Consider the following 72,089-nt stretch of genomic DNA (forward strand, 5'->3'; position numbering starts at 1 on the left):
AACCTGATCTCCTTCTGTGAGAGAACTGATTTTTTTTAAGACTTAGGAAATGCAGTAGATTTAATCTACCTGGATTTCAGTAAGGCATTTCATACAGTTCCACACAGGAAATAATTAGTTAAATTGGTTTAGCTCTTTCCTGCACACCCCTCCCCCATCCATGCAGGGATAGATTCAAGATTTAGGCACAGCCTTGAGCAGCAGATAGTACCTAAACTCTCATACTAGAAATGGGCCCTGTGGGCATGGAAATTCTGAATTACTATTTGCTCATGATGATGGTGATGGTAGTAACTTGCTTGTGATCTATGCCAGCAGTAGGTTACTATCTCCTCAGATACTCTGTCCAGTGAATGGGGGGCTGAGTCAAGACTCCACCCATTCGTAGCCTGTACCTGCACTAAATAAAAAGACAAGAACCCAGCTTACTACTGTGCTCCCAGACCCAAAGACCAGGTAACATGTGGAAGCCTGTCTTCCTCCTTTGTACTTTCTTGTGCAGATATATAGTCAGACTCAAACTAGCCTTAAATATGTTCCTGCCACTACCTGTCTTTTTGCCTTCCTTTGACCAGTGGAGCAGTACATGTTCATCAAGATGAACTGGGACTGTTTGCCAAACTCCTATGTGTTCACATTTTTTTCTTTACAATATAAACTGGTAAAAGCTCTTATATCACAAAGACAGGATTGTGAATTAGTGTAAATAAGCAAAAGTGGTGAGGGATCATGACAGAAGAAGGTATGTACTTTCCCTCCACAAATCTTTCATCTTATTCTGAATGTTAAAAAAATCCTACATTGTCCTTGATATAACAACTTAATGCAGTGCAGGCAACTGAAGATTGCAGTGCATAACATAGAATGACTGTTACACTGGTACACTCTCTTAGAATTACTGCCAATTCACTATGCTGTATGATCCATTCATGCTAGATAGCTCAGTAAGGTCACTTGGTGATCTCTAAAATAGAGAGAGCTAGTGGAAATGATTTGATGAGGGGAGTAAAATCATGTAATGGGTGAATAAAAGACAAATACTGCATGGAATACATTATATGAAGAGTAGCTTGGCATAAGGAAGGAGTCAAGGTGTATTCTCACTTGGGTAGCATCCTTTGTTCTTTAGATGGAAGCATGACAAGACTTGTATAATAAGGCTAGCACTTCAATAATAATAATAATGACTAATATTTTTTTCAAAAAAAAAAAAAACCTTACAAACAAACACACACAGAGCAACACCACCCCTTTAAGTCATTGGTTGAGTAAGTAGGTTTATTTTCACTTTTCCTCATGGTTAAAATATGCAGGAGCAGAGAGTGAGACAAACTGCACAGACTCAAGAAGCAGGGTCACAAAGGTAACAAGGGCGAAAATTGAATAGAGCCAAAAGAGGCTTCACTTGGCCCATGCACCAGGCTAAATCCCGGGAACTGGGGAATGCTGGCCAATCAACACCCCTCTCCCCCAACTGTCTAATAGGTTCCAGAGACTCCTAAGGGGAGGAACTACCTATTGTCCTTTGGCGAGTGTCTTCCCTCCCTTGCCGCTGGGATTGCCCCCCTTTTACCACTGGCCCCATCAATTTCCCCCACCCGTGGTTGTGGGTGGGTGGCATTTTTCAAAAAACGGCTGTGATTTTACTCACAGGTCTGGGCAAGGAGAGGTACATAAATAACCTGAGAACAGCCTCAGAAGGCATTGCCATTCACAGGTGTAGGTCCTAAACATGATTCTTCCTTTTTCTAGAGGTAGTGATTTTCCTGTTGGCCTATCCCAGCATTAAATTACAACACTGCCTATGCTGACTCCACTACAATGGCAAGTGACTTAGGGGTTATGGTGGAGCTAAGGCTCTCTCCATTCCTTGAACACACTCTCAATGCCTTCTTACTCGTGTGCCCAGACCCAAGGTGCAGGTAACCTATAGCAGGAATATAGGAGATTCTTACTCCCTTACACAGGCATATAGTTCCAATTGTAATCTACACTAAATGGATGGAACTAATGCAGTATCTCAATATTCCTCTGTGATAACTATGACTAGTGTCAGAGGGATTCATATCAAATTTAAACAGAGTAGAAAATCAAAACAAAGAAGAAAATTTAATTTAAAAATATAGACTCCTTTTCAAACATTGCTCTCAGCACCTCATAGGTCAGCAAACAAAAATCTATTGGCCATGAATATCAATAGGAGTTCCACCCTTATAGGGCATGCAGAATGCCAGACTTGAGATGACTTACCAAATGAATTCAAGAGCGGAATGGGGACAGGAGGCAGCCAAACTACAACTTCCATGAAATGCTGTGTTGGCTTTCCAAATTAAAGTGTTGTGTGTTAAATCAAAAATCTGTGGCTGAAAATGTTCAACTTTAGAATTTTTGCTGAAAAGTCAGTTTTCCACAGAAAAGCCTCAATTTTCTGGCAAGCTCTATTTACCAGCTAAATTTTTGCCACCTCATGCTGCATACTATGAAGTAGGAGAATACCTAGCTAACAGTTTTTTTTTTTTTTCTGGATCATATGGTGTCTGAATGGAGATGACATGAAGGACCCAATTCTCAGTCTATTCTTGATGTCTTTCATTGACAAAAATAACTTGTCCTAAATAAGCATCTCCTATATTAGCGCAGGGAAGTTGAAATGTCTGTTTTTCAATGTATTAAGAATATCATATATTTAGCATGCTCACTTCTGTGTTTAGGTCTAAATGTGTATCAAAAAGTATCTTTTATATAAGAGAGATCTGAGTCAGACTGTGGAGAAAAAAAATGAGAAGCCCAAGCAGCTTACAAAAACTTAATACCAGTACTGAGGAAAATGAGAATGGAGCTGATGGGATATTAAGCTACAAGAAAGCCTTTTTTAAAACATTTGTTGTTAAAATTCTATCTCTATCAACAAAAATACAATGTTCAGCAGGCTCCTATAAAGAAGATTAATTCTCTTGGCAATGAAACTGGAGTGAAGAAATAAATAAAGCTCTGTCTAGAGAAGAGCTTTCTCTAAGTTTGTAAAATAGCTACTATATTGAAACTTTCTTCATCTAACTTTCACCTAATAGCACTTAACATTTTCTTCTAAAGCCGTGGAATATTTAAAAGCAGGAGATTCCATATATTTAAGAGAAAATACTGGTAGAACTGTTAATTTCTCTCAAACTGGTAAAATATTTTTTTGAATTACATATATTCTAAATTCATTCTGAAATTGCTGAAAGGTTTTATATTCCCAATGTTTATTGGGAATAATCTTCTACAAAACGTGGTAAATTTTCTTAATTTTTGCACATTAGATCATCCTAATTATAGTAAAAATGTCTGAGATCTAACAGTTTGCCAAAATAATATCTCTGGAGGATATTTCTGAGTTGTGCAAGAAGGTCGTATATAACCATATAATTTTTTTCCCCTTGATGCAGCTAAGTAATTTGTTTTCTTCCTTTTGGTGAAAAAAGTGACATGAATAGTGTACCTTATGGTAAGAGCAATATACATTAATAATCTTTGTTTATGTAAAGTCTTAGATTACTTATAGTTGCACTCGTTACATTTCTATAAATTGTGACTTAATGACATGAGAAAGTAATGTTCACCTCTCAGACCATCAGTATCAGAACGATAATGTTAACAGTTATACAATAATTAAATATGCTTGATAATACTGTAGTTCATATAAATGTTAGATTCTTTTGAAAAGTGACATAGGATCCTAAACCCCACTCTCAGATGTGACTTAGAACCAGATCCACAAAAGGTATTTAGGCACCTAACTACCACTGAAATCAATTTTAGGATCTGGACTTTAGACAGTGGGAACCTGTCTTAGGCTGACAGGGGTCTTGGGTACACAAGGGATTAAACTGGTTTAAATCAAGTTTATCTGGTCTGAAAACACTTGTGTACACACAACACAATCTGTTACAGTATACTAACTCCACGTTTATTGCAAATCCTGGAGTCCTCTTTTAAAGTAAAATAACTCTGCTGTGAATCAAGTTAGTTCACTGTTTGTGTACACAATGTTGCTTCATGCTGCTTCAGCAGTCCTCCAACAGCTGTTCCACACCGCAATGTGGGCAACTGACTTGTTGGTTTACCTGTGTGCTCTCCACTGCTCTGAAGTTATATTGACTGGAGATGCCCTTACTAATTGAAAAAAATTGTCATGAGGTCAGATTTTGCCCATATGCTCCTGGATTTGAGCATATTTCAATTGCAGCAATATTACTCCAGAAGCCCTACAACATGCTGAGACCCTCATTACTACCGGGGGAGAAACACCTGTTCAGGAAACTCTTGTGGCCAACTAATGGAATAAAGATTTTTTTTTGGTGAGCTTTCCTAGGCAGATGTCCATGCAGGGTTATGAGTTGGACACTGACCAGAACTGGATAAAGACAAACAGCTCAGAAGGATCTATATTAAAAGCATGGATGCTAGGAAAAAAAATCTGTCAGGGGTCATATAATGTATTATTTTTTCTGAAGAGCTGGACAGGATTTTTCAGGCCTACACAACTGTCAGCCTAGGAAAGTTATAGAGCCTGGAGCCCACTGTCCAGAATACTGGGAACTCCAGTAACTCCTACCCAATGTACACCCGCAAGAGTGCTGCCAGAGGCCATTCCCTTCAAAGCCACGCTTAGGCCACTGAAAACCGTTGCCCTGGGAACTCAACTCTTTTGAGTCCCAATCACCCAGGGTAACTTCAAGCCTCACCATTCAACAGCAGAAGGCTCAACAAGAGAAGAGCAAAAATATATGTTCTCCTGTGACTTTAAGGAACCCTTCCCCTCCCTGTTGTGTTGAGCCCTGCACATTTTGTTGCACTTTGATGCTTTGTTTGACTACTGTTTTAATTAAAGGTTTCTTTGGTAGTTATTAGTAGATTTAGTATATTGTTTCATAATTTCAAAATTTCATTTAATTTTATTTTTGGTGGTTAAATAATGGATTAATAATAAAAATGACAAATTCATTCATAAGGAGTCTACAATGTATTTATATAATTCATAAGTATATGGGCAGAGAATAGAGGTAAAATAAGGATTGCCTCAGTGTTGCTTCCGCTTCCCATAAACAGCACTCAGCTCCTCACAATCCATCATTCTCCACTAGCACCTCCATCTGTTAACAGCTGACTGTATAGATGCACTGTTTCATGCCTGAGACTCAAAGAAAGAGCAATAGACATCCCTGACAATATTCCTCCAGATGTTTCCAATTTGTATGGGACACCTTTCTGGTTCCTCAAACCACTAGGCCAGTCTCTGCACTTCAACCTCCCACCATCATTAACACTTCCTCCCTTACAAATATTGTGCAAAATACAACATGTTGCTATAATCATGGCACTTTTTTCTCTACTGCTTTCAGTCTGTTCCTTTCATATGGCCAAATGGTAAGTTTATTGCCATTCTGCAACTACTAAGGCAATAGTTTAACAATTCCTACCTTCTGTCCAAGCGACCTGTGAATGACTTCACTAACTAGAGAAGCAGTGCTCAAGTTATTCTGGGAGACCCATCTTATCCAATGTCCATACTGTTATGGTGGCCAAATATTTCTTTCTCCATTAAGGTAAATAGCTCTGAAAGATCCTCACATTGTGGACTCTTCTAGAACACCCTGCCTTTTTGTCCATAAACCTGCACAGTGGTCAACCAACCCTTGGAGCACCATGGAGAAATAGCCCTTTCTGGTTATAAATTGAGATCTTCAATGGGGAGGGGTGGGGTACAGATTGGACCATGTGCCTATCAATTGCCCTAGTACACTTTGAGAAGCCTGTGCATGCAAAGCTATCAATGTCCTGAGCATTACCGAGCTTTATAACCTGTTGCAACAAAACTTTTCCATGGTGTCATGCAGGTGTATAATGCCATGGAAAAATGGCCCCAACCGTCAACCTCCCCACATTGAATTGGTTGGAGAAACTGATCCTGTATTAGTTGCTCAGTGTCCTTGTCTTCTTCCTCATCCTGCTTCCTCTGCCGCAGAAGCTCCTGCTGCTCATTAGTGCAATGGGCAGAGTCCAAAACTGAATTCACCTGGCTTTGAGTGCTTAAATACAGCCCAAGTAGCCTCTGCATATTTGAGGTTTCCAGCATAATGGCACAGTATTGCTGGGTCCATGCTGACTGACAGCGATTTGAAAGTGGTGTTAGCCCTCCCAGAAAGGAAGTATGAGGCAGATACAGGAAATATAGGATTTTTAATTTTAATTTGAACTCACCTGGCTTCTGTTATGCATCCCACAATTAAGAGTGAGAAAAATCCCAGCATGCACACTGCTCAACAGCAAAGCGAAGAACTATGGAATTCCTTCTGAGAATGCCACAGCCTTAGTAAACAGCAAGTCACTAACATGTATACACAATGATGCACGTTGAAAGAGGGCACATCTTTCCTTGTGCACATTATTAGTGTGGTGTATTGTGTGTTACCCAATGCACATCAAAAATCTGCAGATTAATATTCTCCTCCACAATGTAGGTAGGCCCTAAATTTGGGTGGGATTTTTTTCAAAGGGCCCTAAGCAAGTGTCCAACTTCCATTGTCTTAAAGTGAGATCTGAGCACCAAACTCCCTTAGGCAAATTTGAAAGTTGCAGCTCTTGTTTATAGGCTTATTTTAAATCTAAACGCATAAATGTGGTGTCACCTACAGCAAAAAGCCCATTTACAAACTCTTCAACTTCATCACAATTAAATTTGAATGACCATTCCCTGAACCACCAGGATAAAATTATGTTGTTTTGAAAAATATCATCGTCTATTTGTGGGACTGTTAAATCTGTTCTGACAAATTACTGAAACTTGAAGGTGCAAGAAACTTAGTGAAATATGCAGACATTTTTGTTTCTGTTTTTAAGGAAGACCTAGGTATCTTCTGTTGCCCCAAGAAATCAATGTTGAACATCAGGTTCAAGAGTAAGCATAAGCACAAAAGTATGACACATTTAGCGCTGCTACTGAGAGCAATTTCTCTTGGAAAGCAAAATTGTTGTGTTATACAATTGTCCAAAAGGCCTTGTTTTCACTCTAACAATGATTGCAAAATCTCTTGTGCAAAGGCAATCTCACAAGTAAAACAATTTTGGAGCTGTGCACTGTAACTGGGCATATGCCAACCTGTGGAAGAACATTATGAACTCTTGGATCCAGTTATCACATAAAGAAACCCGCAATGGAGAAAATGATCTACAATTTTATAAATAGTGTAGCCTTTTAGATATTTGCTCAGACTCTATTACTGCCACCAGTTTCCTAATCAATGTTTATTTTCCTTACTTTCTCATTCCATCAGAGATCCAGAGATGATATTTAATATCGTTTGGAAGTTAACCATAGATCTTGCAGGCACTCAGGATGAAGAGTCTAGTCTTCCTCTTGATCTTTATTTTTTTTAAAAAAATAGAGCTGGTTTGCTGTACAGTAGTATCATATTACAGTTAATCACAATATATGCATGTCTGACTGTCCTTTATTTTCATTTATAAATTCAATTTCACGTTAGCAGTAAGGCAATCCAGGTAATATACATTCTAGGGGATGACTGTATTTCTCATGTGGCTAGTCAGACAGTGTTCAGATTTATTTTACTTTCTCTTAAAAATCCACCTTTATTGATGTCTTTTTTTTCTATTGTATTACTCTTATTTAATGTCTCTTAACTAATATTTGAGTAGATCTTTTCTGTTACAAGTAGTGAAGTGCTTGCTACCAGTGTTAGTGTTCTCTTTATGTAATCTCTTGGGATAGATCATGGATTAATGGGAATAGTGCACATACAACTAAGGACACACAGGAGTGCTGCAACAATTTGTATAATGGGGGTGCTGAGAGCCACTGAACCAAACTGTAAATCCTCTACATGATGGAAATCACTTCAAGCCAGGGGCTGTGGCAGCACCTCTAGTTCCAGCACCTAGGCAAAAGTGGCCCAAAGTAGTAAAAATGAGCTCTCATATGATGGATGTTGATTTGAGGATATATTTCTCTTCCGCATTTTCCCCCACACTCCTTCTGGTCTTTCACAGGGACTAGTATGGGATTCCTACTCTTTATGTATTAAGATAAATCCCTTCTGGAGAGCTATTCCTATTTGTATCTGCAAAATTGTAGGACAATATACCTAACAGGAGAAATCCAAAGAAGTGGCATTGTGAAATCTTACATTTGGTCACTTAAAATATCAACATATTTTAATATCAATATGACAAGGCCACAACTTTTAAAATGTAAGATGTACATGTGTGTTAGACTCCTTGTTGATGAGCCTTTTTGACAGCATTGGTATGAATACCGCTGAATTGTAAACTGCAAAATTAGGAACATGTTTGAACACAAATTGGTTTGTGTTTTCAGTGCAGAGATATTTAAATTATTAACAAGGCATACAACAACTTTAAATCAATCCTCTATACGTCTCTAAATGCAGGTTTCCCTACAGTCTTGAGATAAAGTGGGATAATCTGTTTTATCAAGATATTAAAATTTCAGATGTGATAAAGTAACTCAAACCATGGAAAAACAAAGCTTTTTTTCTAGATGAAATAGTGATATTAGGTAGGTTTTATTCTCAGCATCATTATGACTTTTACCCAGCTGAAAGGCTGACAGTGGCTTTGAATGTAGGGAGATTCAGCTATGGGAATACATTTCCTAGATAGTTTGTTGGTATTGCAATATCTAAGTTAATTTCCCTTGAACAATATAAATGTCCTATATGAGTAAAGGACAGCATCATTTGTGAGAGAGCCTGGCCAGAAGGCAGCAGAAGAGTGATATAGGAGAGATATGTAAGTCCCAGGATGAGGAGAAGCCTTATTACCTGTAGAGGGAAGAAAGATTTCTATAGATTAATTAAAAGCACCTGAAGCTAGTCACCGGATAAAACTCAGCCAGGGGAAGGAGTTGGAGCAGAGAGCAGTTCGAAGGAGTTGGAGCAGAGGAGAGTTTGGAGAAGTGCTGTGGCTGGCTAGAAGACCAAGACCCTAGGTAAAGAGACACCCGACTTGTGCAGAGAGAGAGGGCAGGAAGCCCCACAAGCTGAAGAGCAGGAGAGGGAAGTAGCCCAGGGGAAGGAAGCGCTAATTCAAGTGGTTTACCACTATCCCTACGGCCCCTGGGCTGGGACCCGGAATAGAGGGCAGGCCCGGGTCTCTCCCTCTCCACTACCCTTCTCTGGGTTACTAGTGGGACAGTGGATACCCTAGTTCAGGGGCAGGAAACTGTGCCCTGAACCCCGACTCACAAGAAGAGGAAGCGTGGGACCCATCATAATTGTACCGGCATTTGCCACACATTGTAGTAATGAAAGCTCATAAATATAGTATGAAAAACTGACACTACAATAAAAATGACGAGGAGTCCTTGTGGCACGTTAGAGACTAACAAATTTATTTCGGCATAAGCTTACATGGGCTAGAACCCAGTTCATAAGATGCATGGAATGGAAAATACAGGAGCAGGTATAAATACATGAAAGGATGGGAGTTGCCTTACCAAGTGTGAGGTCAGTCTAACAAAATAATTCAATTAACAGTAGGATACCAAGGGAGGAAAAATAACTTTTGTAGTGGTAATGAGTGGCCCATTTCAAACCATTGACATGAAAGTGTGAGTAACAGTAGGGGGAAATTAGGTTTAGGTTTTGTAATGACCCAACCACTCCCAGTCTTTATTCAGGCCTAATTTCATGGTGTCCAGTATGGAAATCAATTCCAGTTCTGCAGTTTCATGTTGGAGTCTGTTTTTGAAGTTTTTTTCATTGAAGAATTGCCACTTTTAGGTCTGTTGTTGGTCACTGTTATTGGTCACTCAATAACAGACTTAAAAGTGGCAATTTTTACTGAAGAGAAAAATGTCTCCTGAATGAACCGAAATGTTTATGGTTGTCAAACATTCTGGTGTGGGAAGAAGAGGGGATCGCTGCAATAATAATTACTTGCAAATGAAGATGTTCCAAAGCATTCAGCTACTCTGCCAACTGTGCTAGTTTTTAAAGTTGTCTTAATTTCCACATTCTATTGTAGTTTCATATCAATCCAAGCCACCTGCTTTTTGCATAGCTTTGTTACCAATATTATTAAAAAAAATCCACTTTTAGTGAACATTTTTCTTCTGGTGAAAGAGGAGGGGTGGTGATGGAGTGCAGTGAGCAGCCCAGGCTAAAAGACCATTTTCATATTGAATTAAAAATTGCTTACAGGGAGAGGGACTTACTCCAGCTGGCAGGAACAGAAGCAGCCAAATTGGGGACTGCTGAACTAGGGGGAAAGGGGTGAAATGGAGCCTAGCAAGGGCCACTCCTGTCCTCAGGTGCCATGGGCCCAGAACTGTGCAGGGAAGACCCCCTCACCCCCATGAATACAAGGATCCACCCCTTCTCCTTGCCATGTGTGCTTGGGGGGCGGCGGCCAGGGAGGGGGGATCCTCAGAGAGGAGCCAGCAGAAGCATAGACCTTTTTATCTCAGGACATTCCAGTCCAAACTGTAGCATGTTCCCTATCTTTCTCTGCACTGTGCTGATTGGCTCTTTTTTCTCCAACCCTCTCCCTTACCATCTCATCACTTCAGCACCACTCCACACCTGTCCCTGTTTACCCCCTTCTCCCCTTCCCTTTCCTCTTGATTTGCCTACAAATCAAGAGGAAACAACTTTCTTCCTCCATCTGACCATAAACATAATTGATAAATAATCATTTATTTTGGCAGTGTCTAAGTGCCAACCAAGAATGGAGCCCCACTGTACTAGCCACTGTACAAACACAGAGTGTACAGTCTCTGCCTACAAGAGCTTCTAGACTGAGACAGGGTGTGAGAAGCGGTGGAACACACCAGCAGAGTGAAAAATACAATGGTGGCAAACGTCATGTTAGCCCCCCTTTGTTTTTGCGTTTGGTTGAGGGTGAGTTGCTTAGGAGGGGAACAACTAAATGGAAAGAGAAGGGAAGGGGAGAAGGGGGTAAACAGGGACAGGTGTGGAGTGGTGCTGAAGTGATGAGATGGTAAGGGAGAGGGTTGGAGAAAAAAGAGCCAATCAGCACAGTGCAGAGAAAGATAGGGAACATGCTACAGTTTGGACTGGAATGTCCTGAGATAAAAAGGTCTATGCTTCTGCTGGCTCCTCTCTGAGGATCCCCCCTCCCTGGCCGCCGCCCCCCAAGCACACATGGCAAGGAGAAGGGGTGGATCCTTGTATTCATGGGGGTGAGGGGGTCTTCCCTGCACAGTTCTGGGCCCATGGCACCTGAGGACAAGAGTGGCCCTTGCTAGGCTCCATTTCACCCCTTTCCCCCTAGTTCAGGAATGCAAATGAATATCAATATTTTAGAGGATTTATAGATGAAATACAGGAAGGAATGATATGCATAGTAGTTAAGTATCTGTCCCTTTCACCCCTAGCTCCCTCCCTCCACCAAAAACAAGCCAACAACAACAAAAAAAACCCTCAGAGCATTATCTATCACTTTGATTATTCCTTTCAAGGTTTCCTTTGATGTCTTCTAACAGCTGGTATGTGACTTATGAGTTTCCAATGGTTCTTACACTCCAGCAACCAGTAGGTCCTGAAGCTACATCTAGATGGAAAAATGGTAAAGGTGATCTGATGTGATGCTGATACAATGTTGCACAAGGTAAGCTAAGTACATTTTCTCTATGAATGTAATATTTCCATAGCTCTTGAAAGAAATAATTACCCATTCTCCAATATATGTTTGCTATAAAAGATATAATAGAGAGAAAAAATTCTGGATAATTCTTTTAGATGGAGTGAGAGTCAGAAACCCATTTCATAGAAAGGTGAACATCTTTCTAAGTCAAAAACAGAGTTTAAAGACTGAAAAAAGAAACACAAGATCAGCAAAATAAAAAATTTTCTCCATGTTTTTCCTTTGTCTTAAGTAAGTAGACTGAATTAGTTTGTCCAATGAATTACTTCTTAAAATGCCAGTGACACTTAATGTTAAAGACTTTAATGTTAAAAAATGGCATCATCTAACTATACTAGTAAGATTGGCAACACCAGCTCGATATAACACATTTATAGGCCCTCTTCAGCAGAACATTTAAGCATGTGGCTGAAATTAAGCGTGTCCTTAATTGTTTTGCTGAATCAGAGCCTTAAAGAAGAATTAATACTGCAGAGCACCACAGTACAGTGTTTGTCCCTTTTGTAATACTTCTCTTAGGAGCTCCTCCCCTCAGAGCACAGCTTCTATAATGCAATTTATGTACTAATTCTTTTGACATGGCTTCCTAAAACATGTGGACAGAACACAAGGGGGAAGCTGAGGTTTCAGAAGCAGCAGTGGCTGGGCAAGTCCAACAGTTATGTTGCCAATGGGGACGGAGGATGGAAAGCAGATTGATGGTAGGTCACTGAAGTCTGGCACATATTTCCCAATAAATTCACTCGGGCACAGTTTGAATGCATAAATTGTCCCCTCCCATATAATTTGTATGTGAAATATGCAGTCAATTGAATAAATGGATTCCTAAGTGAGAATTAAGTCATGTATTAAACACCAATTCTGTATCTTACACTTTTTTTTCCTGTTATATCCATGAAGGATTAGAAATTTTGTATACATCAGTTCCCTTTCTTCTGTGGTATGTTCTTGATCTATACTTCTCCATGTCTATTGATGAAAGGTATTGGTATGTATGAAGCCAGGATATTCTACTGTAAAGTCAAGTAAAGGATGTGATATAAAACCATTACAAAAAAATATCAAAGTTAAGGCATAGCCTCTGGCTTGGATCCACTCCATTAAGCCTACTGTAGGTAGTGAGATCATTACTGGAATTTAGCTTCAAAATTAGGAGAGCTCTGGTATCCGTCTTAAGGACCTTCACAAAAGGAATTGGAGATTAGTTAACTAATAGGACTCAGCCCTGGCAAAACTGCAACATTAATTGCAGCAGTTAGGGCCAAATTCTGGAGTAAGGGGTATAGGGATACAGGGAGGGTATTTATTCCCACAAATTGGTATTGCACTAGTCTGACCAATCCTGTGATCAAGCAGTTACAGAAGCAGCCATAAAACTATCTCCACAAAGCTCCTGAGAGGGGCAAGGAGATCTTAGCGTAACCGTATTGCCCAGGTTGCATCTTGCTATAGCTCTTCAGGGCACAATTCACTCATCAGTGTGACCCCACTGGCATGTCTCTATCTCTGAGGTCCAGTGTAGTTGTGGTTTGGCCCTACAGCTATAACATTTTTATTAAAGCTAATGTGAAAAATATTACATAATACATAGGTTGAGAAAAGTGTGTGTACATCTGGGTATAGTGCTTAGATTATCCACAAATACAAAGTTTGTTTTCAAAGTCCTAAGATACATATAGTGCATAATCAGCAATAACCCAAATTTAGGTGAATGATTTTAAGAATACAGTTTAGATATTTAGCATCCATGCATTCAGGTAAATTACTTATGTACGTTTCATTATTATCCCGTCCAGGGCATTAGGTTTCAAAGGTAAGCAGGAACAAACAACTCAAACACAGGGGCAACCCACAAAATTTTGGTGGGACCCCCACCCATCTGTTCAGAGCTTGTTTCACAAGCAATCTCAGCTTCCATTGATTCCCCCATCCCAGCTGTCCCTTCCACCAGGGCTGATCCAGCTAGCCATAAAGCTCTAACTCAGGTCTGCAACCAGGTTTCTCTTCCATCAAGAGAAGCAGAGCTCTGCACTCCTTCCTTGTCAGTCTGTAGCTCTGCTATTTATCCTCCTTTTAGCTCTGCTATCATTGGCTGCAGGTATAGCACAGCAGCATTAACGGCATGCATAGAATCTCCTTATCTCTCTCATTCCCTGTCAGTCTCTTTAACCCCAGCATTGCCAAATGGGGCTTGCCTTTCTGTCTCAATAAGCTTTGTTATTTATAGAATCTGCATTATCCGAGAATCTGAGCATCTCACAGTCTTTAATGGATTTACTTCATATCATAACACTCCGTTGAGGTAGGGAAATCCCAGTTCACAGATGGGAAATGGATGCCCAGAGAGACTAAGGGCCAGATATGTAAAGGTATGTAGGCACCTAATGCCTAAGGTCACATAGAAGGTCTCTGGAGGAGCAGGGAATTGAGCCCACGCCTCCAGAGTTGCAGCGCATTACTCTAACCACTGAACCATCCTTCTCATCATGTGAGCATGCTTCTTGGGCCTCTTCACATGCTATTCCTGTCTCCCTGTAAAACCTAGCACCACCCTGGGACTGCAGTAACCACTGCAGTGGAGAGGGGAGATTCCCTCTTGGGGTGAGGAGAGGGTTGAGTGTGGGAAGGCTATACCATCTTCCCACTCCAAATTGCCCAGGCACGTGTGAGGGAGCTCTTTATCTTCCAGCTCTGTTTGGGAACTGTAAGCCTGCTATTTGGTCCCATGCAGCTTCTCTAAGCCCTGGTCTACACTAGGACTTTAGGTCGAATTTAGCAGCATTAAATCGATGTAAACCTGCATCCGTCCACATGATGAAGCCCTTCATTATGACTTAAAGGGCTCTTAAAATCGATTTCCTTACTCCACCCCGACAAGTGAATTAGCGCTTAAATTGGCCTTGCAAGGTCGAATTTGGGGTACTGTGGACACAATTCGACGGTATTGGCCTCTGGGAGCTATCCCAGAGTGCTCCATTGTGACCACTCTGGACAGCACTCTCAACTCAGATGCACTGGCCAGGTAGACAGGAAAAGAACCGCAAACTTTTGAATCTCATTTCCTGTTTGGCCAGCGTGGCAAGCTGCAGGTGACCATGCAAAGCTCATCAGCAGAGGTGACCATGCAGAGCTCGTCAGCAGAGGTGACCATGATGGAGTCCCAGAATCGCAAAAGAGCTCCAGCATGGACTGAACGGGAGGTACGGGATCTGATCGCTGTATGGGGAGAGGAATCCATGCTATCAGAACTCCGTTCCAGTTTCCGAAATGCCAAAACCTTTGTCAAAATCTCCCAGGGCATGAAGGACAGAGGCCATAACAGGGACCCGAAGCAGTGCCGCGTGAAACTTAAGGAGCTGAAGCAAGCCTACCAGAAAACCAGAGAGGCGAACAGCCACTCCGGGTCAGAGCCCCAAACATGCCGCTTCTATGATGAGGTGCATGCCGTTTTAGGGGGTTCAGCCACCACTACTCCAGCCGTGTTGTTTGACTCCTTCAATGGAGATAGAGGCAACACGGAAGCAGGTTTGGGGGACGAAGAAGATGATGAGGATGAGGTTGTAGATAGCTCACAGCAAGCAAGCGGAGAAACCGGTTTTCCTGACAACCAGGAACTGTTTCTCACTCTGGACCTGGAGCCAGTACCCCCCTAACCCACCCAAGGCTGCCTCCTGGACCCGGCAGGTGGAGAAGGTACCTCCGGTGAGTGTACCTTTTTAAAATACTATACATGGTTTAAAAGCAAGCATGTGAAAGGATTAATTTGCCCTGGCATTCGCGGCTCTCCTGGATGTACTCCCAAAGCCTTTGCAAAAGGTTTCTGGGGAGGGCAGCCTTATTGCGTCCTCCATGGTACGACACTTTACCACTCCAGGCCAGTAACACGTACTCGGGAATCATTGTACAACAAAGCATTGCAGTGTATGTTTGCTGGAGTTCAAACAACATCGGTTCTTTATCTCTCTGTGTTATCCTCAGGAGAGTGAGATATCATTCATGGTCTCCTGGTTGAAATAGGGTGCTTTTCTTCAGGGGACACTCAGAGGTGCCCGTTCCTGCTGGGCTATTTGTCTGTGGCTGAACAGAAATGTTCCCCGCTGTTAGCCACGGGGAGGGGGGAGGGTTGAGGGGGTAGCCACGCGGTGGGGGTAGGCAAAATGCGACCTTGTAACGAAAGCACATGTGCTATGTATGTAATGTTAACGGCAAGGTTTACCCTGAAAGAGTGTAGCCACTGTTTTATAAAATGTGTCTTTTTAAATACCGCTGTCCCTTTTTTTTTCTCCACCAGCTGCATGTGTTTCAATGATCACAGGATCTTCTCCTTCCCAGAGACTAGTGAAGCTTCGAAAGAAAAAAAAACGCACTCGTGATGAAATGTTCTCCGAGCTCATGCTGTCCTCCCACACTGACAGAGCACAGACGAATGCGTGGAGGCAAATAATGTCAGAGTGCAGGAAAGCACAAAATGACCGGGAGGAGAGGTGGCGGGCTGAAGAGAGTAAGTGGTGGGCTGAAGACAGGGCTGAAGCTCAAATGTGGCGGCAGCGTGATGAGAGGAGGCAGGATTCAATGCTAAGGCTGCTGGAGGACCAAACCAGTATGCTCCAGTGTATGGTTGAGCTGCAGCAAAGGCAGCTGGAGCACAGACTGCCACTACAGCCCCTGTGTAACCAACCGCCCTCCTCCCCAAGTTCCATAGCCTCCACACCCAGACGCCCAAGAACACGGTGGGGGGGCCTCCGGCCAACGAGCCACTCCACCACAGAGGACTGCCCAAAAAACAGAAGGCTGGCATTCAATAAATTTTAAAGTTGTAAACTTTTAAAGTGCTGTGTGGCATTTTCCTTCTCTCCTCCACCACCCCTCCTGGGCTACCTTGGTAGTCATCCCCCTATTTGTGTGATGAATGAATAAAGAATGCATGAATGTGAAGCAACAATGACTTTATTGCCTCTGCAAGCGGTGATCGAAGGGAGGAGGGGAGGTTGGTTAGCTTACAGGGAAGTAGAGTGAACCAATGGGTGGGGGGTTTCATCAAGGAGAAGCAAACAGAACTTTCACACCGTAGCCAGGCCAGTCATGAAACTGGTTTTCAAAGCTTCTCTGATGCGTACCGTGCCCTCCTGTGCTCTTCTAACCACCCTGGTGTCTGGCTGCGCGTAACCAGCAGCTACTCAATTAGCCTCAACATCTCACCCCCCATAAACGTCTCCCCCTTACTCTCACAGATATTGTGGAGTGCACAGCAAGCAGTAATAACAGTGGGAATATTCGTTTCGCTGAGGTCTAAGCGAGTCAGTAAACTGCGCCAGCGCGCCTTTAAACATCCAAATGCACATTCTACCACCATTCTGCACTTGCTCAGCCTGTAGTTGAACAGCTCCTGACTACTGTCCAGGCTGTCTGTGTACGGCTTCATGAGCCATGGCATTAAGGGGTAGGCTGGGTCCCCAAGGATAACTATAGGCATTTCAACATCCCCAACAGTTATTTTATGGTCTGGGAATAAAGTCCCTTCCCGCAGCTTTTGAAACAGACCAGAGTTCCTGAAGATGTGACTGTCATGTACCTTTCCCGGCCATCCCACGTTGATGTTGGTGAAATGTCCCTTGTGATCCACCAGAGTTTGCAGCACTATTGAAAAGTACCCCTTGCGGTTTATGTACTCGCCGGCTTGGTGCTCCGGTGCCAAGATAGGGGTATGGGTTCCGTCTATGGCCCCACCACAGTTAGGGAATCCGATTGCAGCAAAGCCATCCACTATGACCTGCACATTTCCCAGGGTCACTACCCTTGATATCAGCAGATCTTTGATTGCATGGGCTACTTGCATCACAGCAGCCCCCATAGTAGATTTGCCCACACCAAATTGATTCCCAACTGACCGGTAGCTGTCTGGCGTTGCAAGCTTCCACAGGGCTATCGCCACTTGCTTCTCAACTGTGAGGGCTGCTCTCATCTTGGTATTCATGCGCTTCAGGGCAGGGGAAAGCAAGTCACAAAGTTCCATGAAAGTGCCCTTACGCATGTGAAAGTTTCGCAGCCATTGGGAATCATCCCAGACGTGCAACACTATGCGGTCCCACCAGTCTGTGCTTGTTTCCCGAGCCCAGAATCGGCATTCCACAGCATGAACCTGCCCCATTAGCACCATGATGAATGCATTGCCAGGGCCCATGCTTTCAGAGAAATCTGTGTCCATGTCCTGATCACTCATGTGACCGTGCTGACGTCGCCTCCTCGCGCGGTATTGCTCTGCCAGGTTCTGGTGCTGCATATACTGCTGGATAATGCGTGTGGTGTTTAATGTGCTCCTAATTGCCAAAGTGAGCTGAGCGGCCTCCATGCTTGCCTTGGTATGGCGTCCGCACAGAAAAAAAGCGCGTAACGATTGTCTGCCATTGCTCTGACGGAGGGAGGGGCGACTTACAACATGGCTTACAGGGTTGGCTTACAGGGAATTAAAATCAATAAAGGGGGTGGCTTTACATCAAGGAGTATTTCAGGCAGGACTTCATGGAGTGTTCCAATAAGAAATGTTGCACCTAAGTTATTGTTCTTATTGGAACAAGCAGGTTGGTCTGGCCTCTGATTGATGCATGGCTAGATTTATCTCGCTACACCTTCTCTGTGAGTGACTGCAGTGTGACCTAGAGGAATGAGTCCCCTAGACGGGGGAGGGGAGGAAGCAAATGAGTACAAAACAAATCTGGTCTATTTCTTGTTTTGATCCACTCCACCTATCTTTTACATCTTTGGCTGGCAGCAGACGGTGCAGAAGGACTGCAAGCCATCCACATCTCATGGCTGCTCGGCAGAAGATGGTACAATAGGACTGCTAGCCATCCTCATCTCTTGCCTGGCTGGCAGAAGATGGTACAATAGGACTGCTAGCAATCCGTATCGCCTGCCTGCTCACCATAAGATGGTTCAATAGGACTGACTGCAGGACTAAAGAGAATGACCTGGTCAAGTCACTTCTAATGTAGTCCCTGCACCCATGTCTGCCCAGGTGCTCCTGGCCGACGTGGCCAGGAGCACCTCTGACATGATGATGACGGCTACCAGTCCTATTGTACCGTCTGCTGCCACAAGGCAATGGGTTGCTGCTGCTGTGTAGCAATGCAGTACCACGTCTGCCAGCACCCAGGAGACATACTGTGACAGTGAGCTGAGCGGGCTCCATGCTTGCCGTGGTATGGCATCTGCACAGGTAACTCAGGAAAAAAGGCGCGAAACGATTGTCTGCTGCTGCTTTAACGGAGGGAGGGAGGGAACGGGGTCCTGACGATATGTACCCAGAACCACCCGTGACAATGTTTTAGCCCCATCAGGCATTGGGATCCCAACCCAGAATTCCAATGGGCAGCGGAGACTGCAGGAACTGTGGGATAGCTACCCACAGTGCAACACTCCGGAAGTCGACGCTTGCCTCGGTACTGTGGAAGCACTCTGCCGAGTTAATGCACTTAATGCACTTAGAGCATTTTCTGTGGGGACACACACACTCGAATATATAAAACCGATTTCTAAAAAAAACAACTTCTATAAATTTGACCTAATTTCGTAGTGTAGACATACCCTAAGGTTCTGCACAATAGACTGATGGATAGATGTGGAGACCCATGCCTACCCCAACTAGATAATGAACAGGGCATCTGGGTACTGTGTAGCTACTACCTAGCAGCTTTGGAATATTGACCATTAAAATAATTCAAGCTGTCTAAAAATTCCAGAGCAGAAAAGTTGCTTGAGGGAGAAAATATAACATCACTCCAAATATTCTTTCTCCAATATAAAGTGAAGCAAAAATGACTCTGTAGCAATAAAACTCTACCGTTTTCAATACTTTGTGTTTTAGCTGTACAATCACATTCTATCATATTTTAAAAGCCATGTTTTTATGCACTCTGCCCAGTTCCACCTCTACACTAAACTATTTATAAAAGTCATAAGGCAGAATGCTGTTCACTATACACTTTTATAACGCTATGAAGAAGGACCACCAGAGAAATGTAAAAAAGCATATGGAAGTATAAACCTCCAGAATTTGGACCTTTTCTATGTATGTCTTTAGAACATATGATCCTAATATAATTAATCATTACACTCACAATGTAATTAATTTATATATTTAAAATGCACAGTTTTACAGGTACAATAATACTTTATCACTGAACCAAGTGGGCGCAAAACTTGGAAGTGTTTTTCTTGACAAAATGTTTGATTATTTTTGTGCTTTGTTTCAATCCTTTAGAATGAGACAGGCACTGTAAAAAGCTAAACTAAATCTATGTACAGTAGATTTTGGAGATAGCTCTTTACAATCCTGTTCTGCAGGAGTCGTTTTATCTATACCAAGAGTGAGATATTTTAGACAAGTACCGCTTGAATAGCCAAACATATTTCTAAATGATGAATAATTCATGAATACACACGGTTACAGTAAAAGGCTCAAAAGAACACGAAAAGGTTATTTTCCCTGTTTTTTTTTTTAAGTTTTTTTATCAGTTCCTTTTTTACACTCAGTAATGAGGAGTGGCACAGCTACGGCTCTATCATATGTGAGTTGATAGATTGTAGATGTTTTTTGCTCTGAAACTCTGGACTCGGTGTCTTTGAAAGGCTGATCTTCATAAATGGTACAGGAGTTCATTTTTCCACTTTTAAATATGTGGTTACTATTTCTGATTATGTTTTAGGGCTATTTTATTGTATTTTTCTTTTGATTGAACTCTAGAGTGATTTTGATTTGTATTGTAAGATCTTTACATGTACTTGAATATATATATTTAAAAGGGGGAAATCTTCTGATTATTGAGTTAGCTGAAAATAATTGGTAGTATATTCAGTGCACAGAGAGAAGAATTAGGGGTCCATACATAGCATTCAACCAGAGACAAATACACGTGAAAACTTTATTTTCCAAGCACCCAGACCCCAGATCTGTTTAAGATGATTTGTTCATGCTTTAGTCCCAAGTTGTGCCACTGTAACAGACCTCTTCAGGGTATTGCTGAAACTTTGAAGGGGGAGAATCCAGAGTTCTCCTAGAATTGTTGTTTTCCCTTTTTGTATCTGTCTTTTACACCTATGTGCACTCAAAGACACACATTTAAATACAGATATGATATACAACAAACTAAATGTCCCCTGTACACTATATAGAGTACACAAGTAACAGGCATGGCAGAGGCAGTCCAAGGCCAATCAGCAACTGGTAGCCAAATCAAAAACAAGGCACGTGTACATATGCCTTTGCTTATTACAGTTTCCCTGGCGAACTCCAGCTTCTTCTGAAAAATTGAATGGGCTTAAACTCCACACTGAAGGAAGCATCCACAAGAGAATGAGTTCCTCTCAAAGAACCATCTTCTCTGTTCAGGTATTTGTGCATAGGGGGAAATGTTGGTGAAAGTGGGCGATTTTTTTTCTGCTTTCAGTTTTTATGGCAAGACCTTTAGAAAATAATGAGACTTGCAGCATGCTCTCAAAAGGATCATACCATAGAGTTGTAGTCTTTTACTGTGTATTTCAATGCTTTATTTGGCTTAATCGAAAACCATTATTGCTCTTAGAATCTGGCTGTTTTATTGTTGAGGATTTTTTAGTCATGAGAAGTCTTCAGAATAAATACTACATCTTCTATCACTTCTGTTCATGGAGAGCTAATCACAAACCTGCAGGTTAGCTCAGTTCCTGAGTAGGCCACACGTATCTCTTTAAATACTTAATCACGAACATCTGTGTTCAGGTATTTAGGTAGATAATGTTGGTTGATGAGCTATGTTTATTAAGTACTATGGGGATGTTAGCAATAATTACACTCTCCATACTAATGTACCATACTCCAAGTAAAAATAGAACATTTATATTTGCTTGATGTTTAAATAATTTCATTATCAAGAAGAAGAATAGGATTGACATTGACAACTTCCCTAATTACTGAATTTGACAGAAAACTGGTGCTAATTAGAATTATTTTTTTTTAAAAAATTACTGTTTGTAATCAGCATACCATGCCTGAGTTGAAGCACAGTTTGAATATCTGAGTTGCCATTTTAATTGTTTCATGTATAAAAGAAAGGGGAATTATCTGTGTTTTTTTTTTAAAAAATTGAGTTGTGTATTATATAGTTTACCAATGGTGTTGTCAGATAGGAGATTGTGTTGTCTTCCTAAGTATTACAAGGTGAAAGGAATTTCATTAAAAACTTTATGGCACCTTAGAGACTAAGAATACAGACTAACATGGCTGCTACTCTGAAATTTGTCATTAAAAACTTTGTAACACTGCAATTAGTGCTATAGTTCCACATTTTTAAACTGAGTTTTAAATGAGCATAGCACAGACTTAAGAGCCATCTCAGTCCCCATGGTGGACACTTAAGATATTATTATTTGTTTAATCAACACATATCTCCTTAAAAATCTCAACCAGCTCTGTTCTGTGTGTGATGAGAGACTTTCCATAATTTCCAGTGTGTGGTTTCTAGGGAACAGCCATAGATCTTCTCATATCCTCACTAAGGTTTATGGGCCTTTCCTGCTCTAAATTTCTTGTAGAGCTGGCAACAGCAAAAGTATCCTGAAACCCCTTCTCCAGACCTAAGACACCTCTGCACCACCCTGAGCCAGCAGCACCAAAAATGACTGGAAGGAAAGAGCACCAGAGCCCTTTTTCTCTGCCAAGTGTGTAGCATTGTGGCTGGATATACAAACCCTCCCTTGGAAAGGAAGGTGTTGTCTGGTCTGTTGATTATATATTAATTATAATAATTAAGAATTCCCAAATAACACTGTGTTTTTTGGCAGGGTCTCGTCCCAAGATCAGGCCCGGAGTTATTAGAATTACTTAATTTGAGAACTCTGATGTGCACAGGAGCAATACTCAAACTTAGGAAAAGCATTTTGAATTTGCATTAGTTTTATTAACATAGTTAGCAAAATCGTAAACACTACAACCCAGCAAAGAAGCTAGAGGTAATATACAATGAGCATCCATAAACTCTTACCATCTCTTGTGGAGAAGTGTTCATCATTATCTTCTTCATTGTCATCTCCATCATCCCCAATGGGTATCATGCTGGTGTGTCTCAAGGCACGCAAGCTGGGATACAACTTTTATCGTGTTATGCTGCTGCCCACTATGCCTAATGCATATTCAGTAAGGATTTCAGCCCCTTTACTTTATTTGAACCTCTACACCTTTCTCCCATAGGTTAATAGGCCTTTTACCTCAAGGTCATTAGCATATACATCCATTAGTTACCATGGCATTCTTGTGGTTGAACATGTGCTGATATTGCTAACTTAAAATATCTCAAGTTGGTACAAACTGGCATCTTGTCAGCAATTTAGTCATACTTGTTTATTACAGAATTCTGTCATGTGATAACTTATGATCTATGGTTATCTTGGGTAAGTGTTTTTGCTAAGGCTTTTGGGGCATTATGCCTCTATTAGTTTAGCTAAGCTGTTGTCATATAGGCTTTGAGCTTGTAAGCTCATTTCATTACTGTCTTAACTTATACCTAGTCCTTACTCATCAAATACCTATTCCTATAGGCTACAAAGGGGTTAAAGAGCTACTTTGGATCCAGGCAGCTTTCCCCGCACACACAGAAAGTATGCATGGACTGGGGCTTAAAAGGAGAGCAGAGCAGGTCAGTTCTGGGCAGCCAGTGGAGGTGAACTCTTTCCTCATGAGAGGAAGTGCTATGGGAGGTCCATTTGTCTGGTGATCTGGACTACTGAGAGCCTACCTGACTTGCTGAGGGGAAAAATGACTTTGATCACTTGAAAGGCCTGGGGTTTATCCTGTAATTTATTCTGGTCATATATCTTTTCTTTGTCCTTTTGTCAGAGGAGACTGATAGAAAGCAATCCAGAGGAGCAGTGGTGCAACACCTTTTGGGGGTGCAAAAATGTGCTGCCCACCAAAGGGCCCTGGATTGAAACCTGATGGAGAGTATGGGCCTGGCTTCCCTTAAAAGCTTCTGGATGGGGCTGAAGGCAAAAAGTCCACCCCAGATCCAGGGGAATCTGGACTAGGAGGATTATAACCTGGAGGATCATGACTCTGTGAAGCCTGGAACCCCTTGACTGACAGCAGGACTATCCTTTGGTAGACTCATAGTATACCCTGAAAGGCATGGACAAAACTCACAGCCTGGTTGGAGGACTGAGTCATGGAAAAGAAGATCATTGTAGGGCTGGAGTTGTTGTCACTAGGGGTTGCCAGGAAAGAAGGTCCTGGCATGCCCTTGTCTAAGTCAGGGTCTCCAAGTCCTGGCCTGTCGGCCATCTGCAGCCCGAGAACCTCCCCTCTGAGGCCCAGAGTGGAGAGACACGTGCAGACAGGCTGCCAGCAATGTCTGCAGCAGGCATTGCTGTCCCCTGCAGCTCCCATTGGCTGGAGGAGAGGGACAGAGGATACCATAACTAGTTGCCGGGCAGAGTCAGCCATGGAGGCAGCATCATTAGTTGCCGGGCAGAGTCAGCCATGGAGGCAGCATCACTTTTTTCCACAATGAATATAAACAAGTCAAAATACCAAACACAACTATCTGACGCATACCTTGCTGCAATCCTGAAGGTTTCAACTGCTCAGTCACTGAGGCCCAAAATCAACAAACTGACAGAACTGAAGCATTGCCAGGGGTCTGGCAAACACTAAAAACTCTAGAGACTAACAAATTTATTTGAGCATAAGCTTTCGTGAGCTACCGCTCACTTCATCGGACGCATTCAGTGGAAAGTGCATGAATGCATCCGATGAAGTGATCTGTAGCTCACGAAAGCTTACACTCAAATAAATGTGTTAGTCTCTAAGGTGCCACAAGTCCTCCCTTTCTTTTTGCGAATACAGACTAACACGGCTGCTATTCCGAAAACTAAAAACTCTGTGGCAGGAAATGAATTGTATAAAGTTGTATGACAGTTTTATTATTTCTAAGAAATTTGAAATAAAAAAATACAATATAAATGGTTTATTTTCTGAACACCCTCTTCAGCGACATTATTGGCCCATGGGGAGGATTTGAGGACTGGCACTGGCCCTATGGGAAATTGAATTTGAGACCCCTGCACTAAGCGATGCCTGTGGTGAGTGATCCCCGTCACACTCACCTGAGGAAAGGAAAACCCTGGAGGCCAGAGGAGGGAACTACTTGCTTGAGGTGATTGGGTTTGCAGCCTTACAAACATTCAGTTTCAGGGGAATACTTGAGCACAGCCCTGTTGATTTCAATGTGACTGCTCAGAAGTGTAATTATTTACAGCAGGAGGTCCATAGGGAGTAACTTTGAAGTCTGGTGTTTGTTTCTTAGTCTGTACACCAGTAATCTGGGGGCTTTTGTGAAGTCCAGCAAAGATCATGAATCAAGAAATAATGTTATAAATCCTTTTAAATAAAAATGATAGATGGAGGTTCAAATCAGTGTTTGTAGCTGGAATCTCTCTGTCTATAATGGACCAAGTCCAAAATACCCCAAACTTTGTGAAAATTCAGATTTGGGTTTTGAACTCTCCATCTGTGGATTTCCAAATCCAAGGATTTAATTGAACCCATTCTGGAGATATGGGTCCAAATTCAGCTACGGCATAAGATGCTATTGCTCCCTCTCAAATTAAAGGAGCTGTGTTTACTTCAGCCAGGATGGAATTTGGCCCAAAAGTTAAGGGGTGAATCTGTAGGCTTAGCTCAGGGCTTTTCTGTTAATATATTTTGCGTTCTTCTTTTTTCTTAAAAGTGGTTATTCTGGTATGTATTATATGGCTATGCCCCATGTATAGCTCACCACATAATTGTGTTGCCTCAGGAGCAGACTGGAAGCTTTCATAATCTACTTCCTGTTTACTATTTCTCTGTGGGAGGAGTAAACTGGGCCAGCCGCCCTGGTCAGCACACTGGAAGGTGGAGCCAGAGCTCTGTTCATTTCACCCCACCCTATTCCCCAATACAGTAGAACCTTAGAGTTATGACAACCTCTGGAATGGAGGTTGTTTGTAACTTTGAAATGTTCGTAACTCCTGAACAAAATGCTATGGTTGGTTGTTTTTTCAAAAGTTTACAACTGAACATTGACTTAATACAGCTTTGAAACTTTACTATGCAGAAGTAAGAAAAATGCTGCTTTTAACCATCTTAATTTAAATAGAACAAGCATAAACTGTTTCCTTACCTTGGCAAATCTTTTTTTTAAACTTTCCCTTTATTTTTTTTAGTAGTTTACATTTCACACAGTGCTGTACTGTGTTTGCCTCCCTACCCCTCCACCCCTGCTCCTACCTGATTGCATACTTCCAGTTCCAAATGGGGTGTGCAGCTGACTGGTCAATTTGTAACTCTGGTGTTCGTAACTCTGAGGTTTAACTGAATAAGGAAGGGAACACAGCCACCCCATGGAGGTGCTCTCTACTCCATGCTGCTATATGGTATGGGTATCTGGTGTAGGGGAGAAAGGGAGTGCCTTCCTTCATTTGTTGCCCTGCATAGATATTCAGGATGGTCCACAATCTAGCCCTGGATTAATAACAGAACTGATTTGGGTTTCAGCATCAGAGTTTGGGTAACAAACCAGTGTAAATGGATACTAACTAACTGGTTGTTTAAATTGAAATGACTCACTTTTCCCATGCTTTGAGTTCAGAATTTCAGCTCCACTGAAGAAGAAAAGAGAGACAGAATGAACTGCAGAAAAATATAGCTTGTATATATCTTATAAAGATATAAAGCACTTTTCTTTATTCAAGGCAACACTAGCCAGGTCCTTTACATAAAATAATAACATTAATGTAAAATGTAGGAAATGTAAAGATGATCTTTACATTGGCCGTCTCTTTTTGGTGAAATAAGAGCTCTGATGGTATCAGCAACAGTTTCATTTTTTATTTGTTCAGACAATAGTTTAAAATAACTTTTTCCATGCTATGCATACAGCACCATTATGTACACTGAAATTGTGACGGGTCAGTCACAGAGACCCCATTGGGACTGTCACCTGATGTGCTGAAGTTACCTCTGAGCTCGTTTTCCCTACCAGCTTGGGACTCCAGAACCCTGCCTTGTTGAGCCAGACATGCTAGCCTGCTGCAATACATACCCAGGTCTGGCCCACGCCCCCAAAGCTGCAGGCTTTAACTAAAAACTGCTCAATAGTTCCCCTATCTCCAACACCCAGACACCCAGTTCCCAATGGGATCCAAACCCCAAATAAATCAGTTTTACGCTATATAAAGCATATACAGCGTAAATTCATAAATTCTCTGCCCTTTATAACACTGTTAGAGAGGTATGCACAGCTGTTTGCTCTCCAGGGTATTAATCACTTACTCTGGGTTTACTAATAAACAAAATGATTTTATTACGTATAACATGTAGGATTTAAGTGGTTTCAAGTAATAACAGACAGAACAAAGTGAGGGTATGTTTACACTACAAAATTAGGTTGATTTTATAGAAGTCAATTTTTAGAACTTGATTTTATACAGTTGATTGTTTATGTCCCCACCAAGCACATTAAATCGGCAGAGTGCGTCCTCAATACTGTGGCTAGCATCGACTTATGGAGTAGTGCACTGTGGGTAGCTATCCCACAGTTTCTGCAGTCTCCACTGCCCATTGGAATACTGGGTTAAGCTCCCAATGCCTGATGGGGCAAAAACATTGTCGTGGATGGTTTTGGGTACATGTTGTCAGTCGTCCCTCCCTCCGTGAAAGCAACGGCAGACAATCATTTTGCACCTTTTTTCCTGGGTTACCTGTGCAGACGCCATACCACGGCAAGCATGGAGCCTGCTCAGCTCACCGTTGCTGTTGTGAGCATTTTAAACACCTCCTGCATTATCCTGGAGTATGTGCAGAACCTGGCTAAGAGATGGCAGCACTAGGACGATTGTGAGGAGGACATGGACACAGACGTTCCTGAAAGCGCAGGCTGTGGCAATCGGGACAGCATGGGAGCAGTGGGGCTGGTTGATACAGTGGAACGCCGATTCTGGGCCTGGCAAACACGCACAGACTGGTGGGACTGCATAGTGTTGCAGGTATGGGATGATTTACAGTGGCTGCAAAACTTTCGCATGCATAAGGCCACTTTCCTTGAACTTTGTGAGTTGCTTTACCCCACCCTGAAGCACAGGAATACCAGATGAGAGATGAGATGAGAAGATGAGAGCTGCCCTGACAGTTGAGAAGCGAATGGCGATAGCCCTGTGGAAGTTTGCAAAGCCTGACTGCTACCGGTCAGTTGGGAATCAATTTGGAGTGGGCAAGTCTATTGTGGGGACTGCTGTGATCCAAGTAGCCAATGCAATCACTGACGTTCTGCTATCAAGGGTAGTGACTCTGGGAAATGTGCAGGTCATTCTGGATGGCTTTGCTGCAATGGGTTTCCCTAACTGTGGTGGGGCGATAGACAGAACACATATACCTATCTTGGCACCAGACCACCTTGCAAACCAGTACGTAAATCACAAGAGGTACTATTCAATGGTGCTGCAAGCACTGGTGGATCACAAGGGACGTTTCACCGACATCAACATGGGATGGCCAGGAAAGGTGCATGACGGTCGTATCTTTAGGAACTCTGGGCTGTTTGAGCAGCTGCAAGAAGGGACTTACTTCCCAGACCAGAAAATTACTGTTAGGGATGTTGACATGCCAATAGTTATCCTGGGGGACCCAGCCTACCCATTGCTCCCATGGCTCATGAAGCTGTAGTCAGGCAGCCTGGACAGTAGTATGGATCAGTTCAACTATAGGCTGAGCAAGTGCAGAATGGTGGTAGAATGTGCCTTTGGAAGTTTAAAAGCTCGCTGGCACCTTTTGTTGACTAGGTTAGCCCTCAGCGCAACCAACATTTCCATTGTTATTGCTGCTTGCTGTGTGCTCCATAATATCTGTGAAAGTAAAGGGGAGATGTTTATGGCAGGGTGGTAGGTTGAGGCAAATCACCTGGCGGACGATTTTGAGCAGCCAGACACCAGGGTGATTAGAAGAGCACAGCTAGGCACACTGCGCATCAGAGAGGCTTTGAAAACCAGTTTCATGACTGGCCAGGCTACGGTGTGACAGTTCTGTTTGTTTCTCCTTGCTGCAAACCCATCCCCTTTGTTGATTTTAATTCCCTGTAAGCCAACCACCCGCCCCCCTTCGATCACAGCTGGAAAAGGAAATAAAGTCACTCTTCGTTTTGAAACCAGGCATTCTTTCTTTATTAATTAAAAAAAAATGAGATAACTGACAAGGTAGCCCAGGTGGGGTGGGATGTGGGATGAGGGAAGGACAAGGGCACATTGCTTATTGAAGCCACACTACAAACCAAAACTGTTTGAATGACAGCCTTCTGTTGCTTGGGCCATCCTCTGGAGTGGAGCGGCTGCATGCCCGGAGCCTCCCCCACTGCGTTCTTGGGCATCTGGCTGAGGAGGATATGGAACTTGTGGAGGAGGGCAATTTGTTATACAATGGATGCAGTGGGGGGTCTGTGCTCTTGTTGGCTTTCTTGCAGCTCCAACAGACTCTTCATCATGTCCGTTTGCTCCCCTGTTAGCCTCAGCATTACCTCCTGGCTCTGCTCTTCGCACTCACTTAATGCTTTCCTGGCCTCTGCCACTGAATGCCTCCATGCATTAAGCTGTGCCCTATCAGTGCAGGAGGACTGCATGAGCTCAGAGAACATGTCATCGCAAGTGCGTTTTTTTCGCCTTCTAATCTGTGATAACATCAGGGACAGAGATGATAGGGGGAGCATAGAAACATTTGCACCTGTGGGGAGATAAAAAGGGAGAGTAAAATTTAAGATGATACATTTCTGAGAACAAAAGGGAGACTCTTTCACAGTGAATCAAGCAATTCACAGCAGACAGCACATGTGCTTTAGGTACAAGGTCGCATTTTGCCTTTTATATTGAGTGCATGCCGGTATGGTACCACATCACAAATGGCTGGGCAACAAAATTCGGTTTCCAGATAGCCATGGTAAGCCTTTTGGTATGCGGGGCTGGCTTCTTATGCCTTCATAACATGTGGGAATGGTTTCAAACTGCAGCACCATCCTTTCCCATAGCAAGCAATGCTGGTTGGGTTTCACATTTAAAAGGAGGGGCTGTGGTTTTCAGGTGGATGTGCAGCACACACCTACCCCCACACGACCACTTGGCTATTCTTTTGGGCGATCCCTATTAGCCAAGCGCAAACAACCCAGCATGAATGGGGTCCTTTTACTGTTCCCTTATAAAAACTCCCCTATTTCAATCAGGTGACCATGAATGATATCACTCTCCTGAGGCTAACACAGAAAAATAATGACCGAATGTTGCTTGAATGCAACCAAAACCCAAGGCCATTTGCTGCCATGATTGTGGTGCAGTGATTCCAGACTACTTGCTACTGGCTTGTCATGGTAAAGTGTCCTACCATGGAGGATGAAATAAGGCAGCGCTCCCCAGAAACCTTCTGCAAAGGCTTTCAGAGTACCTCCAGGAAAGCTTCATGTAGATGTCCCTAGAGGATTCCTGCTTCATCTCCAGACATGTTAATAGATTTTTCTAGTAGCTGTACTGGTCGCAAGGCAATCCCAGGAACCATGCTGCCTTTTGCTCCTCTGCTTTTTACCATCACAGCCCCACTTCTCTGAGAATGCTGCAAACATGGAGTCTGAGTTAAGTTTTGTGGGGAAACATTCATTCATTCTTCAATATTTGCCAGGCTCAAAGGAAATCATGCCACAAATCTGGCTTCTCCCTTGGTCCTGGTCCCTTTCATCTTGCATATCTCACAGACTTGAGGCAGTGTGGCACGGTGGGACTGCGAGGAAGGCAATAAATAGCATGCCATTGTGCTGTTGGCCTCTCAAGCCATTTCTACTTGACCTGATCATTAACAGAATGGAGTATATAGGAAAATGAGTAAGGTCTTCAAAATGATAGCAATGCACAAGAGAATATGTTGATGCTCTGGAGAAAAGTAATGGGGAGCAAGAGAACATGTGTAGTGTGTCTCTGTCTTGCTTTCTGGTTGAGGGCAACCTAAGTGCCTGGTCAAAGGTCTATGCTTCACTCCAGAATAGGTGTTTTAAAAAGTCAGTAACTGAAGAGTAGCCCTAGCAGCAATGCAGCTACTTTCCCATTTGTCATATGAGGATGCAACCATTCACAGTGCCACTGTAGAATCGCCAAACCCACTGACGGAATGCATGGATGCATGATTTTGGTGACACAGTAAACATCTTGATTTTTCTTATAACTAGTAACATTTCTCAGACGAGATCTCCTCCTTTTATCTTGTCTGTGATGCTCTGTTCAATTATTAGGTGCATGGTACACAGCGCCAGTTTATTTCTTTACAATCTAGTTTCAGGACGCTGCTGTACTCTGCCCTCAAGAGACTTGAGAGCTCTTCAGAACAATGAGGATTCAGACTGCAGGGAAGTTGAATGAGTTCACTGAGTTGCTGGGATAATTGATTTATATATGTGGTGCCTTCCCCCACACATTGGGTACTGCCACAGTATGTGCTTGAGCCAAGGACACACAACCCTCATCTAGACTTGTCTTTGTTTATTTCTCTTTTTAACTTGTTAATAAAGAATGAATACATGGTCCAACAGTGGAAGTCTAGTAATACAAAGTACAATTATTTGAATGTCCTTGTTGACATTGTCTATTCTCTGGTATGTTCTTTAACTAAATAGTGTTGGGAATAGAGAATAATGTTCACAGACACATGGGGAAAATATAAATTGTCTCTGAAACTTTCCTCATGATGAGAATTTGTGCCCAGCATTTCCATTTGCCATCATCTTTTTATGAATTTGCAATCTTTATGCATGCCTGAGTTGGTTATCTGCCACTTTGCACTGTCCTTTGCTCAGCATAACAGGGATCTCGCAAAGCAGAGCTGATTCCTATGGTTATTTGTAATCTGCTATGTGTTAGGTTTCAAGAAGCTGCAAATGCAGATGCTTTAATGGATTTTTGGTAGTATTGCCTTTTCCTTACTTAGACCTTTTCCAGTCACTGAATCAATAGCCACTGTTTGTCTCCAGTGGGTTCATTTCAGCAATCTTTACTTGCAATAAATAGTTACTTAAGGAAGTAGTCCTAGGAAAGTCCAAGGTTGCAGAATTAGGCCTGTTACAAAATCTTAGATTTGATGAGTAATTAAGGTATATTTTACAATGGCCTATTGTGACCAGGGTCCCAGTGGGGGCCAGCTGAGGTTACTCAGAGTGAACTGCAAAGAATGGGGCAGACAAACCCCAAAGCTGGTGGATAATTCAATACTTAGATTTACCAAGCCATCAATAAAAATCTTCTGTTATACCTTACTGACTTACAGAAGTCCAAATAACACAGTTATGGACTTACAGAAGTCCAAACAACACAGTTCCCTTGAAGTAACCCAATCTCAGGCCTCCATCCAGATACACAAGTCAAATATGAGAGAGATTTCTGAAAATCTTCATCATATAAAAGAAAAGGTTCTACCAATCCCAAAGGATTGGACACATTACCTCCCAGGTTATTAACTATTCCAGATCTTACCCAAATACATGCATACAGCCAATTCTTATTAACTAAACTAAAATTTATTTAAAAAGAAAAGGGTGAGAGCATGGTTAAAAGATCAATATGCATCAGACATGAGTTCAATTCTTGCTGTTCAGATTCATACCAGAGATGGTGAGCATTGTAATTGCAAAGAGTTTTTAGAATTTAGTTCATAGGTTATAGTCCAATGTCCAATATCATATCCAGGGTGTACCAGCTTAACTGGGATCTAATCTTGTGACTCACACGTCCCCTGATGAAGCTTACGCAGATCTGAGATAAAAAAGGATCAGGGCCCAAGGATCTTTTTTTATGATTTCAGGTCTTCCTTGTCAAGTTGGAGTCCCTCCGGCTCTTCTTTCCTAAACATCATTGTTAATTATTCACACAGATTAACATAAGGCAGTATATCACTGGTACTTAGCTATTTGAATTAACATAAGACAATCACCTGTTCCTCCACCATTCACTAACAATTTGCTATACATTTCAAAGAAAGATGAATACAGAGATATCCCGTGTTTACACTTCATTTAAATTCTAGGATGTTCTTTTGATCTTTGAATTATCAGAATACAGCATAGACAAGGACTGTTGATTACATTGTTGACCGCTACCCATACATTTGCAAATACACAAAAACACAAATGTTTTCTCCCCCCAGGTCTTTAAGGGTTCAATTTGAATAATTTATTTTGCAAGATGTTTAACCCTTTCTGGCCATGCGTCACACTCCCAATGTGAGACTGGTGTGGAAGGGAGAAATTAAAGCTCCTGGATACACCTTAAGGGTCTCCCAACCTTGACAAGGCAACAGCCACAAGATTCTCTTTTCCTTTTATATGAATTATGTACATATCAAACTCTTGCAAAGTCAAACTACAATGAAGTATCCTAGAATTGGTTCCTTTTGCTTTGTGTAACCACACCAAGGGAGCATGATCACTGAGCACGGTAAACTTCTTGTTATAAACTTCTAATATAGGCTCCTTAGCTAAAGCCACTTTTATTTTTTGGAAGCCTTTTTCACAAGCCTCGGTCCACTTTACCTTGTACGATTTCCCCTTTTTGGTAAGGTCTGTTATGGGGGCCACAATGTCGCTAAATCCCTTTACAAACCTGTGATAATAGTTGGCTTGCCCAATAAAGGACTGGACCTGCTTCTTTGTTTTAGGGGCAGGTCATCCTTTTATGGCTTCTACTTTCAGGGGATCAGGGCATACCAATCCACTTCCCACCTTATGTCCCAGGTATGATACCCCTACAGCTCCTAAAATGCACTTGGAGATTTTAACAGTTAGGTTGGCTTCCCTTAACATTTGTAACACAACTCTTTTGTGTTATAGATGATCTTCCCAGGAGCAGCTGAAAATGGGCAAGTCATCTATACAGGCTCTGGCAAAGGTCTGCAACCCACGCAAAATCTTATTAATGAGTCTCATAAAGCTCTGGATTTTTTTAATCCACATGGTAGAACCTTGAACTCATACAGACCAGAATCCACTATGAAAGCAGATCTTTCCTAGGAATCAACATCTAAGGGGATTTGGCAGTATCCTCGAGTGCTTATGGAAGTTGCACCTGCAATTGGTCCAATAAATCCTCTGTGTGGGGTGTGGGGTATGGATCAGGCTGTGTGATTGCATTTAGCTTTCTGTAATCCACACAAAACCTCATGGTTTTATCCTTCTTGGGCACCATCACAATGGGGGAAGGCCAGGAACTATTTGATTTAGTAATTATTCCCATTTCCAACATGCTTTCGACCACCTCTTGGATCTGCCTTTGCATTTCCCCCTTGGCCCAATATGCTCTGCTAGGTGCAGTGAGGGGTCCTGTGGTTTGAATGGAGTGCACAATCATATTAGTTAAACCTGGATGGTTGGAGAATGTTTGCCTGTGGTGTTTTAACAAGGCTAACATCTCTTGCTTTTGGGTAGGACTTAAACCTTTCCCAAACTTGATGCTTTCCAGCCGGGTTTCTTCCTTGCTTTCTGTAATTAGGTCAATCAAAGGGACAGATACTTTTCTCTCATCAGTACAACAAATCATATTGACGCCTGCTTCCCTTTCATGATAAGCTTTCAGTCTATTAGCATGCACTGTCTGCATAGCTCCTCTTCCATGAGGCTTCTTGACATTATAGGTAACCTCATTAACCCTTTCCACTACCTCATAGGGTTCGTTCCAAATGTTCTGCATTTTATTCTTCCTCACAGGAATCAACACAAGAATCATGTCCCCATTTTCAAAAGCTCTTTCCTCAACATGCCTATCATCATTTCACCACTAAAGTCCCCCCCACTCCAGGTGGATCTTAGCTAAGGAACAGTTACAGGAAACTCAGCTAGAGCCAGAACAGTTATGTTCTTGCCTGCCAGTTTGTCCTCCTCTCGGACACAACACTCCTTAACCAAAGTAATGTCTGATACTGTGTCGCACCAACCCATGACAAGCCACACCATTCATCTGTGTGTTCCAAATAAATTCATCCCTATCCCTCCAAGACTCAGTTCTGACATAATTCACAAAACCCTGTCCTTCCCCTGCATTCTCCTTTGGGGCTAGGGAGACAACATTAACATTTACAGGGTTAGCTTCTGCACTCACAGTTATGGCATTGGCACTCACAGGGATATCAGGTCGTGCAGTGGTTTGGAATGTTGGGCAATTTGTCCTTATGTGCCCAGGCATTCCACATTGGTGATAGGTAACCAGCTTCCCTTTAGGGTAAGAGGTTTTGAACTCTGGGCTCCCATAAGCTCTTTTATCCATGTTGGGATCATTCCAGAAAATTAAAGTTTGAGGAAAGATACAAAATTAAAGTGCTGTGCAGTGGTAGTATAACTTAACATACTTTGTAAGTAACAAACACAATCAGGGATAATTGTTTACAGAAACTGAAAGTGAAGGCCTTGATCAACAAACACACACAGGCCTGACATTATACGGGCATAGTTCCATTGTATTTGATTTTTCAGCGACAGAATAATATTTTAAAGACATGCTCTCTTTACAATTCAATTACAATTATATATACTGAAATGGAACAGTACAATGCTATGTGATAAGAGATAATAGGTGTGATATAAGATGGCAAATTAGCTCTCTGGGAAAAATGTAGATTTGCGACTTTTTTTTTTTTTTGGATTTTTAATTAAAATAAGTGTTTGGTATGTCTAACTTGTAATACAACTAGTGATTTTATAAAGCCATAGTTAAACTTATTTACATATTAAACATCTAAATTTTAGAGTTATAATTCTTAACTGGAAAACTGATAACCATTTTAGAAATGTAGTGGAGCATTAAGAGGAATACAAACTATGAAATAAACCATTAAAAATCATGACTAGTTTGATCCTGAATTCTTAACATAGGCAAAATCTCCTTAGACTTCAGTGGAAGCACTTTATGTATAGGCATTGCAGGGACAAGTGAATACGTGAGCAAGAAGTAGATTTTGTGGTCCTGGAATTTACATTTCTCTAAAAAAGAGATGAATGTGTTCCAGTTTCTTATTTTGAATAGGGCTCCATTTTTCTAAGTAAAGATCTGACTAGAATTCTGTCTTTAAGAAGTACAAAGTGGCATTTGTTCTGGACGACTACACTGAAAAATGGGGGGAAATATTCAATTTGTGTGTGTGTGTGTGGGGGGGGGGAGGGATGGGTAGGTGTGCTTCATTCCACAGTGAACTGAATGTGGAGGAAATGAGATTTGGGTGTCCCCAAATCTCATTTCCTCCACATTCAGTCCACTTTGGAATATAAATGCACACTTAGTGCTAGCTATATATAATGGTAGGAGAGGAGGAATGTTACCTGTCAGCTGTCCTTTATTGAGAGGTTTTGTTAATAACTTCAGTTATCAAGCTGATATAAAGATCATGTTGGTCCTGTCATTGTTTCTCATTGAGAAGCTGAATTCTGTTCCACACAGTTTATTTCTAATAGATTTTTTGGTGTGGATGATGTTGAAAGACTGACTTTTACTGTTACATCAATTGCACCTGGTAATAATAATACTGGAAGATGGTTACTTCAGTTGGGGAAGCAATAGGTGGGAAGAAAGAGTGATAGATTGTGTTTTTTGTACCATATATACTTTTGTCCTATGACTGAACTGCTGTGCCTTCCAATGAAAGAATTGTTTGCATGAAAATTCCCTGTTCTGGTAGGTTTATAGATACTGCATTGTTCCTCTTGTGGTATACTTCCAAGTATAAAAATCTGCAGCTTGTAGACTGTGTGTTCTATAATAGTAATAAGTCTTGGGTGCTGTAGACATAAATAGGAAATCAAACCTGACTGACTATCTTGGACAAGCCATTGGAAAACAAAACCAATTCCTCATGTAGTTAAGAGATCATAATGCAGAAATAGGTTCCTATAAGAAACTTGGGAGAACACTGTATGGAATTACTAGACAGCCTAAACTACTGTAAGATTGGTACGTTCTTAATAAGAAACGTATTTTTTACTAGCATCAGACATGTTAAGATCCAGTAGGTCAACGGGCTATAATTAGGCCTGTTGATAAATTGCAGTTAACTCACGCGATTAACTCAAAAAATTAATCACCTTTAAAAAATTAATTGCGATTAGTCACAGTTTTAATCACACTGTTAAACAATAGAATACCAATTGAAATTTATTAAATATTTTTGGATGTTTTCCTACATTTTCAAATTTATTAATTTCAATTATAACACAGAATACAAAGTGTACATTGCTCACTTTATATTATTTTTATTTCAAATATTTGCACTGTAAAAATGATAAACAAAAGAAATATTATTTTTAATTCACCTCATCCAAGTATCGTAGTACAACCTCTTTATTGTGAAAGTGCAAGGAGACTCAAAGAGCCTAACCAAAAGAAGTCTGAAGGGAGTTATGATTGCTCTCTATAAATATATCAGAGGGATAAATACTAGGGAGGGAGAGGAATTATTTAAGCTCAGTACCAGTGTAGACACAAGAACAAATGGATATAAAGTGGCCATCAGCAAGTTTAGACTTGAAATTAGACAAAGGTTTCTGACCATCAGAGGAGTAAAGTTTTGGAACAGCCTTCCAAGGGGAGCAGTGGAGGCAAAAGACATATCTGGCTTCAAGACTAAGCTTGATAAGTTTATGGAGGGGATGGTATGATGGGATAGCCTAATTTTGGCAGTTAATTGATCTTTGACTATTAGCGGTAAATATGCCCAATGGCCTGTGACAGGACACTAGATAGGGTGGGATCTGAGTTACTACAGAGAATTCTCCCTGGGGGTCTGGCTGGTGAGTCTTGCCCACATTGTCAGGGTTCAGCTGATCGCCATATTTGGGGTCGGGAAGGAATTTTCTGTCAGGACAGATTGGCAGAGGCCCTGGGGGTTTTTCGCCTTCCTCCGCAGCATGGGGCATGGGTCACTTGCTGCAGGATTCTCTGCGCCTTGCAGTCTTTAAACCAGGATTTGAGGGCTTCAATAGGTCAGACATAGGTCAGAGGTTTATTGCAGGAGTGGGTGGGTGAGATTCTGTGGCCTGTGTTGTGCAGGAGGTCAGACTAGATGATCATAATGGTCCCTTCTGACCTTAAAGTCTATGAATCTATGAATTAAACAAGTTTGTTTACATTTAGGGGAAATAACGTTCCCCACTTCTTCTTTACAATGTCACGAAAAAGTGAGAACAGGTGTTCACATGGGACTTTTGTAGCTGGCATTGCAAGGTATTTAGCTGCCAGATTTGCTAAACATTCATATGTCCCTTCATGTTTCGGCCACCAGTTATTTTTTTGTACATAATTCTAAATTTGTAAGTTCAACATTCATGACAGAGATTGCACTACAGTACTTGTATGAGGTGAATTGAAAAATATTATTTCTTGTTTTTTACAGTGCAAATAGTTGTAATCAAAAATAAAAATAAAGTGAGCACAGTACACTTTGTATTCTGTTGTAATTGAAATCAATATACTTGAAAATGTAGAAAACACCCAAAAATATTTAAATAAATGGTATTCTATTACTGTTTATCAGTGCGATTAATCACAATTAATTTTTTTAATTGCTTGACAGCCCTAGCTATACTTTTAGTGGTGTTTGGGATACAGTAGGATATCTTTCTTAATGTAGTATTGAGAATGTCTGGTAGCTCTGACTTCTTACATATCTTTTTTGAGGAACATGGAGGCCAATAAGGAGCACGTTATTAAATGAAGTGGGAGTTAGATACAAATGCTGAAAAGTGTATAGGGACTGGGTGTGTGTGTGGGGGAGGGGGGGGATGGATAAGGTAGGGAAGAGAAAATGAACAATTGTCTACTACAGAAAAAAAATCAGAAAATGATATTTAAAATCTGCTGCTGTTTCTCTTACAAAGCCTCTAAATACTGTTATTTATTATGATAAACTGTAACTTATGTTCCGTATATTTCAGCTGTAAATTAACAGATATTTGCAGAGTGCAAATGGACATTTAATCTTCATAGTAGCACTCAAATAAAATTATTTTACCTAGATACTATAGTTTTATAAACTTAGAATCTTGAGTCATCTAAGGAATAGAGGAAGTCCAGGAACTGTCACTTTTAGAATGGCAAGTGAGCTATTTAAACATGTAGTTTCCTCCTGCACAAGTGGTCAAATAGCCTTCAGGTGCATATGTGCAATTCCCATTGATACATGAAGGTAGAATTTGGCTTGTAGTTTATAGCCTTCAACTTTCTCACTTTAGCTGAAGTTTTTCTATCCATTTTTAATTATAATTATACACTCATAATGGGCATATCAATATATTATGATTATTATTAGTTGACTGGCAATGTGCTGGTACCACAAAATGCAGACAGACCCTGGCCTGAAGAGGTTAAAATATTGTTCACTTTCACTTCACTGTAGTTAGGCTAGCCAGGTTTCTAGCTTTCTAACTGCCTACACAAAATCCTCAGCTGATAGGAGCCAGACTGGCTCCCAAAGTTGATCTGAATGTTATATTTTCCATGGACACTTTTTTTTGACTTTTTGGCCAAAAAAAGCGGGGAGTGAAAAATCATAATGAAGGATTAGGAAATGTCATGTCTCATGGGAGCTGTAGTTCATGTCTTCTGTGGACTAGGCTTCTTGGCTGGACTATTATCCCATGATGTACCACTGTCTCACCTCTTGCTAAGCCACCATGGGGCATGATGTAAATCGCTGGCCCTAGTGCATTGTGGAATACGTAATCTCTCTGGGGAACCCTCCCAGAGAGGAGACTCAAGGGCGGTGTGAGGCATTGTGGTGACTTTTAAATAAGTTTTCAATTTCTGTACTTTCTGTACATCCCCCTTCCTCCCAAAAGAGTTGCCTTCATCAGAAAGCAGATACTTTCATTTTGGAAACCCAATTTTATGTCAGAACAGTCTAATTGGAAAATTTTTGACCAGCTGTATTAACTTAATTGACCTTAATGACGCTATAACAATTGACACTGATTGAGGTCTGGTCCAATAGCTGAGTGCTTGACTTCACTGATATGCAGTTTTTGCTCTTTCTGGTTACACTTTTGGTATCCAGCTATCAGAATTTATTGTAATTAAATTTAGTTACAGAACTGATACCCTATGGGAATGTTCATCTGAAGTTGCAAGAAAGAAAATAGTTACTTTTAGAAGACATAGCACTGAAACAGAGGGTGGGATTGTATAAAGGAGAACAGTTTTTGGTGGTGTTCTACAGGGCATAACACTTCATCTTAAAAAGATTCTTCATTACAAAAATCTGTTTGTATATGGCACCAGATTGGGGAAATGAGGGTGTAGTTGGATTAATTTATGATTGATGTAAAGAGAAGATATTCATTAATGAATAAATTGAAAGCCTCTGTAAAACATCTCTCCTTCATGAGAAGAATGACAAATAGAGAGCTCTCCTTGTCAGTCCACTACCTAATCTTGGGGGATGTCAAATATTTCTAAAGCTGAAAGTTTAAAACATACTTAAGTAGGTAACTCAGCCCTTGTCTACATTAGGACTTTAGGTCGAATTCAGCAGCGTTAAATCGATGTAAACCTGCACCCGTCCACACGATGAAGCCCTTTATTTCGACTCAAAGGGCTCTTAAAATCGATTTCCGTACTCCACCCCGACAAGTGGATTAGCGCTTAAATCGGCCTTGCCAGGTTGAATTTGGGGTACTGTGGACACAATTTGATGGTATTGGCCTCTGGGAGCTATCCCAGAGTGCTCCATTGTGACCGCTCGGGACAGCACTCTCAACTCAGATGCACTGGCCCAGTAGACAGGAAAAGAACTGCGAACTTTTGAATCTCATTTCCTGTTTGGGCAGCGTGGCAAGCTGCAGGTGACATGCAGAGCTCATCAGCACAGGTGACCATGATGGAGTCCCAGAATCGCAAAAGAGCTCCAGCATGAACTGAATGGGAGGTACGGGATCTGATCGCTGTACGGGGAGAGGAATCCGTGCTATCAGAACTCCGTTCCAGTTTTCGAAATGCCAAAACCTTTGTCAAAATCTCCCAGGGCATGAAGAACAGAGGCCATAACAGGGATCCGAAGCAGTGCCATGTGAAACTTAAGGAGCTGAAGCAAGCCTACCAGAAAACCAGAGGGGCGAACGGCCGCTCGGGGTCAGAGCCCCAAACATGCCACTTCTATGATGAGCTGCATGCCATTTTAGGGGGTTCAGCCACCATTACCCCAGCTGTGTTGTTTGACTCCTTCAATGGAGATGGAGGCAACATGGAAGCAGGTTTTGGGGATGAAGAAGATGATGATGATGATGATGAGGTTGTAGATAGCTCACAGCAAGCAAGCGGAGAAACCGGTTTTCCCGACAGCCAGGAACTGTTTCTCACCCTGGACCTGGAGCCAGTACCCCCCGAACCCACCCAAGGCTGCCTCCTGGACCCGGCAGGCGGAGAAGGTACCTCCGGTGAGTGTACCTTTTAAAATACTATACATGGTTTAAAAGCAAGCATGTGAAAGGATTACTTTGCCCTGGCATTCGTGGCTCTCCTGGATGTACTCCCGAAGCCTTTGCAAAAGTTTTCTGGGGAGGGCAGCCTTATTGCGTCCATCATGGTAGGACGCTTTACCACTCCAGGCCAGTAACACGTACTCGGGAATCATTGTACAACAAAGCATTGCAGTGTATGTTTGCTGGCGTTCAAACAACATCCGTTCTTTATCTCTCTGTGTTATCCTCAGGAGAGTGAGATATCATTCATGGTCTCCTGGTTGAAATAGGGTGCTTTTCTTCAGGGGACACTCAGAGGTGCCCGTTCCTGCTGGGCTATTTGTCTGTGGCTGAACAGAAATGTTCCCCGCTGTTAGCCACGGGGAGGGGGGAGGGTTGAGGGGGTAGCCACGCGGTGGGGGTAGGCAAAATGCGACCTTGTAACGAAAGCACATGTGCTATGTATGTAATGTTAACGGCAAGGTTTACCCTGAAAGAGTGTAGCCACTGTTTTATAAAATGTGTCTTTTTAAATACTGCTGTCCCTTTTTTTTTCTCCACCATCTGCATGTGTTTCAATGATCACAGGATCTTCTCCTTCCCAGAGACTAGTGAAGCTTCGAAAGAAAAAAAAACGCACTCGTGATGAAATGTTCTCCGAGCTCCTGCTGTCCTCCCACACTGACAGAGCACAGACGAATGCGTGGAGGCAAATAATGTCAGAGTGCAGGAAAGCACAAAATGACCGGGAGGAGAGGTGGCGGGCTGAAGAGAGTAAGTGGTGGGCTGAAGAGAGTAAGTGGCGGGCTGAAGACAGGGCTGAAGCTCAAATGTGGTGGCAGCGTGATGAGAGGAGGCAGGATTCAATGCTGAGGCTGCTGGAGGACCAAACCAGTATGCTCCAGTGTATGGTTGAGCTGCAGCAAAGGCAGCTGGAGCACAGACTGCCGCTACAGCCCCTGTGAAACCAACCACCCTCCTCCCCAAGTTCCATAGCCTCCACACCCAGACGCCCAAGAACGCGGTGGGGGTGGGCACCAGCCAACCAGCCACTCCACCACAGAGGATTGCCCAAAAAAAAGAAGGCTGGCATTCAATACATTTTAAAGTTGTAAACTTTTAAAGTGCTGTGTGGCATTTTCCTTCCCTCCTCCACCACCCCTCCTGGGCTACCTTGGTAGTCATCCCCCTATTTGTGTGATGAATGAATAAAGAATGCATGAATGTGAAGCAACAATGACTTTATTGCCTCTGAAAGCAATGATTAAAGGGAGGAGGGGAGGGTGGTTAGCTTGCAGGGAAGTAGAGTGAACCAAGGGGCGGGGGGTTTCATCAAGGAGAAACAAACAGAACTTTCACACCATAGCCTGACCAGTCATGAAACTGTTTTTCAAAGCTTCTCTGATGTGCCGCGCCCTCCTGTGCTCTTCTAACCGCCCTGGTGTCTGGCTGCGTGTAACCAGCAGCTACTCAATTTGCCTCAACCTCCCACCCCGCCATAAATGTCTCCCGCTTACTCTCACAGATATTGTGGAGCACACAGCAAGCAGTAATAACTGTGGGAATATTGGTTTCGCTGAGGTCTAAGCAAGTCAGTAAACTGCGCCAGTGCGCCTTTAAACATCCAAATGCACATTCTACCACCATTCTGCACTTGCTCAGCCTGTAGTTGAACAGCTCCTGACTACTGTCCAGGCTGCCTGTGTACGGCTTCATGAGCCATGGCATTAAGGGGTAGGCTGGGTCCCCAAGGATACATATAGGCATTTCAACATCCCCAACAGTTATTTTCTGGTCTGGGAATAAAGTCCCTTCCTGCATTTTCTGAAACAGACCAGAGTTCCTGAAGATGCGATCATCATGTACCTTTCCCGGCCATCCCACGTTGATGTTGGTGAAACGTCCCTTGTGATCCACCAGAGCTTGCAGTACTATTGAAAAGTACCCCTTGTGGTTTATGTACTCGGCGGCTTGGTGCTCCAGTGTCAAGATAGGGATATGGGTTCCCTCTATGGCCCTACCACAGTTAGGGAATCCCATTGCAGCAAAGCCATCCACTATGACCTGCACATTTCCCAGGGTCACTACCCTTGATATCAGCAGATCTTTGATTGCGTGGGCTACTTGCATCACAGCAGCCCCAACAGTAGATTTGACCTCTCCAAATTGATTCCCAACTGACCGGTAGCTGTCTGGCATTGCAAGCTTCCACAGGGCTATCGCCACTCACTTCTCAACTGTGAGGGCTGCTCTCATCTTGGTATTCATGCGCTTCAGGGCAGGGGAAAGCAAGTCACAAAGTTCCATGAAAGTGCCCTTACGCATGCGAAAGTTTCGCAGCCACTGGGAATCGTCCCAGACCTGCAACACTATGCGGTCCCACCAGTCTGTGCTTGATTCCCGAGCCCAGAATTGACGTTCCCCAGCATGAACCTGCCCCATTAGCACCATGATGCATGCATTGGCAGGGCTCATGCTTTCAGAGAAATCTGTGTCCATGTCCTGATCACTCACATGACCACGCTGACGTCGCCTCCTCGCGCGGTATCACTCTGCCAGGTTCTGGTGCTGCATATGCTGCTGGATAATGCGTGTGGTGTTTAATGTGCTCCTAATTGCCAAAGTGAGCTGAGCGGCCTCCATACTTGCCTTGGTATGGCATCCGCACGGAAAAAAGGCGCGGAATGATTGTCTGCCGTTGCTCTGACGGAGGGAGGGGCGACTGACGACATGGCTTACAGGGTTGGCTTCAGGGAGCTAAAATCAACAAAGGGGGTGGCTTTACATCAAAGAGTATTTCAGGCAGGACTTCACGGAGGGTTCCAATAAGAAATGGTGCACCTAAGTAATTGTTCTTATTGGAACAAGGAGGTTAGTCTGGCCTCTGATTGATACATGGCTAGATTTATCTCGCTACACCTTCTCTGTGAGTGACCGCAGTGTGACCTAGAGGAATGAGTCCCCTAGACGGGGGAGGGGGGGAAGCAAATGAGTACAAAACAAATCTGGTCTATTTCTTGTTTTGATCCACTCCATCTATCTTTTACATCTTTGGCTGGCAGCAGACGGTGCAGAAGGACTGCATGCCATCCACATCTCATGGCTGCTTGGCAGAAGATGGTGCAATACGACTGCTAGCCATCCTCATCTCTTGCCTGGCTGGCAGAAGATGGTACAGTACGACTGCTAGCAATCTGTATCGTCTACCTGCTCACCATAAAACGGTTCAATAGGACTGACTGCAGGACTAAAGAGAATGACCTGGTCAAGTCACTCCAAATTTAGTCTCTACGTCCATGTCTGCCCAGGCGCTCCTGGCCAACGTGGCCAGGAGCACCTCGGACATGACAATGACGGCTACCAGTCGTATTGCACCATCTGCTGCCAGAAGGCAATGGGTTGCTGCTGCTGTGTAGCAATGCAGTACCATGTCTGCCAGCACCCAGGAGACATACGGTAATGGTTACCTGAGTGGCTCCATGCTTGCTGTGGTATGGCGTCTGCACAGGTAACTCAGGAAAAAAGGCGAGAAACAATTGTCTGCCCTTGCTTTCACGGAGGGAGGGAGGGAACGGGGTCCTGACGATATGTACCCAGAACCACCCGTGACAATGTTTTAGCCCCATCAGGCATTGGGGTTTCAACCCAGAATTCCAATGGGCAGCGGAGACTGCGGGAACTGTGGGATAGCTACCCACAGTGCAACACTCTGGAAGTCGACGCTTGCCTCGGTACTGTGGAAGCACTCTGCCGAGTTAATGCACTTAATGCACTTAGAGCGTTTTCTGTGGGGACACACACACTCGAATATATAAAACCGATTTTTAAAAAAACAACTTCTATAAATTGGACCTAATTCCGTAGTGTAGACATATCCTCAGGCACTAGGGATGAACAATACATGTAAAAGACACTAAGAATCAAATAGTAATGCTAAATTACAGCGATATCCATTGTGGGAGCAGAGTGATCCATCTTCTGCTGAAATAACTTACAACTGGGTCAAATACCCAAATGACAGATTTCTCCTTGGCATGTTTATATATAGATTAAAAAAAAGAGAGAGCAAGAGGTTTTGATAGTTCTTCCTGCAAAAATTTGCATCTTCCCAAATGTATCCAAAAACAAAGGAAGAGTCATAAGACTGGCGAACCATGTAACTTCTACATAAAAGACCCATGTACAAAATATATCTTCCACAGTAACTTGCATATTCTATGAGCTTAGAGCAGGGCTGATCCAAAGCCCACTGAAATCAATGGAAATATTTCTATTGCTTTCACTGGGCTTTGAATCAGGCCAATAATCACTATTAGTTCTCACTTGTTGCACACAATTAATCTTGCAACCGAAACACCTCCAATGCCTTTGACTAGATTTCTCATTATCTTTCCTCCATAGATAGATCTCTTGTCAAGATTGTCTATACACAAACATAGACATAGACGCTAGTAAAATACTTAATTTCCACTGTGAGCAGGATTAAGTACAGATAATAATATTACAGTGCTAAGCAATAAAACTTAAGGACATCAAAGATGCCATTAAATCCTTGTTTAACTATTTTTTAGGTTGCCTTTTGAAAGAAAACAAGCAGATAAAAACATTTAATTGAAGTTAGCCCAGGGAAAGATAAAAGCCCTAGACAGGAGTCCATTTTCTTCCACTGTTTAGATTGATGATAAAGATGTTAACCAGAGTGATGTGTGTGAGTGTACAAGACCAAAAACATTAATAGATTTTGCCTTTAGGCTTCATCTATCTGTGTTGATGCCACATGGAAAAAAGTTCAAGATAAAATGAGGCTCTAGGATCCAGATTTTTAAAAGGTATTTAGGCACCTAAAGAAGCAGATAGGTGTCTAGTAGGGTTTTTAAAAGTGCCTATGGGAGTTAGGTACCTAGGTGGGTTTGAAAATCCCACAAGGCACCTAACTGCATCTTTAGGTGCCTAAATAACTTCCAAATATCTGGTTCTAAAAGATTAATTATAGTTCCCAAATAACATCAAAATACTTGAAATCTTTCATTCTGTATTTCATATGCCATGCAGGATCTTGTCTCTTTGGTCTTGTAAATAGGCCTAATGTTTGATGGAAAAAAATGCTGTTTCCATGTCTTCAAGAACTCTCATCAACCTGATGTTTCTTAATCAAGCTTATTTTTCTATGCAATCAATTTGATGTCTTAGTGCTTTTCCTGATTGCTAGTCTTCTCAAAATAGCTTTGTCCATTGATTGTTAGTTTTATATCTTTATTTTTATTACAGCTTCCTGCAATCTCAAAGCAGGGCTTTCAGATTAAAAGAATAGTATCTTGAATTGGATTCCATAATATCTGTACTGTGATCTTGGGCCAATCACTTTATTCTTCTGTGACTTTATTTCCTCTCCTACCTTTTGCCAGTTTTGTGTATTTAGAGGGCAAGCTCTTTAAGGCAGGGACTTCCTCTTACTATTTGTGTATATGGTGTGATAGACCCAGGCCAGCTGGGTAAAGCAGAGTAGTAGAAGGCAGATATACTGGCCACTGGATAAGCAGTTTTCTGTTCCCTGACTGACCAGAGCAGAGGCTGCTCCAGGCAAGGGTGGACACATGACTCCAGTTACCCTGCAAAGAGTCAGTTGAAGCTGTTAGGCTAATGAGAACACCTGACTCCAATTAACATGCAAAGAGTCAGGTGAGGCCGTTAAGCTAATGCAAACACATGACTCTAATGAAGGCCCCTCTGATACTATAAAAGGACTCACTCCGGTCAGGTCAAGGTGAGTGGAAATGTGGCTGAAGGTCTGGGTAATGAAGACACCCTCAAGCCACTGGAAAGGGAGCCCTAAGGTAAGGGTGAAGAAGGCATTAAGAGAAAGAAGCGGGAGAGCTGTGGGGAAGTGGCCCAGGGAAATATAGCAACTCTGGCGGTGAAAAGGTCAGCTGCCAACAGCTGCTGCTATTAGGGTCCCTGGACTGGAACCCAGAGTTCCCCCCAACCTGCTACTACAGAAACACCTCCTGGAGGTCCCTGTCAGGACAGGAGGCTAAACAGTTCTTGAATAAGTCCCTCGGGACAACCGAGACCGTGGGAATTCTCTCACCAATCTCCTGCTGGCTTATGATGAAAAGGGCTCAGTAGACTGTAACCCTGGCCCTAGAGAGAGAAGGAATATGTGGAGGGTTGCAGTGAGCCTCTGAGGCTAGCATAAACTGCCTGGAAGCGCAGGACCCGGGGGACAAGGTCGCAGCTCTGCCACAATGGATTTTAGCACAACAGTTCAGGGCCTCTAGGGGCTACTGTACTACAAATCATAAGAATAATGGAAAATCTGACAAGTCAAATACGTACCTACTGAGATGGATCTGAAGGGAGCCATAACTGTTTCCTAGCTAGAGGAAAAAGCTTAGGAATTAAATCCACTCTCTTTAAAGGGACACCATTTTGAAATCTAGTCAAGTTAAAAAAACAAAACAAAAAACCCCAAACCTGAAACTAGTTTTAGGTACAACACCTACCCCAGAATCCTCCAGTTTTTCTGACTGTAAATGCTTCTCTCTTCTCACATATAATAAGGGAAAACAATGAGTATGCAGGAAAAAACACAGATATGGTCTATACTTTGTGACTAGTTAAAGTGCTATCAAATTCACAAAGTCCCTGGGTTTTTTTTTAATTTATGTAATAGTCTTATGATAGTTGTAACTACAACAGACTACACATTCAGACTGGTGAGTGGCTTTATAAGTAAGGTGTCCTCTATGTTTATTATATGGTATCTATTAGTATGTTCAACTCCTATTAGCTTTAATGGGAATTAGATTGGGCTGTATCTATTCAATAAACATTTTTATTAACAAAAAAAGAAACCACAAATCCAAAGAAATAAATGGTAACCAAAGGCAAAAACAACCAGTGTAATAGATGTAAAGGTGAGTAGTTCTGGCAGCCATGACTCTCTCTACTGGCCCATTTCATCTGCTTGATGTGTAGGTTGAACCTTTGGTCTCAGATTTCAGGACACAACTTAAATGCAGAAAATGTCAAAAATGTATCTGTGAGGGGTGTCTTTCTTTACTCATCTCTGTGTGGTCATTCCTTTAAATTGTACAAAGGTAAATAAAATAGTTAAATTTCTATAAAAAGACAAAAGTTACCAAAACAAAATAGAAAAAATATATGTTTTGACTTATTGGTCCATCAGCAGATATTATTCATATCCCTTTAAAAGGTATATCTATTGAGACTTGTAAATACCATAAGAAAACATTGTTCCAATGAATTCACTCGGGGCAGATCCCCAGTTGGTATAAACCATCAAATTTCCATTGATTATGGTTTGCAGCAACTGAGGATTTCCCTCAATGTACCCTACAGGAGAATCTCACCGAGAGGTTTATAGCATCAAATACAGAAATATGGATTAATATAAACACACTTCTATAAAGTTTCAGTTCAAGATTATTGAAGGGAAAATAAGAGTAAAATGAAAACTAGTTGGTGGGACCCAATCATCAGCCAGTTTAAATCAGAGTAGCTCTACAGCAGCCAATGTTGATGTATGTCAGCTGAGCATCTGACCCTTTTGCTGTCTGGCTATGCTAATATGAACATGACCATCCAATCATCACTCTTTTCTAAGCCAAGTCCTGTTGAGTGTTCCTATCTTCTCTGACTTGCTTGGTATGAGGGATAGAACATATCTCACCTGCACCCCTGGATGTCTGTGATCTAGAGCAGAGGAAAGTACTAAATATTCTCTGGTAATTAAGTGACAAACATTGTTACAATCTAAATTTTAAAACAGCACCATGCTGCCACCCATAATTTGGCTTGGATCCACCATAAAATGTCATGGGAAGATCACCCCATTGTAAGGAATTCTTCACGGGAATAGGACCAGCATAGTGGGGCCTACTCTGCCACTGTACAATCATAGAAGATTAGGGTTGGAAGAGACCTCAGGAAATCATCTAGTCCAACCCTCTGCTCAAAGCAGGACCGACTCCAACAAAATCATCCCAACCAAGGATTTGTCAAGCCAGACCTTAAAAACCTCTAAGGATGGAGATGCCATGACGTCCCTACTTAACCCATTCCAGTGCTTAACCACACTCCTAGTGAAATAGTTTTTCCTAATATCTAACCTAGATCTTCCCCCACTGAATCTTGAGACTATTTCTCCTTGTTCTGTCATCTGTCACCACTGAGAACAGCTTAGCTCCATCTCCATCCTATTTGGAACCCCCCTGGCTTCAGGTAGTTGAAGGCTGCTATCAAATCCCCCCTCACTTTTCTCTTCTGCAGACTAAATAAAACCAGTTCCCTCAGCCTCTCCTCATAAGTCATGTGCCCTAGCCCCCTAATCATTTTCATTGCCCTCCACTGGACTCTCTCCAATTTGTCCACATCCCTTCTCTATTGGGGGGACCAAAACTGGATGCAATACTCCAGGTGTGGCCTCACCAGTGCTGAATAGACGGGAATAATCACTTCCCTGGATCTGCTAGCAATATTCCTACTAATGCATCCCAATGTGTCGTTAGCCTTCTTGGCAACAAGGGTACACTGTTGACTCATATCCAGCTTCTCGTCCACTGTAATACCCACGTCCTTTTCTGAAGAACTGCTGCTTAACCAGTCAGTCCCCAGCCTATAGCCGTGCATGGGATTCTTCCATCCTAAGTGCAGGACTCTGCACTTGTCCTTGTTGAACCTCATCAGCTTTATTTTGGCCCAATCCTCCAATTTGTCTAGGTCACTCTGGACCCTATCCCTACCCTCCAGCTTATCTATCTCTCCCCCCAGATTAGTGCCATTTGCAAACTTGCTGAGGGTGCAATCCATCCCAACATCCAGGTCATTAATGAAGATGTTGAACAAAACCAGCCCCAGGACTGACCTCTGGGGCACTCAGCTTGATACCAGCTGCCAACTAGACATCGAGCCCTGGACCACTACCTGTTGAGCCCAACTATCTAGCCAGCTTTCTATCCACTTTATAGTCCATTCATTCAATCCAAGCTGTGACTGGAGGTTCCCTAATCTCTGATATCCTCACCTGCTGTTTTTGAGTGTTCTGGCTACTTGCAATCAAAGTCTGCTCCATCTTGCACTGTGGTGTTGGCCCAGCACACAGCTGCTCCTGGATCTGAGAAGTGCAAATGTGACCTTTGCCTTAACTTTCACTTTCCCCTGACCTTCCCACTGTGCTCTTTGTCCATATCAGGGGATCATGCCCAAATATTTTGGCTACTTTATTTCAAATAAACTGGAATTTATGTCCTTTTGTAAACTGAACTCTTGTGTTTATGAATTCTTGTAATTAAGCCTGAATAGGTTATTTTACAAGCCTATAATTTGAAATATACACCTGTGATGAGTAGAACATTCAGTGACAGCTTTACAGTATTGAGGGTTAATAAAGTCATCCTAAAATGACTGCAGTATATGAATACACAGAGAAAAGCAGCTTGCTACAGGATAAACATTGGGAAGGGTGGGTGGATTTTGAACATTTCATATGTTCTTTATGGTTTCTTATATATTTTCATATTTGAAGTAGCAATAATACAAGGAAATTATAAACTCAAAATGAAATTGTAAAGTATATCAGTTCTCAAAGGTGGCGAGTCATTATTATAAAGGGAAGAATAAAAACTTACAAGCAAGTGGGTCATTTTTTATATCTTTACCCCATGTATTAATCCAGACTCTTCTTATCCTTCTGTCCCATAATTTGAAATTAGTTTATGTCCTGTAGCATGAATCATTTGCATTGAAAAGTCCCCGGTCTGTGACTAAATTTCATATCTCCCCATTCTGTTCAGATAATTGGATTTCTGTAGTATATCACAGTTTAAATTTAAGGGAAAGTTGATGGATTTAAATTTTGTCCTCCCTCAACCCCAATTTATCACTTTATTCTCAATTGTCTGATATCTTATTTTAAAGATTGAAAATACATTTAATTTTCTAAACAGATATATATATTCATCTTGCCAAAATTGTCTTCCTAGAGTACAATGCTGGTAAATACCTACATGCCTCCCCCCGCCCCTTTTTCTTTCCTGTTTGTGTGTTGGCACCATCAACTATTCCAAGTGCAGCTTGGGGACTAGTGCTTGATATTCGCTGGGGCCGAGCCGGCAGAGGCAGAGCTAGAGCACATCATTGTTTTTCTGCTGACCTTTTATAAGCATCAACATTTTAATTAAAAAGGAATCATTTACAGGCTGCCCCTTAAGACAAAACCATCAGAGAGCTTTGTCACCAAAGGAAACTTGTTTTGTATCACTAATGATCCTTGTTTAGGGACAAGGATTTACCTACAAATTGGAGAATGAATTAAAGGGTGTCCAGGTGCAATAATAAAATAAATAAAGGCTCTGTGTCCTACACCCACATGCATGACTTCAACCCCCAAGACAGTCCCATTGAATATAACCCACACTCTGAATCATAAACATTAAGATGCTATCCAGGAGAACAGCGTTTTAAAGTAGACTATACTGTTGGTTTATCGAACTGATGACACATAGATAAAGCCAAAGGCTGTTCTTCCAAGAAATGTTAATTTAGGCAATAATGAAGATGTTACAAGCATGTCAATACTGTTCTCTCACTTGTTAGAAGAAACCAAATTTACTAAATATTTGGGCTTAATCATAAACATGGCCTCATTTTTCAAGGCAGTATACAATATGAGCAATGATGCCTGGGTTAGGTTACAGATTTTACAACAGTCAGGGGTGTTTGAGTATGAAGCTTTGGTTCATCTCATTATAGATATAGGAGTCAACAGCCTCAGCATCTGATCTGGTTTCCTATCCCTCCAAATGTGCCTGATTTTGCTTCACCAAAAAAAAAATGTTCAAGGGTTGTTCTTATGTGCAATTTTGTCTTTACTTCATCTTTATGTGGACTAAACAATAATTAATTAAGATATTGGGAGGTGAGGATTTTCATTTCTGGGCATATTAATTTTATTCTTTATAGGTTTGAGCAATTTTTCAGAGTATATTAATTTTGAAAATATCAATTTGGCACTTAATATAAAGATACAATATTTAAAACAAAGCACTGAGAACCATAAAGGAATTCCAGTGAAATAACATACTATGTATTGGAGCCTATGAGATCCATATTATTTTATGGACTTAGTTTATTATAGGGACAATAGGACCTGTGATTGGGTTTTCACCCCAAACAGCCCTGAAAGAGTTAAGGAAACTTTAAAAGGTTCAATTAGTGTGGCAGGCTGCAGGTGAAGGGACTAGGCTACAGAAGCAATCCCTGATTGGAAGATGGAGCTCAGCTGAGCAGCTGTGAGCTGGGCTAGTATAAAGGCAGGATGCCAGCAATAGAAATGGCTCCAGTGAGGAATTTTGTAGTTGCCCTCGGTGCATTACAAAAGGGAGGAGAGAACCCAGGCACAGAGTTAAGACCCTGGGATCCTGGTCCAGAGGGTAGGGCATACTTAGAAGTGAGAAGGGTGGAGAAGAGAACCTGCGGGAGGCAGGTAGGAAGCAGTCTAGAGGGAGAGCAGCAAGGTGTGGGACTGAGAAGACCTTGGATGTGAGGTGGGTTGGAACACAGAGTAATGGGTGGGCCTGGGTTCCCCTACCAGCTGTTGACAGTGTCTGGACAGTGGGTCCAATGAGACACTATATCCTGGTAGGGGAAATCTCATAGTGACCTGGCTGGAGGGCTGAGTCGTTAAGATAAATCTGGAATGAAAGGGGACCAGATTGAGAGAGAGAGGGGACTACAGGGAGGGGAGAGACTGCAAGGGGAGGTGTCGGACCTAGAAGAGAGCAATTCCCAGAACAGCAAGGAGGAGATGCACCTGTGCTGACTAGAGCATCTTGTGACAAGACCTCAGTGCTGCTTTTGTACTGTGGTTTTCTACATGGAACAAAGACTTATTCCTTAAGAATTACTGAACTACAATAAAAAAAAAAGTAAAGGAATATTTTAAAGCTTTTGTTAACTGAAGATAGTTAACAAAAACTACAATCTGTCTAGCTTCAGACTGTTAATATGACCATGACAACTATGAAACTCTCTTCAAAGAGCAGGTGAAAGATATATGAAAAGGCCATTTTAGTGACACCATGACAATGTGTTTCTCTGGACGACACACTCCATGTATATGCATGTGTGTATGTATCTAAAGAAGATGGCACAGGTAGCAACACCTATAGTTAAGATTGCCTGACACTTCCTATTTTAAGACCCAATTTTCACTTGCTTATAACTTTGCCAAATTTTAACTGTTCAGGCTGAAATGTCCTGTGCTTGATGTATGCCTAAGGATTGTCTATATAATTTTGACGGAGGCGGTCATTGTTTCAGTAAGAAAATTTCAGATGCTTCTGAGAATGAGATGAGGGAATAATACAGTGTTTTGCCCATCTTAAATATTCTCACATCTGCTTTGTTAAGAAGCTCTATCAACTTTATGCTGTGGAGCAGGGACTTGGGTGGGAGGGAGGAGCGGGTGTCACCCTGATGCCGGTGTTGTGCCTTTTGCTATCCTCATAAAATGTATCCAAATTTTGCCAAATTATAAGCCTTTTCAAAATCTGAATTCTCTCTCGGTGGAAACTTGTTAGAATTTGGCAGCTAAATTCTCTGAGGATTTCATCTGTACTGAACATGCTCCAGCAAAGGATTGAGCAGGATTTCTTCCCTGCAATTGCTATTCTGGGCTGCTGTGGCATCTGCCTTAGCAACTGAGATCAGGGAGACTCTCTTCAGTGCTTTCAGCATACTCACTGCTGGATCCAGGCAGTGCGACTGAAATAGAGGTGGGAATAGAAAATGGAGTAGACTGGGACAAGGAGGCTAAGGAAGGTGACTGGAACTGGAAGATGAGGGGCTGGACTGGCTGATTGGAGGTGTCCACCCCCAGGCTCCTTATCCCAGTCCCAACTAGCTAGGTGAGTAGTTGAGAGAGGACAGTGCTGAGGAACTAGATGGGGGACAAGGACAGGCTGGAGGGGTCAAGTGAAGATGGAGTCAAGCTTTCTGGGGAGCAGGGGAAGAAGGGTCTGTGGCCACTAGAGCATATATCGTCCAGAACAAGCAATGAAACTCAAGATTCTGGAGTCTCAACATTGCTCTGCTGTCAACAAAAATATCTGTGAAACCTACTGCAGAAAATGTCTCATCCCCATCTAGTGCTTGCCCATGTAGGGGATGACAATCTACTGCAATCAATTACTCCATTAGCTCAAGTAGCAGAGATCTGTATGGTAAATGTATAGGTTCTTTTTAAATACTTAGGAAATTATACTGAAAAAGCTACATCAAAAGAATATTAAGATTTCTAAGTCAAGCACTCAACAATTAGGAAATGCTAGAATTATGGTTGCCCATGAAACCTTAATTCGGCCCCCTTTTGGATATGCATTATGATGCAGTCTCTAATTACATGATCACATACTATATTTTCCGCACAGGACTCCTGCCTGATCCAATCCATAGCATGAACATTGTTGACTGAGTAAGTAGCTATTCAATATTTTGTTTTATCCTCATTGTTCAATGGATGACCTAACTTACTGCACTCTATTTAAACCCTTCTTTAAATAAATTTTTTTCAAACTCTTCTTTGAATATAGAATGAATAACTTCCTCAGGGACTTAACTATGGTGCTCATCACACTTCTATTTGAGTATTTCACAGACATTTATTAACTTATTTTCTCAATACCCCAGTGAAAGATATTGGTGTTATCCCCATTTTATATTGAGGCACAGAGATTAAGATTAAAGGTATCTGCGAATATTGGGTGTCCAATTTTTGATGCCTAGGGCCTGATTTTATTGGAGTACTTAGCATTTTACCTCACTTTACATGTTCAAAGCACAGCTCCTATTGAGTTCATTGCAGCTGTAAATTCTCAGTATTTCTTCAAATCTAGGTCTCAAGTTGGGCACTTAAGAAATGAAGAGCATAAAATTAGTGGCCACCAGTGACAATTTTTATTTAAGCCACTTACCTAGCATCATATAGGAACTCTGGCAGAGGCAGGGATAGAATCCAGTTCTCCAGAGCAGTATTCAACTGCTTTGACCCTGACACCATGCTTTCTCATCCTGTAGCACCCTTCTTTATTTACTATATGCTTTCCAACTTCTGCAACAAGTGGAGCAGGGTTCTTATAGACAACAGCCTCATTCACTTCAGATTCTTGTCCAATGGAGAATCCATTATGCCTTTTATGTACCTGATACATGGAAGGGATTATGATGGGGACAGTATAGAAGATGGCATCCAAGTGGAATTTATTATCACTACAGTAATAGTAGCAGCTGATAGCAGGATCCTTTTCTTGTGGTGAGCAGAAAGACCTTTAGTGTCAAGACTGGATCAAAAATATACTGGAAGAAGCTATAGTACAAAACGTTATTTGATTACTAATATAAGAGGCCATTTTTATGAGGTGTTGCATCTCTTGAATATAGGGTGACCAGACGTCCCAATTTTATGGGGACAGTCCCGATTTTTGGGTCCTTTTCTTATATAGGTTCCTATTACCCCTCCACCGCCGCCCTCCCGAGCCCCTGTCCTGATTTTTCACATTTGCTGTCTGGTCACCCTTCTTGAATATGATAGGCTAAATTGGATTTAAAAAATATCTGAAAGCATATTTTCTTGAATTTATGGTCACAAATCACTTTAAGTTGTTACTGAGGATCTGTATGGGAATTTTGTAGTTTATAACTTTCCCGTATATTAATTTTTTGAGACAGGTGCACTTATTGGGGGTCAGACTCCTCTATGTTTTGCTACTGATTGTTAAATTTTGTTTTTGTTCTCTTTAGTCATATTTCTGTTAAAATATCAAAGTTTACTGAAAATATGATTGTCAGTAACTTTAATATGGATTTTTTTTGCATCTGCAGATTCCTGTCTAAACCTTAATGATTCCTTATCTGCCTGACTACTGCAGTGTATATAATTCCTTTATAGAGTTCTACAACACTAAGAAATACTTTTTAAAATGCATCATTTTTTTTTAAGATGGCAATATTTTAGTACAATGTGTGGATGTGTGTGTAGAAAGTCAGCAGGAGGAAGGCTGAGGCAAAAAAGGGGAATAGCTATAAATATCCAAAGAACATGATCCAATGGCCATTGAAATCAATGGACAGATTCCTATTGAATTCTATAGGTGTTGGATTGATCTCAGATGGCTAGATTAACAAAGGGAATTTAGTTACAGCAATGTTCAGTGTGGCAGCGTCTAACTTTTAGGTACCCTGCTGCCTTAATTAAATTCATGACCCTGAGTTATTTGTATTTGGTCCCATCAAATGTACTACAGGATCTCTGTACAACAGAGAAGTTGGGCACCTAAAAAAAGGGTTAATGAAAGCTAACACTGTGAGCCAGGAGCCACCTAAGCAAGTTGTCAGGAAGTTCTCAGGCCATATGCCCTTCTCCTCAAAGGTTGTTGTGTGCTTGCCTCAACTTGGGATTCAGAAGTATCAACTCTCTCCTGAAACTGGGTGCTTACAACCAAGTTGTTTGTTTTTGATGACTTACCTGCCCCAATAGTCAGTGGTCAGACCTACACCTAGGCTGCAGGAGATTTAAGTTCAAATAACAGGCATTTGGACCCAGGTGCCTCACTTCCCAAGAGAATGCCCTAACCACTGGGATAGGTCTCTTTCATTGTCCCCTATTGCAGCTGTTCCACTTTGTATAAAATATTTATTGGAGCTGAGTCTTCCACCTTCCAGTAGACTATCCTAACCACTAAGCTGTAGTTATTCTCTCTGACTCAAAGAATGTTATTCATACAAATTTTAACAATTCCAACAGGGGAAAGTGAAAGAAGTATACCCCATAACCCATTGGTTAAGGAAACTACCTGCAATGTGAGACATCCAAGTTCAAATCCCTTCTCTACATCAGGGATTCCCAAACTTGGTTAATAGCTTGCCCAGGGTAAGCCCCTGGTGGGTTGTGAGATGCTTTGTTTACCTGAGCATCCTCTGGGACAGCCACTCACAGCTCCCAGTGCCTGCAGTTTGCCGTTCCCGGTCAATGGGAGCTGTGGGAAGCAACGTGGGCCAGGCCACCACTTCCCGTTGCTCGGGAACGGCAAACTGTGGCCACTGGGAGCTGTGAGCGGCCATACCTGTGTACACTCAGGTAAACAAAGCATCTTGCACCCACCAGGGGCTTACCCTGAACAAGCCTTGAACCAAGTTTGGGAACCCCTGCTCTACATCAACCTCTGTCTTCCATATGGTGGGTGAGTGTGCTAACCAATGAGCTACTGATTCTAATAGGGCACCATTTCTGCTGTCATATGCAGGTTTAGGGATGCTCTAGCATACCTACTGGATTGGGCCCTGAAGGTAAAGTAGGCAGGACAATCCTAGTTTGTGAATCCCCCCAGGGCTTAGGCATCAGTTACCTGCAAAGCTGCTGGGCAGGGTCAGGACTTACTCTGCTGGACCCTGCAGGATTTAGTGCGTGACCAGAAGATGAAATCTGGCAACCTGGGGACTTCACCAGTGGAAACTTAAGCACCTAAAAGATTAGGCAGCAGCTGAACAGGGATTTTGTGAATGCCAGTGGTGTCTAAAGGGTACTTTAGATGCTACTCCTCCTTATGAATTTAGCCCAAAAACTTACCCAACCAGACTGCATGCATTTTGATTCAGATATCTTTGAGAAACACTTATCAACATACTGTAATCTTGTTTATAATTTTAAGTAATAATCATTCTCAATTTTATCCCCAGACATTGTGCATTTGGAAATAATTTTAGCTATAGAAATGCTAATGCCTTACCACCTATTGAAAGGACAAAAATAAGTTTCTGCGAGAGAGTGCTATTAAGTATCTTATTATTTTGTAGTCCTCTACTCCCATTACACTTACAATTTACCTAATACTTTATTTTAAACTTTAATTTTATAGAATTTATAGTCTGACCAAAAAAGGTTGGTTATCTTGTACATCACATTCCAATGTTTTAAAAAAGCTTTTCTGTTCTCATGTAACTTAAAATATGTGGAAGACCACAATTTTTCATCATGTGATTGTAATTTTAAGTTCTGCTTTCCTTTCACTGTTATTACACAGTCAAACTTTATGAAGAACCTAAGAAAAAGTATGCCAACTTTTACTGAAAATTGAATGTAAAATGTGCAAGCCTCTTATCTTACTATGTATTGCCAGGAAAATATACTCATCTTCTTGTGAAACACTCCTTTTTATGAACAGTTCCTACTAACAATGCTATGTAGGAATTTGTCTACAAAGCACAGAATTAGTATATTGGTGAAATAAAGGTTTTTCTGAGAATTCAAGAACAAAATAGACTTTAATGTGACCATGATTTTCCCAGTGTTAGTGCTACATATAATATTACAGTTTTTTATGCCTATTTAATCTGTGTAAACATTTTAGATCCTAGATTGTATTGGCTTTTTCAGAATTTCTATCATGTGAATGACATGTGGATACAGAGATCCTACAGTCCTTCCATCCACAATCTTCTCCTTTACTTTAGGGTGGGGTAACATTCATATGCATAATAAGGTCTACTGAAGCCCGCAAAGTCATTAAAGTGATGATTTGCAGATAATGGGATTATAGTTATGCCATGAGGTGTTAAGGCCCATTTTTAGCAAGTAGCAAGGAGTTTGAGGGAACAGACCTTGGCTGCCAGCTACAGGATATATGGACTGGAACATCAAGCAGAAGGAGGACCTGGGTTCCTCTACTAGCTACAGAGAAAAGTGGGGTGTAAGGATCGTGGAGCCTAGAGATAGATAGAAAATCTACTGCAAGATCATTGGACTGTAGCTCAATTGGACTCTGTTACCCTGGAAGAGGTGGACTAAAGTATGACCGGGCCTGAGGGCCAACTTGCAGGAAGAGAGACACTGGAGTGATGGATTAACCCTCAGCAGGGTGTGCCAAACAGAGAGCTGCTATGCCACATCTGGCACAAGGAGTTGTGTCTGTGCTGAGTGACCTCCTTTACACCAGCTTTAATTAAAATGTTATCTGTGTTTTCCACTGGCTTACTGATGCAACTTTGAACAGAGACAAAATTCTGGGGCCAAGATTTTTTAAAAATGAGGAAACTAAAGTTAGTCTCTCAATTCTATTCTAAGGTAGTTAGATAAATGACCAGATTTTCCAAAGTACTGAGTGCCCAGAAGCTGCCTCTGACCTCACTGGGAACTGCTGAGTGCTCAGCACTTTGGAAAATCTGGCTACTTATTTAGCTGCCTAAAAATAGAATTAGGACACTAATTTTAGGCCCCCTATTTGAGAGAGATGCTATACACAGTCACTTTAGCACATGCTTTTTCTCTTTTTAGTTTACAAAGAAAATAAATGAAGGCCTCTGTTGTTTCTTCCCTTCTGAAGGAGAATTCTCCAGAGCTTTCAATCAGGTATTCAGTTGGACAATGAATAGCACAGGATTGCCCACCCCGAAAGCTCAAAAATTATGAGTTTGGTCCAGTTTTTTGTTTTTTTTTTTGGCAGCGGGCAGATAAGTCTTTCTTTCGTTGGTCTGATTTTTGAATCCCACATGTCTGTCTCCACTGGTTCATGACATCTAGTGTTGCCAATGCTCCCAAACTTATTAAGATTGTGGCCCCCTCTATAGGAGCCCTTGTTCTATATCTGCTTGTCCCGCACCCCCACCTCACATCCAACAATTAATTCTACTTTAAACTCCCATCAGTTCTGCTCTTGCATTTGTCCACCCCCATCAGGTCTTGTCCTCCCCAGATCCTGGGGTGCTTCACCCCTCTTATCCCAGGCTTGGGGATGGACTACACTAGAATCCTCTTCTTTTCTTCCCAAGGACTGGTGCCCCAGGAGTGGGGGAGGAGCAAAGGAGACATCCATTGCTTATCTGAGGGGCAGGGGAGGAAGTAACAGTGCTGTCTTGGGCACTCTCATCCTGCTTGCAGCCAGTGATGATGGAAGTCTGATCCTGGGAGTGATTGGGGATAGTACCTGCAGCAGCTCCAATTGGTTGCTCTTCCCCAGGAGATCCATACCCCATTGTGTTGTGCAATCCAGACCAGTGAGGGGTTGCCACTGCCTGCCCTGTAACCCTGAGTGCCTTAAATGCTCTGCTGCTGTGGCTCACGGCCTGGACACCAACAGCCTGCAGACAAGCAAGCTCTGATGGAGCAAGTCTGACTCCAACAGCCTCCTTGTTACTCCACAACAGACCTGCTCTTCTCTCTCACCCAGTTACTTTATGTAGGGGTTACACTCACAGATTTCCCCAAAACCATCTGTCCAAGAGAGGGCTGGACTGATGTGTCCAGACCTCTCTTGGACCACTCAGAAAAATGTTTGTTTGCTCCTCTAAAGCGACAAAATGCACAGCTTATCATTTTAACTGGAGTTAACAATCACTTTGTCAAACACAGCAGTGGTTTGATTTAGACCAAAAGTAAAACAAGTTAATTAACAAAAGAAGATAGGATTTTAAGTGAGTTTGGGTATAAAGGATAGTTAGAAATGATTCCAGGCAAACAAAGTGAAAAACACTTTCTAGTGGCTAAGACTTAACTAGCTACAGCTTTTGTTAAATTTACCTTCCAGCAAGATGGCTGACCAACCCCTCTGCTCAGGATCTTCTACAAAGTATAAAATGCTTGGTTCTTTTCTTGTCTTAGTGAAAGATAACTTGGTTTTTTTTACCACTATCTTTTCTAGTCCAGTGAACTTTTGAAATGGATTCTTCTGAAGCTTAGCTCCCAAAGTAAATCTTATTCAAGCTGTGAGGAAGGGGACATGGAGTCTCCTGGTGAAGGAAGTTTCATGCTAGTTTCTCCCCCTGCTGCTCTTTGCTAAAACACAAATCGATCTGTTTCCTGCAATCTGAACCACTCAGCCTCACAGCAGAGGAAGATCTCCTCCACTCCTCAGCTTGAATTTCAATATTTATCTATGTAAATGGCATTCCCATTGCCTCATAATGCACCTTGGAAATACCGTCAGGATAGCAGAACCATATTCCTTTGTCTAGGGTAAGGTAACTTTAGCTCTGTCTGGCAAAACACATTGATAATTACAGTCTCCAGGTGTTTTGGTAACTTTGAATTTGTCCTCCATACATACACTACACATTATTAATGAGCAGAATGTCATTAGCTGTCTATTGATATCTTAACGTGATACCTTTTAGATACAGGTTATGACATTAGTGAGTCAGAGTAAGCTCAATTTGCCAGGCCAGCTGAAACATGCTACCAGATACCAGTGAGCCTCTAGCATTGGGATACTATTAGGGTAAGACTGGAGAAGGCAGAAAATCAGAGGTAGTTTTCCCACAGACAGGGCTCAAATTCACAAGAGGGCTGGAGCTTCTCAGGTCATCATTAGACTGGCTCTAGCATCTGCTGGACTCATGCAGAAAATCGTGAGGGATGATAAAAACTAATGGCTACATCCTGCCATTGTTCCATGACGAACTATTGAAGTCAATATTTGCTTTGGCCAAAAGTCAAAAGGAGAATAAAGCTGCTGGCTTGAAGTCTAAATTGACAAATAAAATTAGTTTAACAGTTGAGTTGTTTACTCATATCTCGGTATAGCAGAATTCTCAGAATATAGTATAATATTGCATAAACTATGTACTACATTTAGATCAAGTGATGCAACTTAAGGACGAAGTGAAAGCCTTCTCTCAATTTCTTTGGTCTGTTGTTTTTAAATCAGTTTAATATACTTTTTTTGTGTTAGACACAGCTGTGATTCTTGAGATTTTCCATGTTTTTTTTAATTACTAATATACTTGTCCAGATACCAGCATAATGACATAAATATTTGCCAAGTCTGTAACCTTATTTACTCTTCCAACAGATTCTAAAGATGTACCTTGCTCTTAATGAAGATGATTTATCTGTTCAAGAATATACTGTGTAAACAATACATTACAACAGAGGTTACTATAGTAACAGTGTTGTGTAGCTTTTATGCTCATACTTCAGTAGATCTCATTTTATGTTTCAAGTGCTCTTTATGTGAACACTTTAAACGAACTGAAAACATTAGTGTATTTCCTTGCAGTATTTAATGTGGTTGTTATGGCAACAGTATATTTTCCTTGATATCTTGCCTCTGAGAAGGCAGTAGCCACATCTCAAGCAGATGAGAAGGAAGGGAAGATGCTTTATTTATTTATTACTAAAAGCATGATGTCATACAACAGTAAATTTGACATTTCATGTTAAATTTACTGTTGTATGACAACAGGATCTGTTGATGAGTGTGGTCCATGTCTTACTCCTATTTTATATTGCCATGTTCAAAGTCTTTATCAACAAGTGTTAGATTAAGAAGTACTTAAAGGATAGTTTCCTTTCTGTTCCAGGCTTTACAATGAGATAATTTAGTAAGAGTTATGCATCTTGAGATGAAGTTCCAAAATGAATGCTAAAAATGTAGAAGAGTTTGCAATGGAGAGTGTGACTGAAATTGGAATGTTAGAGCATTGTGAAAATTAGGAAGCTATACATTGCTATTTATTATCTATTTGTATTGCAGCAGTGCCTAAAAATGCCAACTGAAATGGAGTCTCCATTGTGTTAGCACAGCACATACTCACTTCTTCAAAGTTTATGATCTGAATAGACAGGATTAACAAAAGGAGGAAGAAAGGAAGTATTTATCCCTATTTTACATTTTGGGAACTGAGGTACAGAGAAATTCTGGGTGAAATCCTGGCCCCATTGAAATCAGTGGTAAAACTCTAATTGACTTCAGTTGGGCAAGGATTTCATCCAAATGACTTGATCAAGGTGTCACGTGAAGTCTGTCTGGTATAACTGAGTATTAAACAAGATCTCCTGAATCCCAATCCAGTGCCTCAACTCTAATCCATCTTTCCTCTCAGCACTTTGTAAAGTTGGATTGTTTGTTATGATGATGTGATGTTACAAAAAATAAAATAGACACAAATTGTGTCTATAGAAAGTGCAGGTGTATGCCTAGGAAGAGGTATGTTCAGATTTGCTTAGTACAATGGATGTGTTGAATTATGGCTAGTTTTAAAGGTTCAGTTAAGCTTACTGGTTTTTAATGAGGAGAAATCTTATGTCAGCGGAGGGTCTAAATAAAACAAATTGGGCGTTGTGGAAGAGCTTCCGATTCCAAGAGGCCTTTGAGCCCAGACTACTCAAAATGGAAGGGGATTTGCAGGAGATATTTCCTAACATTTAAATCCTATTTGGAATGGTCTTTCAGGTAAACTTTTGCATGCTGCATGATCCCTCTTATGTTGTTCCCTTTTATCTGCTAGAAGATGAATTTTGAACCCAATAGTAATGGTATTATGAAAAAAACTCTGTTATAGGCTACAAACTAAAATCTTTGCTATCCCTGACAGCCAATATTCTTGCTGTGTTCTTTGTTAAATTCTAAGATGAAGGGCAGAATGGAGGGCAAGAACATGAGACCAGATCATATTTCACCTGAATCTGTGTAGACCTTAACTATCCCTCACAGAAAATGAATAAACCGCTTCTATGACACAGCAACTCACCCGCAGGACTTTCCATGGGGTTGGATGGTACTTGTGGTGAGGGGACACAGACTGGCTGGGTTGGACAGGAGTGGCTTCAGAGGGACAAGTATATTTTCCTTCATCTTCTCCCCATCTTCATACCACTATCTTAGATCCATAGGAATTAGAACAGGAAATACATCCCAGGTTATATTAACTCTTCTACAGTGCCTAGATATTCAGGGCAAATGTGTCCTGTTGAAGTCATAACCAGGGGGAATTCTGACAATGCAGCTCCAGTGGTGCTGGTGTGTGCGGAAACCATGCTTTCATGATGTCACTTAAGCACAAGCCTCCTGAGGGATTGGTGAGATTTGTGGGCCAGGCCTGTAGCTCATTCTATGGGGACAGAAAATACCACTATCCCCTTCTGCATGGTGGAAAATGGCAGAGTTTTCTCCTTTGGCTCCTCCTGTGACCTATACTTTCAGTCCCACAATAACCGAACTACTATGGGTAAAAGCAAAATTGGCTTCTTCGCTGACTCTGCCAACTTCTGGTTAGCAATACCCACCCAAAAAGTAGTTCCAGATGCCATCATGGTGACTTTGGTATAGCTAGAGAGATCATCTTCTTTGTATCTAGACCTGCTGTTTCTGCATAATGTACATAACTACAGCCAAAACTGGAACATGGGTTCCTTGTTGTCCACAGGATGCCAGGTCTGTAAGGTAGGATTGCCCAGGTATCTGGTTTTCGACCAGAACACTCCGTCAAAAAGGCATTTGGGCAGCTCCGGTTAGCACCGCTGACCAGGCCATTAAAAGTCCAGTTGGTGGTGCAGCGGGGCTAAGGAAGGCTCCCTACCAGGCTCCCCAGAAGCATTGACATGTCCTTTGGCTCCTAGGTGGAGGCACAGCCGGGGGGGCTCCACGTACTGCCCCCACTCCAAGCATTGGCTCTGCAGCTCTCATTAGCCAGGAACCATGGCTAATGGGAGTTGTGGGGGTGGTGCCTGTGGATAAGCTGCCTGGCCTCACCTCCGCCTCAGAGCCAAGGGACATGTCCCCACTTTCGGGGAGCTGCCCGAGGTAAATGGTGCCCAGAGCCCACACCCTTCCCATGCCCCAACCCCCTGTCTCATTCCTGAGCCCTCTCCCGTACCCAAACTCCCTCCTGTGCCCCAACCCCCTGCTCCAGCTTAGAACCCCCTCCTGCACTCCAAACCCCTCGGCCCCAACCTGGAGCCCCCTTCTGCACCCTGAACCCTTCATTTCTGGCCCCATCCAGGAGCCCCACCCATGTCCCAGCCCCGTGAAAATGTGCAAGTGTGTGAGGGTTGGGGAGAGTGAGCAACAGAGCAAGGGGGGATGGAGTGCGGGGGCAGAGGAGGGCGCTCAGGAAAGGGGTGGATGGAGGGGTGGAGCCTCAGGAAAGGTGCGGGGCAATGGTGTTCGTTATTTGGGGATTAGAAAGTTGGCAGTCCTACTGTAAAGTGACATAATATGCAGCCTCCCCCTGAGCAATTAACTTTTGCTGAGAGTCACTCTAATTAATCATGTACATTGGGGAGAGTATAGAGGCTGGCAGAATCAGGGTATTTATAACTTACATTTATTTCAGATATCAATGAAGTATTAAGGTAAAATCCTGTCCCTCTGAAGGCAATGGGAAAAACTAAGTGACTTCACTAGGACTAGAATTTGATGCTTAGTTTTCAGCTGAATGCATCACTCTGGAAGCTATTTTTGTTCCTTCTGAAAAACTGCAGATGCTTTATGATTTGACTGGTGAGTGTGTATGAGAATTCTGCCCTACAATAGACAGTCTACTGTATATAATTCCTATAACTTCTGGATCAGAAATTAAACATAACACTTCCTTTCAAAGTAATGAATGGGATTTAGTCATGTGGGTCCTACTGAAATGAATAGTTGTCATGCTGCTGAGGTCCCAGGTGCCACTTTGAAAGCATTGCCCCTTGAAACTGACTTATATGAAATGCAGGATGTGCAAATTAAAACATCCATATTATGCTGCTGAGAATCAGTTTGCTTTCTATCAAATCATTCAAAATGCCACTATCAAATCTTGTGGAAGTCCAACAGGAATTAAATTCCGGTGGGCCCTATTCTGCACTCTCTCTGCATATCCTAAGCTTCTCTTCCTGTTGAAGACACTGAGAATTTGGGATGTGCAAAGAATACCCTGTTGGATCCTTTTCCCACTCCCCACAGAAGTGGGGTACTCTGTGAGGAGATAGATCTAAATTTTGTGGCATGCCCATATAGCAGGATTGAAATTCAATTCACTTAGAAGATTGAGGGGTTTCAATTAATTAAATATGAAAAGGAATAACAAATTCAGACTAATACGGCTGTTACTCTGAAACAAATTCATAGTCACCCCATGTTATTTATTTTGATATAACTCTCAATTTTCTGTTGTGGCCACCTTTTCATTTTTCAGTAAGCTGCAGATTTTGGTTTAGGCACATTTTCTATGATAGAAGTTGTCAGGTGGGAGGCTGGACATCTTGGAAGATGGGTAAGAGATGCTGCTTGTGGCACCTTAGAGAAGCAGTCTGAGATAGTGGGATAAGCACTTAGTTGGATTTTTTTTAACAACATTGATTTATCCCTTTTCCCTTCACAATTAGCTATTTGTGTATGTGGCTGTTCATGCCTCTCAGAGCTATTGTTTCAAGTTGTTCAGATTTAGGAAGACTAGAATGCATCAGTTTATAGTTGTTTTACACTGTGATGGGTTGGATCACAGAAACCCCCTTGGGAACTGCCAACTGATGTGCTGAGACTACTTCTAACCTGTTTTCCCTGCCAGCTTGGGGGTTCAGTGCCCTGCCTGGTTTGAGCCAGACATGCTAGCCTGCTGCAAACCGAGACCCAGGTCTGAACCATGTCCCATAAAAGCTGCAGGTATAACTGAAAACAGCTTAAGAAGTGTTCCTGACTCCAACACTCAGATGCCCAACTCATAAATTGTTCACCCTCTATAACGCTGGTAGAGAAAGATGCACAGCTGTCTGTCCCCCCAGGTATTAATACATACCCTGGGTTAATTAATAAGTAAAAAGTGATTTTATTAAATACAAGAAGTAGGATTTAAGTGGTTCCAAGTAATAACAGACAGAAAAAAGTGAATTACCAAGCAAAATAAAATAAAACATGCAAGTCTATGCCTAATACAGTAAGAAAACTGAATACAGATAAAACCTCACCCTCAGATGTTTCAATAAGCTTCTATCACAGACTGGACGCCTTCCTAGTCTGCGCACAATCCTTTCCCCTGGTGCAGCCCTTGTTCCAGCTCAGGTGGTAGCTAGTGGATTTCTCATGCAGGCCCCTTTGTTCTGTTCACCTCCTTATATATCTTTTGCATAAGGCTGTAATCCTTTGTCCCTCTCTGGGTTCCCACCCCTCCTTCTGAATGGAAAAGCACCAGGTTAAAGATGGATTCCAGTTCAGGTGACATGATCACATGTCGCTGTAAGACTTCAAGCCCTCATTCCTCCCAGCCTGACTCACAGGAAGGCCTGCAAGCAAACAGAGTCATCCACAGTCAATTGTCCTGGTTGATGGGAGCCATCTAGATTCCAAACACATTAATGGCCCACAATTTGCACAACTACGATAGGACCTCAGAGTTGTATTTTATATTTCTAGTTTCATATGCAAGAGTGATACATTTATACAAATAGGATGACCACACTCAGTAGATTGTAAGCTTTGTATTGATACCTTTCAAGATACCTTTTCATGAAGCATATTCCAGTTACATTATATTCACACTCATTAGCACATTTTCATAAAATCATATAGAGTGCACTGTCACCCACGCTTTCAAAATTAATCTTCATAACCATGAGGTCTAGAAATATCAGTTTAGATTATGGAATGTCAGTCTTTGTTGAGGAGTGGGTTCCATGGCAAATCTCCACTCACTGAATAATGGAATATATATCAGCCTCGTTACTTTGTGAAGGTGGCTACAATACAATGCTGTACAAGGACATTTGAAAAGAATTCTTGTGACTGCATGGATCTGTTTTAATAGGTAAAGGGCAATGTGCCCATAATCTAACCTTTGTTATCCTTACTTCTGTGCTGCTGCTGGCGGTGGCTCTGCCTTCAGAGCTGGGCTCCTGGCCAACAGCTGCTGCTCTCCAGATACCCAGCTCTGAAGCAGAGGTAAGGGTAACTTACTCCCCCGACAATAACATTGTGATTTCCCCCTCCCTCCCAACCTCCTTTTTGGGTCAGGACCCCTACAATTACAACACCAGGAAATTTCAGATTTAAATAGGTGAAACAAATTTACGATTTTAAAAATCCTATGACTATGAAATTGACCAAAATGGACCGTGAATTTGGTAGGGCCGTACCTATGGTAGGATATTGTACTCTTCAGTTGAATAACACATGTTCTATATTTTCTAATTTTAAAGTAATTTCATATCTATTTTTCATCTTCTGCTTGATGTAAACAATCTACACTTTATAAAATAAGTTGAATTAAACTCTGTTTGGAGCAGATTGAATGCTGCAAGACTCTTTTCCAGATTGGATTGGTAAAGTAATAACTCTTTCCTTCCTACATTTTTCTGTTTGGTCCTTGACTAGTAAAAACTGATTGAGCCTTGGTTATTTGATGTCTCATCAATAATTTAAATTGAACCCTAACACTGGGCTTGGTGTACAGTTGTAAGCCCTTGCTCTCCTTAGACCATTTAGAGTATCTTTGTGGGAGGGGGAGATTAAAGGTCTTTAGACAAGAGGCAACCTTCTTCCCTGGGCTGACCCTCGATATATTTTTTTGAGGTTCTTTAACACATGGATCTTCATAACGTTATCTGTTGCTGCTCTGCTTATCTTGCTGCTGTGTTGTATGTGCATGGGCCCAATTCTGCCCTTAGGGAGAGACATTCTGACTGAAGACTGTGTGTGTGTGCGTGTATGTGCGTGCGGGGTGTGTGTGTGTGTGGGGGGGGGGGATAAAAAAGGCTAGATATGGCCCTAAAACTATTCTCAGTCTGCATATTTTGAGTAGAGCTGCCAAACAAGGCAGGTGTAGTGATGTCAAACAACCATGGACAGTGGTCTAAATACTTAAGCCTACTGGTCAGAAGATCTGGAAGCCATTTTACAGTCACCTATGTACCTCCTCCTCAGATGCATTGGTCACCAAACAGCCAGTCCTAGAAATCTGGCCCATTAACCAATTTAGGATCAGACTTAGAGTGGCCCCAGTGCAGAGGTGCCAGCGACCATAGCAGTCAGACTCCCTGGAATACAAAGTCTCCTCACTCCAATTCACCTCCTGGCAGAAGCAAGACTCCAAAAGGGGAGCAAGGAGGAGCCAGGATCATAGATACGCAAAACACAGCCAGTCTACTCCATTCTAATCTTAGTTTCTTTGGTGCCCCTCAGCATAGCTCAATCCCACCCTCAGTTCAGGGCTGCATCTTAAAGCCAGTCCAGGCTCTAGTGTTCAAATAACATTTCTCTCATGTTACTGAATGGGAAATGAAAAATGTGGGGCTGACTTCTGCCCTCGGTGCACATGTGCTGCTCCACTGGAAGCAACGTGCATGTATCAGCAGGCAAAATTCAGCTCAGGGTTAAACAATAGCTTAAATTATTTTATATCTGATAGTCTTTGGCCTATTTAATAATCTTTCATAGTTCCATAACAGTTAAAGCACCACTCAGTGCTACAGTCTAGAATCCTATAAGACAATGTTGGTACAGTCTGTTTCTTATAATAAATATACCGTTTCTCATATGTCAGCGGTTGCACTTTTTTAATTAAAATGAATAGAACAATAATATTAGGGATAATGCAATATTTCTGAGAGTGAGCAGTATAATAAAATATTGCTTTAATTATTTCTCACATATGGCAGAGTATTAAACTAAGCTTTTTGAATTCCTTATCCTCAGAACTAATCGTTACCAGTTAATTGAATTTTTGATCTGACAAACTCTTGTCTCCACTTTCAGCTGATCTTTGAGTGAATATTGAAAATTGTCTGCTAAAAATGCAGGATTTTATACCAGGGAGTAGCACAACACTCAGTCCACCCTGAGCGTTGTGCTAGTACACCCCCATTGAGCACCCGGATTAATGGAACCCACAGTCATTCACATTTGTTAAAAATACATAAAGGAACTTCTTCACCATCCCTATCGGAAGAAGCAAAATAGAATATCAAATACAAAACTGAAATACAATGTAAGAATTTGAGTTAGCGGATAGCAATGCATAAAACACTTTACTCATCTTAATTTTTTAACAGTGAGGCTATAATTTATGGTCAGAGAATTCAGTTTAAATTTGGAAGGTACAGCAGACACACTATCTAAATATGTTTAGACAAGAGGGAATAATTGGTATTTTTGGATTGCCGGTCAAAATGGGAGGCTGGGGGTTTGAGTTCTAGGTCTATTCAAAATGGAACATTTTTTTCTCATTAAAACAAAACATCACTTTGGGTCAAATGTTTTGTTCAGCCTGAAATGACCTCTGCCCCCCTTTTTTATTTTGGTTTGGGGTGTCTTTATCCTCTTTGTTTCTGAACAAATCTAGTTAAATTTCAAAACCATGTTCTGAAACAAAGTCAAAATGTTCCATTCAATAACATTGAAACAAAATATTTCACTTTCGAAAAGTTTCTCCAAAACTAGTAATCAAATTTGACCTGAGCTAACAAATAGCTTAGCTCTACCCAAAACTGTTGCTTTTTTTGTTATTCACTATTTGTCTGAACATTTTTGCTCCATTTTACTATTGACACAGAGGGGCAGATCCTCAGCTGCTCTAAATAATTCTTAAGAATTTAAGAGATGGGATTATTAACAGTGTATTGTTTCTGCTCTCTAGCTGGATGACTCGGAGTTGGGAAAGATGAACAGTAAATAACAAACTTCTGGTGTCAATTTGTAAAACTTCTGAGATTTAAGGATATTTTAATGAAAGGTGTCAGGTCTCTGAATATTCACAAATAGTTAATTGCATGACCTCAAGAATAGCAGCAAATCACACTTATTTATGACTTCATTTGCATTCTCTCTCTTCCCCTCCTCCCCAATGCACATGTACTATTTAGCTGGCTCCACACAGTATCACACGTGTTTTCAATGCATTTCTGCCTGGGAACTGAAGTTGAAAGTCACATTTCACAAAAAAGCTTTGTGTCCCAAGATTTCCAGACCAAGGACTTGATCCTACAGGTTTCTGAGTGCTGCTGAAAAAACAGTGACTCTAAAGAATTATCCTGGAGCACTCAATTAGTAGCAGTACACATTGGCTTCCACATCATGTGAAGAAATATGCGGTCACCATCTATATAAGCTGGCTTGTACACCCATGGTGAAGGAATGGCTGCATAGAGGTACTGATCCAGCACCCATTGAAATCACTGAGCATCTCTTCCATTGTCTTTTTTGGGAGCTGAATCAGATCCTATATCCGTAGAAGTGTGACATGTGTTGCTGCTGCCTGACAGCATCTGATAGTTTACTGCAACATTACTGACCTCAAGGGTTCAAAATTGTTATTTTCCCCAAAAATCATGATTGGCTTAGAACCAAAATGTGCTGAGTTCTATTTGTTTGCTTTCTGGCTTCTGAGTCTTTAAGGTCACTCAGTTCATGCTTTTGGGTTTTCCTCTGCAGCCACGATGATTAGAAACTTTTTTCTTTTGTAATGAAAGCTGAGATTCTCCTCTAATCCATTGCCTCCAGGAGCTACGGTTTTAAGAAAAGTATTAAATATTGCAAGACTCATGATAAAACCTGAAGAGCTCTCAACATAGTTATTGTGCAAAGTCAGGGGATGGTAAACTGTGAATAGAGCTGCTATAATTTTAGATATCTTTGTTTAGGTATAGCAGGTCTGTGGATTGTAAAGATTACATTTTTTCTTGGCTGAAACATTCTGGGGTCAGTCCAGTCTAAGGTAGTTCATTGTTAAAAGAACACTGAGCCTCAGTGGGAATGAGAGAGGTGCTTAGTTTCATTGGCATCAGTCAGTCAACTCCAGGGTCCTTCTGATAAACTTGTTTACTACTGAAATGTGGGTCCAATTCCCACTCCCTTTTGCATCCACCAGTATGGTGGGGGTTCTTCCCCACCATGTCGCTACCCACAATAAGGGTAGTCCGTACAGGGGAATAAGAGGGTGCTTTATGCTGCCTCCTCCCCTGTGCTGATGCAGAGTTACATCCTTGCCTTGAATAATTACTTACTTATGAATCAATTCATACAAATGGAATCTGTACACCATTATCCACAAAAAGGGAATGAAGAAAATTGTTCATGGCAAACAGTTAGCCTGTTTCCCTCAGAGGCATACCTTGCTTTTGCT

The sequence above is a fragment of the Eretmochelys imbricata genome, chromosome 8, assembly GCF_965152235.1.
Source record: "Eretmochelys imbricata isolate rEreImb1 chromosome 8, rEreImb1.hap1, whole genome shotgun sequence".
Lineage (NCBI taxonomy): Eukaryota > Metazoa > Chordata > Testudines > Cheloniidae > Eretmochelys > Eretmochelys imbricata.